General features: G+C 33.8%; 1 protein-coding gene across 1 annotated transcript; it reads left to right on the plus strand.

The window, feature by feature from the left end:
- Positions 1–41817: 41817 nt before the first annotated feature.
- On the plus strand, positions 41818–42396 carry LOC120169658 (dirigent protein 2-like). The gene has a single exon (XM_039177764.1). The coding sequence runs from the start codon at positions 41818–41820 to the stop codon at positions 42394–42396; it is 579 nt and encodes a 192-aa protein (XP_039033695.1).
- Positions 42397–72089: the final 29693 nt, after the last annotated feature.

Consider the following 72089-nt stretch of genomic DNA (forward strand, 5'->3'; position numbering starts at 1 on the left):
TGATTTGTGTTCCACTCCTAAGAGTTAATACATTACAATGCTCTTTTTCATGCCCTTTAGTGACTTCAGTATCACTTGGCAATCGTCCTTGCTGACACTCTTGTAATACCGTAGCAATCTGACCAACTTGACCTTCCAAAGCTCTCAGAGATGAGCTATGGCTTTGAAGTAAGGCACCTTGACTGTGAAGTAAAGCTTCTTGATTCTTAATTGAAGTATAATGGTCTTGCAGCATTGTCTTCATAGTATATATGAATTCTTGAATTGTAGCTTCCAAGGAACTCATGCTTACTGAAGTTGAAGCTCCTTTGTTGGTATTATGTCATGGCATAGCATTTTGGTAACCTTGAGGCTCATTGTGATTCTGCTGCCGAGTAGGTTGACTAGCATTGTGGGCTCCTTGATTTCTCCATTAGAAATTTAGATATTGATGCCATCCAGAATTATAAGTGTTAGAGTAAGGATTGTTGTTGCCTCGATTGAAATTGCATACAAAGTTGATGGACTCATGGTTGGTCAGCCATTCGCTCTCATGATGATTGCCTTGGCATAACAGACATTCCAAGCTAGTTCCTTTCACTTCCTTCACCTCAGTGGAATGTTGTAAATTTTTTAGCATATTGGTGATAGTTGAGAGTTGAGCGGACACCGAATCCTTGATATCTAATTCAAATGCTCCAGGTTCTCTCCTCTCACTCCCAAGTCTTGAGGAAGGAAACTGATAATCATTGTTAGAAATTTTGTCCAAGATAAGAAACGCCTCAGTAGGTGATTTATCCAGCAATGTCCCATTTACCGAGGCATCCAGTAACATCCTCATGGGTGCATTGACTCCATTATAGAACATAACTACTTGAGTCCAATCGTGAAAACCATGATTTGAACACTTTCGAAGCAAACTCTTGTAACGGTCCCAACACTCATACATGGATTCTTCGTCACCCTGGTGAAAAGATGTTATGTCATTCTTTAGTTGTGTATTCATGTTCGGTGGGTTGTACCTCAATAAAAAATTCTTGCAAAGATTAGTCCACGATTCCATCGAACCTGACGGTACACCACTCAACCAAGCCCTTACTCGATCACGCAATGAATACGAAAATAGCTTTAATTTCAAAAAATCCTCATGTACGCCTTCTTGGTGGAAAGAATCACAAACTTCCAGAAAATTGTGAATATGTTGCCTGGCATCTTCATTTGGCATACCCCCAAACTGGCCAATAGAATTCAACATGTTGAACATGACTGGTTTAAGCTCAAAATGTGCAGCTTGAATTTCGGGTGCCACAATCCCAGGATTCATATCATCCAGCATCAGATTTAAGTGATCTCGAATAACACGCGGCCTAGCAAGTTCAGCATTGTCTAATGCCACGGCATTCCGATTATCATCATCTTGACCAATGCCTTGGTTTCCAATCTGATACATATTTCCTCAAGCGCGTTGAGCACGTCTCCTTTGTCTAAAGAGTATTTCAATCTCAGGTTCTATGGGCTCCAAAGGCTCTTCAGAATTTCTTCTAGGCATACATTAAACAAACCTGAAAAATAAAACAAAAATATCATGTAAACTATACACGAATAAAAATGCAAAACAAAATAAAATGCTCTGGCAAAACTAAATAACTTCAGGCTGCCAATCCCCAGTAACGACGCCAAAAACTTGTTGCGTGTTGTGAGTACTATAAAAATATACGCAAATCATGTGCAAGTATACACAATCACTCAAGTAATACAGTGATGAGTGAGTATCGTCTCACAAGGATTAGGTGAAATTACAAAAGTCCAACCAAAGATAATAATTAATCTATTTATGTATAGTTAGTCTTAATATATACAAATGTCACGAAAAATGAATGGTGTATGAAAATGGATGTGGATGAATGGTCTGATGGTGTAGTGAATGGAAATGCAGTGGCAAGAATAGATGTTTAGTGTTGAAAATGGTGTAATGTCGAGGCAATAAGAAATGGTAAAAACAATAAATAAATAACAAATAAAATGATAAGAAGATAATCCTCACGTGACAAGCTTCTGATGGAATGAATGGTAGGGATTGATTTAAGGATGCTAAACTTATTTCTCAGACAGATTTATGCTATCTAATGTTTGTTTACTCGATAGGGTTTTCCTAAAATGTTCCCGCTATCTCTAGTCAAAGGAACCTAACAGAATAGGATGTCAAGGCATCTGCTCTCACTCAACGAAGCTGGCAGCCTACACTATTGATAAAATCACCCTTTTGAGTCATTGAAATCCTCCTAGTCTCTCTCGAGCACTAAGGAATTAGGATATAGTATTCCTACGCCGGTTCAAAGCCCCTTGAAAACACTATAGCCCATTACTTAAGAGGATCTTGTCTTGTGTTTCTCTCGAATACTACAAGTATTTTTAACTTACGTTTCTCTCGAACACCTAACCTTCATCTAAGAAATGGACACTCTCATCCCTCTTACAAGCTTAGACGGTGAAGCATTCATAAGCAAAGCAAGCAAATAACCAAGAATAACAAAAATCTACCATTAAAATAAAATTCAAACAACCATTAAACCAACCACCACCAAATAAGTTAGTTCATTGTGGGGTTCGAAATATCCACAAAATAAATCATGAAAATATTCGTTCCGACAACCCAAGTATAATATAAAAAACAGCAAAAAGAAAGTAAGAAGAATCCTTCGACACGCGCCACCGAAGGTCTCCTCGGCCACCATGAACCACCTTAGCTCACTAGCTCCTCTCGAAGCTTAGCTCACCACTCCTTAAAGCTTTATCAATAGAGTAAAACCCAATGAAGAAGAAGGGAAAAGAAGAATAAAAATCCGATTTTTCTAATCTAAGTGTGTGTCTCTTGCCTCCTATTCCTTATCACCCTTGATGTGTCATATATAATAAAAAATATCTAGGGATAATGATTAGTTTGTTGGGTGCAAAATACCCCTCATACCCCTAGAATCACACCATAAGCGTGAACATTATACTCCATGTAGTAGTGGTCCTCTGGCAGGCGGTTACATCAATCATTTCACGTGCAACGCCAGCTGTCCTCGTACAACTGTATCTTTTTGTCATTTTCTGCGCCGAAAATGCCAAGGCATTTCAATGTTCTTCAGCAACGTGTGATGTCGCGGCATTGCTTCCCAAAGAGTCCTTTTTTCTACTATTCCCTACACACTATAAACAACTACACCTTTCTCTCATACAACACCATTAAGAAATAAAACAGCAATACCACTACAAATACAACTATATGCAACTACATGATCCTAAAATGACTAAAATGAGCTTTTAAACAAACAATAACTTAAGTCAAAAAGGCCTTAAAAGTAGTCTTTTTAGGAAGTTAACATGGTGGTATCTGTACTGGTTGAAGAGGGTATCGATACTGAGTAGGAAGTATCGAAACCAAGGGTATAGTATCGATACCATTTTCAAGATAAATTTCCAGAACGTTAGAATGATATCGGTACCGTAGGGGGTATCAGTACCACAGGAGGGAAGTATCAGTACTGTAGTAGTAGTACCGATACTACTAAACATAAAATAAGGAATTAAGTGTTTATTTCAACTTAAGTTATTATGATTGGAGATAAGTGATTTGATGTACCATATTGATTTTCAATTGTTTTGTGTAGTTGTTGAACATAATCAACTTTCAATCAGCTCGACATTATAAGCTTCAATCCGAAAGTATTAAGGACTTCATTTAGGACTGCAGTGAGGCAAAGGTGAGTGCAACTCATGGTTTTATATTAGATTTGAAGGCGACTTGCAATAAGCCAACCTCAAAGTTTTCGATCGAAAACCTTTTTAAATTCTTTTATGTTATATTTTACAACGTTTTATGCAAGTTATATTATTTAAGCTATGTTTTTGATTTTTATGAATGTATAACTATGAAAATGTGACATGTGGATTGTGAATATGTGAATACAAAGATATTCGATGTGAAAGTGCCTATGTGAATAAGATACACTTTGAATAAGGAATATAAATAATTATGTGGTTAAAAGCCCAAGGTATATGTATGAGGATTAGAGGTATAGTTGGCATGCCAAGAGTTGAGGGTTTTATGTGGTCATTCGGGACAATTATGTGGCACTTTGGTACAAACCTATGTGGCACTTCGTGCAAACCTATGTGGTCATTCTAAACAATTATGTGGCACTTCGGTGCAAATTACGAGCTGAGATAACAGCATTAGTGCACAACCTCAATATACTTAAATACTTAGAGTTCTCAGTAGTATACGTTGGCCATTTGGAAACAAATCTATATAAGATGAATAATACACATAAGTATACCTTCTTGTTATGGAGAATAATTTTGGAATTCTTATGAAATGTTTCGATATAATAAATAAGGATTTCTTCTATAAAGTTAGTACTCTTTAGTTTTTGCCTCACTAAGTTATCGACTTAATGTGTAATTGTTCCACAGTAGGTTCGAAGAAAACGGAAGATTAAAGCTAGGCGAGGATAAGATACTACCTTGAAGATCAAATCAAGACCAATTGAATGTAGGTTTACTGAAATTTTGTAAATTGTTAGCATGTATTATCAGTTTAATTGGAAATGCTCTGATCTATTTTATAAACTCATATATTTTTTATTTATATAAATTATTAAAGCTTTTATTTAAGCATGAATGTGAAATTATTATCTTATTTTATGTTAAGGTTTTCTACCTTTTTATTTTGGTTAAAAATTTAAATTGTCTTCCTTTGATAAATATTTATGGTTTGAAAAATCAATGTGACACCTCGGATTCGTATCCAGGTCGGATATGAGTTAGGGGTGTTACAGGTTTAATATAGTTTCATATATTTTCCCATGTTTCGAATGAAAACAACTTTAGTATGGACATATTCTAATTGTTGGTGAATGATCCAACCTATCCGAGAAGGTTTCATTAAGCGCCAGGCAAATAATTGGTCATAGCTATTACAAATCTGGGAAGGATGGGATGAAAGCAATAAGAAGTTTCAGTTAGCCTATAGGAACATAATTGAGCTGCTAAAAGTTTCAATTGATATCGCAATCATCTGATCCATGGTGGAGTGCTAGAATGTTATTTAACATTTTTTCACTTCTGGCAAAGTAGACATGACTCCAACTATTGAAGAATATACCGCTCTATTGAATATACCCAACCTTGAGAAGTAAAAGGTATAAGTCAAGGCAGTTAGGCCTAAAGGTTTTATGACGAAGTTATGATGTGCATAGGGAAAACCAAGGAGTGGGTAGCTGAGCACACTCAAAGTGAGGGTACTTCTTGGGTGGTTCTGAAAAGTGTAATCCATGAGCAACCACTATTAAAGCAAAAGAGAGATTTGCTTGCTCTAGCAATTTATGGGTTGGTCATTTTTCCCAAAATTCTTGGTCACATTGATATAGCTGTAGTAGATATGTTTGAAGTCTTGGAGAAGAAGGTCAACCTTGGTCCAACTATTCTGGAGATGTTTCAATCATTAAACGAGTACAGACGATCTAGTGGGGGATTATTCTTGGGATATGTGTCATTACTTACAGTCTAGTGATTAAACCACTCTTGGATAGTTAAGAAAGGATTTGCACGAAGCTTCTTGGCATACTACTCTCCTATGAAAGACTTTCTTAAGCATTGTGAATTTCCTGAGCACTATAGGAAGAAAGACTGGATCAAGGCTTTGAGGAGTTTATCTAATGGTTAAGTCGTCTTGAGGGTATATTGGCTACTGAAAGAGGATATAATATATAGATGTGGTGATTATGACTTCGTCATGCCACATAGACTTTGGGGTGCAATTGGGTATGCCCCTCTGATGGTGTTAAGGCAGTTCAGTACTTGACAGTTCATCCCAGCCACTCGTGGTTTAAACACGTTTGAATTTGCTTTCTCTACACCAAATTATCGAGAGCAAATTTCCAAGATATTTGTTGATTGGAAAACTATGCATCGAATGGATTTTTAAGATGATTGAACCTTCATTCACACCAGAGTATAATTCATGGAGAAATATCCGAGTAAATGACAACATCCCAGAACCTAACCAGAAGAGTCATTCAACTATAGCTGAGCGGTTAAGGAAAGTTCCAACCGAAGCGGAGCTGCTTAGGGAAGAGTTGAGTAAAATGAGCAACAAGCGGGGCAATGATCAAAGGAAGATTGATGATGAAATATTCATGATGAAACTCGAGGTGGAAAAGAAAGAGAGAGTTATAAAATAATTAACGAAGCAAAAACAAAAAGTCCAAGAAAGTTTTGAGGTCGTGGATAGGGATTATCGAGAGTTACACAAGAACTTGAAAGCTCGAAACTTGTACTATACAGCTAGGTACTTGAAAATTTAACTGGATAGAGATGAAAGGCATGTCACGAGGAGCGATGAAGACGAAAAGTGAGCTAGCACCCGAATCAAAGAGCTGGCTGTGCAATGTGATGGGGCAAGATATGAGTTGAGTCAAAGGCAAAACACAAGTAGAAGAGCTCGATGAACAAGTTGCTCATTTAGGAGAAGATTTCTGAGAGAAATACAATGATAATGGTTTAAGCCTTCGAGAGGAGAATGAAGCCTTGAGAAATATAGTAGCTGAGCTAGAAGGGGTTGAGTTTATCCATTCGTTAGCTAGAACAATGGCTCAAAATGAGATTAAAGGTTTAAAACTCATGATTACTAAGTTAAAGAGCAATCTTCAAGGATGTAATGAGCGAGTTCACTACCTTGAAGAGAATACGCCTTTGACCGACAAGGAAGCAAGGGACATGCTTCGTCATGTTGGGGAAACAATCTAAGCTCAACAAGAATCAATGGAAAGTGTAATAGCAATACCTCGTCAGGTTGCTCAACAAGTCTATGCTACGGGACAAGAAGCCAAAGCTCTAAGGATTTTTGTGATGCTAGAGTCTGAGGAAGAACAACGCATCATTTAGTTACTTATAGGAATTGAAGAATTAGGAGGCAGGGGTAGATTTTATTTGTAATCTTTGATTCCCAGTTTCCTAATGTACTAATACATTGTGTGTTCTTCAAGAATTGTTTTATGAAATAGTTATTTCGGGATCAATGCCTTTTGCACTCATGCAATTTGCATTACATATGTATTGCGTTTATTTTTCTTTAAAATCACATAAAACATCAATTCATTTAATAAAACACTAAATCGCAGTGACGCTGGCCCCTACCAGTAGCAAAAATACTCCGCACCCGCACGACACTAGGAAAATGACTAAGAAAATTAAGGACAAAATAGCCTATTTTGAGAAGGAGCAAAAAAAGATGCATGACGAAGTGAGAAGCAGATTAGCTAAAATAGAGACCAGTATAACAAGTTCCCAGCTCGATTTACTGTAAAAAAAATGGAGGAAATGTTCATGAAGCATGGTACTGTTAGAAAAAGTCACACTGAGGAGCCTATCCATCCTCTAGGTTTGACTCCAATCCACGTTCCAATGTGCACTCCTATGCATCCAAAACCTCGAGCTCAAACCTTATTTCCTATAGAGAAACAACCTCAGTATCCGACTGGGACCTCATTCCATATTAATTACCCTGTCACGTCTGGGGTGAAGCTGATTGATTTTCAGGCTGATAATGAGGCCTCTGATCTCAATGAAATATCTAAAAGAGAAAAATCCAATGATGAATTCACTCAACAACTGAAGAATCTAGAGGAGAGAATGAAGTCAATATAAATAGTTTAGTCATTCTATGGATTTGATGCTAAAGAGCTTACCTTGGTCCCCGATCTAATTCTTCCACTAAAGTTCAAGGTGCCCGACTTCGAGAAATATGATGGGACCACTTGTCCCTCATCTTACACAACCATGTTCTATCCAAGGATGGCATGTCATGTCGACAATGAGAAGTTGTTAATCTACTACTTCCAGGACAGTTTGTCTATGTCGGCTGCCAAGTTGTATAATAATCTGACAATGTCTCACATTATGTCTTGGAGATATCTTGTAAAATAGATCCTGGAAAAGTATCGTCATGTTACGGACTTGGTTCCTGACAGATGGACTCTCCAGAATATTAGAAGAAACATAACTAGACTTTCCGTCAATATGCACAAAGGTACCAAGACATGGTTGCCCAGGTGCAGCCCCCGCTGCTAGAGAAAAAAATAATTGTCATATTCCTAACACATTAAAAGCCCCATATATTGGGCATTTACTTGGGAACACCGCCAAGAACTTTGCAGATCTTGTCATTTCGAGTGAGTTGATTGAAAAAGCTATTAAAAGTGGTAAAATTGAGGGAGTCGATGGATCCAGCTTGAAAAAGTACGTATATAAGAAGAAAGAGAATGAGGTGAACAATGCGAGCACCTACAGTAAAACTACTCTTGAAAATGTTACAATCACCTAACCGAGAGTAGAAAGAACTGATGCAAATAGGAATGAGAGAAGTGGACCAAGGAGGGAAATTGAGAGGATGTCATTCACTCTTTTTCATGTCTCATACTCCAAGATATATGCATCATTGCTAAAAGCAGCGTAGTCTGACCTTATCATTTGACTCTTCTACAACCTCCTTATCCTTGTTGGTATGATGCTAATGCACGTTGTGATTACCATGTCGGTATTGCAGGACATTCCATAGAGAATTGCTTGGCTTTCAAAAAGGTGGTACAAAATCTCATCAATACTGGGAACTTGGAGTTTGACTCACCTGGACCCGCAACTCATCCATTACCAAACCATGGAGGCGAGGGAGTGAATGATTCATGAGGGAAATGATAAAAAGGTTAAGATGGACATTGTTGAAGTGAAGTCTCCATTCAGTTGGGTTTTTAAACAATTATCTGAAGCTGGCCTCATCAACCTTATTTCAAAAGCAAAGCATAGCAATAATGGAGTCTATTAGGAATACCACCAAGATAATAGCCATGAAATTCATTTTTACCATGAATTTAAAGAATTGGTCCAAACCATGAACCATAATAAAGAAATTGAGTTCTTTGATAAAAATGAAAGAAAGAATAAGGTTGGTGTATGTACGTTTGAGGCCTCCAAACCCGTATATGGAGCAAACAAACTTGTAATCATCATTGTAAGGCAACAAGCAGTGAACCCTGTGGTAGTAACACCGAAGGTTGTGATAACCATTCCCTCACCATTTCCGTTCAAGGATACTCGAAGTGTCCTATGGAAGTATGATGCTAATATATCAATTCCTGAAGGATCAGGGTCAACTAAAAGAATGAAGTTAGAAGAAGAAGAGAACCCAAACAGTGAGTTAGTAAGTGAAGTAGGTCACTTCACGAGAAGTGGAGATGTTACTCTCCTGAAATATCAAAAAAAGAAGATAAGATGAAAAGAAAGGGAAAGGCAACAGTGGTGCCAAAGATATTTAATGATGAACCTCCACCAGTCATTAATGAGCCAGTAACCGATGCTCAAGCACAAGAATTTATGAGGTTCTTGAAGCATAGTGAATATAACGTTGTTGGGCAGTTACATAAGAAACAAACAAAGATTTCAATATTGGATTTATCGGTGAACTCTGAAGTACATCGAAATGCCTTGCTTAAGGTGCTTAATCAGATGTTCTCTGTAAACAAACTTGATAGAATCGTGGGGCACATATTTGCAGATAACTAAATCACTTTCACTGATGACGTGATCCCTGAAGGTGGAATAGGATATGTGAAGGCTTTAAATATCACTACTGACTGCCATAGCCATGTCTTACCAGGGGTCCTGATTGATAATGTATATGCTCTCAATGTGATGCCATTGGCCACACTTCAAAGACTGCCTGTAGATAATTCACACATGAAGGATTATCATAATGTTGTGAGGGCATTCGATGGCACTCAAAAAGATGTACTGGGCAAAATGAAGGTTTCATTATTGATAGGACCAGTAATTTACAACATTGACTTTGTATCGATGAATATTCACCCTACATACAATTGCCTACTGTGGAGACCATGGATCCATTCTGCATGAGATATCTCTTATTCATTATATCAAAAATTGAAGTTTGTTATCGATGGTCAATTGATATGTTTGGGAGCTGAAGAAGAAATCATCACTTTTGTGACAAGTGATGATCCCTACATCTAGACAAATGAAGTTGCTCTTGAGTTTTCTTTTCGAGCCTTGGAGATCATTAAAGTAGCCTTCCTTGTTGAAGGAAACAAAATGCCCATCCCTAGGCTATATGATTCCACAAATATGGTTGTACGACAGACTTTGGGCAGAGGAGCCAAAACTGGGAAAAGGCCTCGACAAACGTTTACATGGAAGTAAATGTTCCATAGCTGTCAAGATAAAGAGATATCATTTTGGGCTTGGATTTAAACCCAACTTCCAGTAAATAATCAAAGAATTGAAAAAGAGAGGTGAAGCTAGAAGAGCAAAAATGAAAGGAAATGATTAATATTAATTAGGATTAAAATTAAAGCCTTCACTTTAGACCTAATTTCAAAATTAGTCTTTAAATTTAAGTGAATTCTTAATTTGGTCCTCGCTTTTTCTCGTGGTTCCACTTTAATTATTCGAATTGCATAATAGATAAAAATTAATTAGGATTAATATTAGAGCCTTCACTTTAGGCCTAATTTCAAATTTAGTCCTTAAATTTAAGTGAATTCTTAATTTGGTCTTCGTTTTTGCTCGAGGTTTCACTTTAATTATTCGACTTGCATAATTGATTAAATTTAATTATGATGAATATTAGAGCCTTCACTTTAGGCCTAATTTCAAACTTAGTCCTTAGATTTATGTAAATTCTTAATTTGGTCCTCGTTTTTGCTCGAAGTTCCACTTTAATTATTTGAATTGCATAATTAATTAGGGTTAATATTAGAGCCTTCACTTTAGTCCTAATTTCAAATATACTCTTTAAATTTAGGTGAATTCTTAATTTGGTCCTCGTTTTTGCTCAAGGTTCCACTTTAATTATTTGAATTACACAGTTGATTAAAATTAATTAGGATTAATATTATAGCCTTAACTTTAGTCCTTAAATTTATGTGAATTCTTGATATGGTCATCGCTTTAGCTCGAGGTTACACTTTAATTATTCAAATTGCATAATTGATTAAAATTAACTAGGATTAATATTAGACCCTTCACTTTAGGCCTAATTTCAAATTTACTCCTTAAATTTAGGTGAATTGTCACACTCTACTTTAGGGGCTAAATGTTTTTAGTTTAAAGTACCAAAATAAAATTGTAAAAAGGAAAATTGTATGACCTAATTATAAGTTTCTAAAATTTTGGGCTAGTTTTAGAAAGTGCTGGAAATTTAGGGACCCAATCCTGAATTTTCCTTTTTTTAATGGTAAGTGAAAATTTATTTTCCCTCCCCGATCAGAATGGATTTCCATCTGCCAAATAACCAATTTCATAATCCCCATCGACCCAAACCGAACAACTCTTCGTTTCACCTCCGGCCAGCCTCCGGTCTGCGGTAATGTGCATCGCCCGGCCTAATCGAAAGTTCAGTCGTCGACGATTGAAATCCCTCTGTTAATTTGACGATATACGCTATTTTTTTCGAGGAAGCGATGAAGAAGCTCGGACGAACCCTAGCCTCGTCATTCAATTTTTCCCAAATTCTGATAGTCCATCTCATCGTTACGCCTCACCGCCGCCATAGCCATGTTCCCTGACCTGTTCGCCGTCAAATTCCATTCGTCGTCGACGTGGGTAAGTTATTATTATTCTTAATTTTTTTGGATGGGTTGGTTGATGTTTTTGGGAATAAAATTGGTGTTTTTGGATGTTTGGAAGCAGCTGGAGAAATCGACAGGCTAGAATGGCCCTTGTCGCTGCCGCACGTGCCCCCATGCGACCCCCGTTATACGTGGGGCTTGTTTTGGGTCCAAGGAAAATTCCATAATCGGGTTGACCCGACCCTCCTACCCGACCACTGAAAAATATGAATTGTTCGTGATTTATGGAATCATGGAATTTACTGGTTTCTGAACTATAGTTTCCTATTTTCACGGGTTATACTCGGACTATTTTATTGTGTTATTATCTGGGTAGACTGGAGTATGGAGGTACAGCTCTGATCAAGCTGGTAGATTCTTACGGACCTAAGGTGATCCTTGGGTAGGCTCTCAGGCCCAAGGCACTCCCTCCGGTTAATAATGAGACAACTTATGGTCTACATGCAGAGATCAGTTATAATGTTTATTTCATTATCATGGTTATGACATATGACTGGATTACGATCCAGATATTATGATTTACGGATAAAACTGATTTCTACTAGATTTTTATATGGATAGGATTATGAAGTATGGAGATACAGCCCTGATCTAGTTGGTAAATCCTTACGGACCTAAGGATAACCATGGGTAGGCCTATAGGCCCCAAGGCACACCCTTAAGTTGGCTCCCTTTTTTGTATGCTTAGGGTAAGCCCTTACGGATGTAGTTCTGGGGAACTGTATAACGGTGATTGGTTGGAGGGATTCTACTATGGTTCTGAAAATATGTTGTAAACAATTACTGTTTAATAAAAAGATTTACATTTTTTCACTGGTTTTGGTTGGAACACACTAGACATCCTATTCGATCTCCTGAAAACTTGATACTATGAATGTTCCCTATGAACTGAGATCTTCATGGCTTCTACTCGATGAAATACTAGTGGAACCCCAATTTATTTTAAAAACCTGTATATATCTGGTTCAATAAGAAAATTTTATTGTTCTACATTTATCTGCATGTCCTGTAGCATCAACTTATAGTATTGTATTACTGAGCTTCCCAAAGCTCACTCTCTGTTACTCACCATTTCAGGTTAAAGAATCATACTAGTGTAACTATCGACTTCAGTAGGGGAGTTCCACCAGCTTTTCTTGCAGAGTACAGTGCATGTGATTAGGGGGCATGTAGGTTGTAATTTGTTTTACATATGAGTCTGAAATTGTTTTATTTCTGAATAGTGATAAAGTTTACTTTTGTATTTATAAATGATTTTTATGATTTTACATGTTTTAATTAAAAAAATTAATTTTTCTGAGATTTTTACGGTGGGTTGCTCTGGTGGCCCTAATGTGACACCCCGGATCGGATCTGGCCACCTACATCGGTCAGAGGGGGTTACATGAATTCTTAATTTGGTCCTCACTTTTGCTCGAGGTTCCAATTTAATTATTCAAATTTATAATTACTTAAAATTAATTAGGATTAATATTAGAGCCTTCACGTTAGGCCTAATTTCAAATTTAGTCCTTAAATTTAGGTGAATTCTTAATTTGGTCCTCGCCTTTGCTTGAGGTTTCCCTTTAATTATTCGAATTGCATAATTGATTAAAATTAATTAGGATTAATATTAGAACCTTCACTTTAGGCCTAATTTAAAATTTAGTCCTTAAATTTAGGTGAATTCTTAATTTGGTCCTTTCTTTTCCTTGAGGTTCCACTTTAATTTATTCGAACTATATAATTGATTAAAATTAATTAGGATTAATATTAGAGCTTTCACTTTAAACTTAATTTCAAATTTAGTCCTTAAATTTAGATGAATTCTTAATTTGGTTCTCGCTTATGCTCGAGGTTCAACTTTAATTATTCGAATTGTATAATTGATTAAAATTAATTAGGATTAATTTTATATCCTTTAATTTAGGCATAATTTCAAATTTAGTCCTTAAATTTAGATGAATCCTTAATTTGGTCATCACTTTTTCTCGAGGTTCCATTTTAATTATTCGACTCGATAATTTATTAAGAAATGACTTGGGTTAATATTAGAGACTTCACTTTAAACCTAATTTCAAATTTAGTCCTTAAATTTAGGTGAATTCTTAATTTGGTCCTCACTTTTGCTCGAGGTTCTATTTTAATTATTTAACTCAATCATTTATTAAAAAATGACTTGGGTTAATAGTAGAGCCTACATTTTTAGGTTTAATCCCTTAGGTTCTTTAAATTTCATAACTTGAGACTTTAAGTTAGAGAAAAGTTGTAATTAATTCATTTAGTATTATTAGGTTCAATAGCTGATTGTTTGGTTGCATTTTGTTTTAATAATAATAATAATAATAATAAGGCAATGTTCATTTATTAGGGGGTTAGTAGTGTATCTCCCGCTTTTTCCCGAGGGTGACCACTATGGATTCTCGAAGTAAATTAATATCCTTTTCAAAACCCCACCTCATGATTTCTAAATTATTAAAGCAATTTTTATTTATTTTGGCTAATAACGAAGCTTCCGCTCTTGCTTGGGAGTTGTCGTTATTAATCTTGGCAAATCGACATCCTTTCAAAATATGCATACATAGTGAATTTTAAATGAAATAAAAATTTCAAACTCAAGATTTCTAATTTAAAAATATAAAGTAATCGACTAGGTACCAAACTTGGGTGTTGTGGGGGTACTAATCCTTCCACATGCGTAACTGACTCCCGAACTTTATTTCTGATTTCGCAGACCAAAACTTGGTATTTTTAGCTAAATAAAATGTTTTATTAAAATTACCTGATTTTAGGTGTTCCAATCTCATCTTAAAAAATGATTGGTGGCGACTCCTATTCTTTTTATAAAACCTTATATTTTTCAAAAATGTGAGATCGGTCTTTCCCTTCGAAAATCGGTTATGACAATGTCAATTTGGTATGATTTGAGTATTAGATTTCAAAAGAATAAAACTATTGATAAAGTGACACAAAAACAACTTGAAAAGGAAAAGGAACATTGGAAAAATGTATTGTTTAGGATAATTTCAATGGTGAAATTTCTTGCAAAATATATCATAGCATTTTGTGGTACTAATGACACATTATATAAAAAAGTAATGAATTTTTTGGGCTTAATTGAAATGTTATGTGAATTTGATCTGATTGTTCAAAATCATGTTCGATGTATTACTAATGATGAAATTCATTTTCATTATCTTGATCCAATAATTCAAAATGAATTAATACCATAAAAAAAATTTATTAAAAACAAATGATTTAATTTTTAATTAAGTGCGTTTTAAAAATATCTCGTCTCGATTAATTTGGTGTTTCCTTTTAAAAATTAGAATAAAACATGGTTCGAGGAGTCGCCACCAATCTTTGATTAGAGTGTGATTGGGCACCCAAAATGTTTTTTCATTTTAATAACATTTAATTAAAAAAATATTAAAACAAAATTTTAAGTTCTATATACCAAAAATTGATTTTAGGAGTTGATTACGAGTGGGGAGGCATTAGCACCCATTACAGCGCCCTAAACTGATACCTTGTCGATTAATTAGTTGTCTTTGCAATGAATCTTACAAGTTCGAGTTCAATTTAATTTAAGATCCCTTCCAATAACATTCTTTGAATTTTAGGATGAAAAATGAAAATATTTAATTATTTCCTATCGAGAAGAAAAGATCTCTCACGCCTTAAAGCAATCGATTCTCACTCCAATCAAAATAAAAAATATTATTATTTCATTCTAAAATCATTATTAATTTAAATTGCATGAATAATGATAAAATAAAACAAATTAAATTACAAATTACAAATCCTTTTAGAAAAAAAGAAGGATATTCGATTATTTAAAGACGTCGAGATCGGACATTTTATAAGTTCTGACGATCTTTTCTCGAATAATTTAAATAGATGAACATTTTTCTTTCATTCCCAAATTTTAAGTGTGGTCAAATTTTAGGGTTTCACTTGACTGGATACACTTTCATTTTAAAATTATCGGAAGTAACTTTCTTATACGTTAAGACAGCCACTTCACGACGACCTTAAAATGAGAGGGTATTAACGTTAGTCCAATTATTTGAATCGAGTCGAGTGATGCTTACAAGGGTATCATACATGTTAATTTTGAAAAGACAAGTAATACCTAAATCTATTTGTACGAACAAACATGCTTATATAAACATAAAAAGAAAATTAAATAACATGTTATTTTATCTATATTAAATAAAATAAAATTTAAAAACATGTATAGACCAAACTTAACAATATTCAATACCATATAAATTTCACAACAAGCCACATGAAATTTGACCTATATAAGGGTAAAAAGAAATCATGTATATATGCACATATAAACTATAATGGTCACGAATGAAAATGTAAAAACATGGCAAGTCAAAATACAATTAACTAAGACTAAACATATTTAGTAAACTATAGACTAAATTAAAAGACATCTAAATTTAAGGACTAAATCTAAAAGATAATGTAATCTAAATTAGGACTAAAATATTTGAAATTTAAATCTAATGATTCAATTTAAAATCAAAGTTCTAGGACCAAATAGAAGAAAATTAAAAATAAACAAAATTAAAAGCAATTAACAAGTATAAAGGGAGTAAATCGAAATAAATTCATTAAATAAAGGAGCAAAATAAAAGAAAACAAAAAGTAAAGTGCAAAAATCAAATGACTAAAATGTAAATGATGAAATTTAAAGAACTGAAATGTAAATAACATAAATTAAATGGCAAAAATGTAAATGACTAAAATTAAAAGAAAAAGAATATAATTAGCGTTTAGGGTTAACCCAAAACATGGACCTAATCAAACCAACCCCTTTTTTTTGCTCCTGACTCCTAAAACTAAACTCCAAAACTAACATGCAACAACTCCTATCCTCCAAAACTTTGACCCCTCAACTTCCTAGCACCAACGGCAACAAAATTGGTGACAAACAAGACTCTTCGACGACGCGAGATAAACATCTCACTCTTCTATCTTTATATTTTATTTGAGACCTCACATTCAAAAGAATCGAAACTGAAAAATGGTTAGAATACCTTTTTTTATTGTTTGTATTATTTTTTGATTTCAGAATGTGTTCCTCTCGAATAGGGAAGAAGGGTTACAAGTTTTCCAAATGGAAAAAGCATCATCCCTTTTTACATATCTTTGTTTTCGACTTTTATAGTCCCGATTTACAAATGGCAAAAATGAAAATATTCATTTTTCATTTTTTTTCTTTCTTTGTTTGTCTTTTTGAATCTTTGTTGCTGATGGAGCTTTCAGGGGTATTAATGGAAGCATGGGAGCACCGACGGTGTGCATGGCTGACGAGGATACTGTTTCCATGGCCGAGCTGCTGGTGGGGACTCGATTTTGTTGATAGCGTGGAGGCTGGACCAACTGAGAAGGCCATTCATGTAGTTGTTGGGTTCTTTGTTGTTGGGCTTCGAAAATGTGGACCTTGTACTGGACCCCAGACGAAAATACGTATCTACAACTGCCCTTGTTTGTCCATTATTTTGTAAGCAAAAATAGGGCAAAGACGAATAGATACAAATTTTGTTAAATTATAATCAGTTTTAAAAAGTAATCTTCTCTATTGCAACTTCATGGTAGGTAGAATGTGATCTGCTCTGCTTTTTTTGGGTTATCAGATCTGAAAGATTTGATTCACTTCGCTGCTCTTCAGGAAGGTTGAATCGAAGTTGATTTGCTTCAATGTTCTTTAAGAAGACCAAATCGGAGAAAATGAGGATCTACTCCCTTACATTTTACGGTATATCATAATCATAAATTTTGATTCAATTTCACTGTACTTTAAGAAACATTAAATCCAACTTGATTTGCTTCGCTGTTTACCAGGAAGACCAAATATGAAAGAATTAAAATTTGCTCCACTACTCTCTTAGGGGAGATCAGACTCGGAAATTTTGATTCAATTCACTGCTCTTTAGGGAAACTTGAATCGAACCTGATGCTTCACTACTCTTCAGGAACACTAAACGTGAAATAAGGAGAATCGGCTACACCACTCTTTAGGAGATATCAGACTCAGAAATTTTGATTCAATTCACTGTTAGCCAGGAAACATTTAATCAAGGTTGATTTGCTTCGCCACCTTTCAGGAAGATCAAATTTGAAAAATGAGGATTTGTTCTGCAACTCTTTAGGAGAGATCAGGTCTTTTAAAGAAATTGGATTCACTCTATCACTTTTTGGGAAGAACTCAATCAAGATCTATTTGTTTCTCTTGTCTTTAAGAAGATCGAATATGAAAATTAAACATTACCACTTATAAGTATACATTAAGGAATTTGAAAACATCGTACCCGAAAGTTTAGAATTTAATATAATCTCTGAAAATAAATTTCTCTTGTGGGAATTCATCTCGTACTCATCAGATATGAAAATTTGTCTTGACTTTAGTGTAATTTGAACCTATTCCTTTTTCAGACTCTAGATCGGTGTTTTGAGGTTTCAACGTTACCAATCTTCATCTTTTTTTTTGAAAGATCTATAAGTACTCAATTGTATTGGTTATCATGCATTTTATGAATGGCATGTTCCTATTTATGCCTAAAATGTGTGCAATGCTACAATTTTTAGTATATTTTTGTTTTCAAAGGAAAACCTTCCCTCGTTGACCGCCTCATGACTCAGTCAAATCTTGAACACGAAAATCACCACCAGTTCACCCCAACTGACAATTTTGATCACATACTCTTTTGGTTGGATATAATCTTTATTTTCTTTCTTCTTGAAATATGACAGTATTCATGACCAGCTGTTTGATCAATGGTATATGTCTTAGATTATCCCCAACTTACTGAAACCATTATTTTAATTTCCTCTAGCCCATCATCCTGCAAGCCTCATGCTAAAACCATTGTCAGCTTCAGAAAACCTACACTTTTCCAAAACCTTTTGTACAATAATACATTATGATCTCATGTTTTTCAAGTTAAACTACATGTTTTTAATTTCAAAGTAGGATGCTTGCAATAGGGTGTTAAAAAGAAAATGAACTCTTTTTATTTATATAAATGTAAAGGGTTTTTGGGTAAATACATGATAAACTTTTAATTGGAAAAAGTAAAAGAAAATGAAGTAGGTGTCCCCAGATATCAATAGTACAGATGCTTTTGAATTGGCATGCCGCAGAGTGACTCAAGTATAGCTTCTGTTAAAGGGATCTCAAGAATTTGTGACAATTCGTAAAGGTGTGAAGTTCCCTCTAGACTACCAAATCTCTATATATTAGGTGCCACAAACCAGTATTGGATCTCATCTTTATTAAATTTCTTTTCTGGTTTTTTTTAATCAAGACTTTTTCAATCTCCAGTCTCGACCCATATCTCCATTTGATGTTACTGCTCAAATCAGAGCTCTTCCAGCTTTAAAATTGATTTAGAATCTTCACCATGCATGAATCATGAATTTAAATTGCACTCAAGCCATCTTTTGTGGGTTCTCAACTTGAGACCTCCTTTGGTTTCGACACCCTTACGGATTTTCATTTTGAACCCCTTTCATTTATTTATTTTTTTTTCTCTTTTTTTCTCTTTTTTTTCTTATTTTCTTTTTTCTTCAGGCAAAGTATTTCTTGACAGCGTCAAAGTTCACAGGGTTAGGTAACTCTGGTCCATCCATCTCGGTGAGGATCAAAGCTCCTCCAGAAAAGGCTTTCTTCGAAATATAAGGTCCTTCCCAATTTGGCATCCACTTTCCTCAGAAATCTTTTTGAATGGGTAGGATCCTTCTAATCACCAGGTTTCTCTTGTGATATTCTCAGGAGTAAACTTTCTTATCATGTGCTCGTATCATGCGCATCTGGGACATTTGATCATGAAAAATAGCTTTTAATCTTTTTTCTTCGATCAAATTTAATCGGCCGTATCTAGCTTGTACCCATTCTGCCTCATCTAGCTTCACCTCTGACAACTTCAATCCGATAGGCTAAAGAAAATATAGTTGCCTCAGTTTACGTCCGTACTGAAGTTCAAAAAGAAAACAGAGCAAATGGTAACTTCTATGCCAGTCTTTATAAGTCTCAGTTATCTTCTCTATAAGCCTCTTTATGTTCTTATTAGCTGCCTCTACTGCCCCATTCATCTTTGGGTGATAAGTAGTGGAATTATGATGCCTTATCTTGAACTACTCACAGACTGATTCCATCATCTTATTGTTTAGGTTTAAGACATTATCGGAGATGATTCTTTCTGGTAAACCATAACGACAAATAATTTCCTTCTTTAAGAACTTACAAACTGTTGACTGAGTGACATTTGTATAAGAAGTCACTTTTACCCATTTAGTGAAGTATTATATTGCTACCAAGATGAAATGATGACCATTTGAAGCCATGGGCAAAATTTGTCCAATAACATCAATACCTCACAGAGAGAATTACCATGGAGTTGTCATCACGTGCAATGGATGATGAGGGGTATGGATCTTGTCTCCATAAATTTGGCACTTGTAACATTTTCTGGCATAATTGATGCAATCGATCCCCATTTTTGACCAATAATACTTAAATATCATTATTTGTCTAGCCATTGCATGTCCATCGGCATGGGTGCCACACACACCCTCATGCACTTCATCGACGATTATTCTAGCTCCCTTGGTATCCACATACCTCAATAGAACCTGATCTAGACTTTTCTTGTACAAGATCTCACCATCAAGCACATATCTTGCAGCTATTCTTTTAATAGTTCTTTTGTCATTCTCGGTTGTCTTCTTAGGATAACTTTAATATCTGATGTATTGCAAGATATCATAATATCGGGATTTTCATCTTCCTCTTTTTCAATGTTAAAGCAATGGACTTAATACTCATTAGCATGCATCTAATTGGGCATCATATTTGAGTGTTCATTAACTTTAAATGTTGCTGCCAAAGTAGCCAAAGCAGCTGCCATCTGATTCTCTTCTCTTGGGAGGTAATTGAATGTTACTTCTTCAAATTCTTCGATAAGTTCCATGACCAATTTACGATATTCCAACAGTTTGAGATATTTTGTTTTTCATTCTCCTCTGAGTTAATAAATTACTAGAGCTGAATCCTAATATACTTTGAGTGTTTTTATTTTGTGCTAAATGGAGCTCTAATACCCAAAGCACATGCTTCGTACTCGGCCATATTATTTGTGCAATCAGAATTTAGTTGACTGATGATGAGACCAAAATTGCCCCCAAGGCATTTGAAGCACAATCAAAATTCAACTAACAATGTTCATTGGTAGATGTAATTGCTTCCTCTACTGAAATAACCATTAGATCTTCATCTGGGAAATCAAAACTCAATGACTAATATTCTTCAGAAGCCCTTCTTGAAATAAAATCTGCTATGGTGCTCACTTTAACTGCTTTCCGGCTTACGTATTAAATGTCAAACTCTGAAAATAGAATCTGCCATCGAGCTAATCTTCTAGATATAGTAGGTAAATCCATTAGATATTTCAAAGGGTAAACTCTGGAGATCAACCAAGTGGTGTGATACATCATATACTACATGAGCCTTCGAGTAGCCCAAACCAAAGCACGACACAAATTTTTAATCGGTTAGTACCTTGCCTTGCAATCAGTAAACTTTTTGCTGAGATAATAAATTACTCTCTCTTTCTTCTCAGTTTGTTCATGTTCCCTAATACATACCCCATTGAGTTCTCAAAGACTGACAAGTAGAGAATTAATGGTTTTCCTGAGATAGGTGTCACTAAGACTAGGGTATTTCACAAATATTGCTTAATTGTTTCAAAAGCTTATTGACAATCATCACTCCATAACCCTTGAGTTATTTTTGTAGAGAATGAGAAAAATGGGGTCACATTTCTTAGTTAATTATGAGATAAACCAAGCAATGTAATTTAATCTCCCCAGGAATCCTCAAAATTCTTTTTTTTTTTTTTGTTTCTTGGGGTGGTAAATTTTGAATAACTTTGATTTTTTTGGATCTATTTCAATCTCTTTTTTGCTCACTATAAAACCCACGAGCTTCCCAGATGTCACCCCTAAGGTACACTTGGATTAAGTTTCAGTTGGCATTTCCTCAATCTCTAGAAAAGTTTCCTCAAATTCTTAGCTTGTTATTCCTCTGTCTTGGCTTTGAAAATCATATCATTGACATAAACTTCTATTTCTTTATGCATCATGTCATGAAACAATGTTACCATGGCACTCTGGTATGTTGCCCTGCATTCTTTAGCCCAAACGGCATCACCTTGTAGCAAAATGTGCCCCACATGGTGACAAACATAGTTTCTTCCATATCTTTAGGATGCATCTTTATTTGATTGTAGCCAGAGAAACCATCCATGAACGAAAAATAGGGAATTTCCAACAGTATTGTCCATAAGCGTGTCTATGTGTGGCAAAAGAAAATTATCCTTCGAACTTGCCCCATTGAGATCTATGTAGTCAATGCACATATGAACCTTCCCATCCTTCTTTGGTACTAAGACAATATTTGCCACCCATTCAGGATACTTGGCCACCTTGAGGAAACCAACATTGAATTGTTTATTCACTTCTTCTTTAATTTGTATCAGCATCTCGGATCTCATTCTTCTAAGTTTTTTTGTACATGTTTACATTCTGGCTTTATTGGTAATTTGTGTACCAAAAATTCTGTGTCCAAACTCTTCATCCCTACATAAGACCAAAAAAAATGCATCTTTGTACTCTCGAAGCAGTTCAATCAAACTCTGTTATCCCTCGGTATATAGGGTGGTGCCAATCTTTACTTCTTTCCTATCTTCATCTGATCATAGATTTAAAGTTTCAGTGGGTTCTTCATGAGGCGGAATCTGCTCATCCTCCATTTCCACCATTTTTAGCAGTTCAGAAGGTAAGTCATATTCCTCATCATTATCACAACCCTCGATTTACCCTTGACATATGGGAACAAAAAATCAATCTCTGGGCCAGTGTCATCAGTATTCATGCTATTGATATTTGACGTCCTTAAAGAATAACGAACGAAAGGATATATATACATATACACATACAGGAGAATTTATCCCATATCAAGATAAATATAAAGAAATAATATATACAAAGATAATTAAGAATTAAGAAGTGCATGGGAGAATGTTTTCCACTTTGCGAATTAATAGAAATGCATCTTTCATTTAAAATAAAATAGATAGATTAAGCCTTTAAATAAGATAACCTATTATCCCGGGTTTAGACAACAAAGAAAGTTTTCATGTTTTACTCTGAAACAGATTTGTAAAATATAGGCAATTCTTCAACAGTCTAATTATCCAGCACGAAGCCTGGCGGTGCAGGGTAAATTCCTACATCCATTCGTCCTCAGCCTCATCAGTCAGTATCACATTAATGCCTAAATCTCCCAAGGCATCCTCGATAATTTGTTTCTTAACCTGTGGGCTTCCTTTAAACATATTACCTCCAGACACAAAGGTATTATGCTTGGAAGTTCCCAGTATTCGGCCACACAATCTTTTTATTAAGGTTGATGTTTTATTAATGAATATGAATAAAGTAAAATTCAAAAAGTAAATGCAATGCAGAAAGTAAAATGCATATGCAAAATGCAAGGTGTTGATACTGGAACGATTCCTTAAAACAATTTTTTATATTAGAAATGAAGTTCAATTACAAGGCTTAAAGATATCACAACTAAATCTGAGCTATATCCCCTAATTGTTGCATGTGTGCCCAAGTAAATCCAAAATCCTCTGAGATTATTCAGTCTTGAGTTCCAATCCTTCGCTTACAGTAGAAGCCTCATGTGCTAAGTCGAGCAAGTACTGAGCCACTCCTTGAACATGTTCCAGGAAGCTAGCAATGAGGTCATCCCTTTGCTTAACTCTCCACTGAGCATATTCCCAACGATAGTGCCACTGCATAGCTAATTCATAAGGGGTTATCAGAAGTTCACTTGCCCTTTTCTGAAAATCTTTTACCTTAGTCTCAAGTTCATTCACACACTACCTTAGGCTTTCAACTTCCCCACGACTCGAGCTACCTTCTCAACTTCGGTATCATCACGATGTTACCTCTAATCTCAAGATCTTTCTTTTTAGTTTCTCATTATTGGTTCGACTCTCTTGCAGTAGTTGCTCTAATGCACTTTTTTCTCTTGAAAGTATATTGGTCTGATTCTACTCTACTTGTACTCTTCCTTGCTTACCCCAGCTTCTCCTTTATCTCACTCAGATAATTTTGACGGACACTAATGTGGGTGTAATCAATCAAATATGACACGTATTCAGGCTGTAAACTATCTCCATTGGTAAGTTGGGATTGCTCGGACCATCTCAGAATATATGCATTATCTTCTACCTCTTTTTGGACACTTCATTCCATATTACTAGCCTTCTATATGGACATCGATCACGGATCAACACCATGGCATGAATAGTGTATTGCAAAAATGAAAATAAAACAAAAAGGAAAAAGAAACTTAGTCAGTAATCGTAAAGAAATCAAACGGGAATAATATAGTTTGTCAATAAAACCTACCCTCATATGTTGGCTACCCAATCATGCTTTAGTAGATCCTACCCAAACATGATTTCTACCCTCATGCTTTGTTTAACATAAAAATCCTAACCTCATGTCATCTAGTTCACATGCTTATTCGAAGAAAATAAACCTAACCACATGATCTTTAGTTATCATACATCTATTCGGAAAGTAAAATTATACTACAAAAATTAAAAGACTCAAAAGAGCTTTCCCTTGTGTACCCTTCTCACAGGATTCATAAGGTTTGGGTTAGGCTCTACCTAGGTTCAGTTTCTAGGTTCACTATATGCTGAGTTCGGCTCTAAAGTAAAATGTTCTCGAATTTTCGTTGTCGGTGCCTCCTTGGGCTGCCATACCCTCAATCCTGGCCGATCACAGGCTTTTGAATCGAGTTCAATTCGAGGGAACACGCCTCCTTATGTCTATACGAAGGTGAAAACTGTCACGATGACCATAAGGTGTGAGCCCCAAGAGCAATCCACTATCCCATATGGAGGTGAAAACCACAGGAGGTAGTAGTTTCTCACTCCTACTTAAATAGGATAGAGTAGGGTTTTAGCTCATGTTATGATAATTCAAGTACACAGTGTGTGAGGAAAAGCAAAAACACACACAATTGCACAACACAGAAACTCATTTCTCAATTCCCTTGGAGACACGTTTAATCTAAAAATATTAGCAAACAAATCAGTCCAACTATTTAGTGGTTAATCAAATTGCAAACAAAAATTTTATTTAAACCAAACAAGGGGTCAAAAACTAAATTAGAACAAACTTTTAATTTTCATTATAAAGACAATTAATTAATTAACTAACGGCCTCACTCTCTTAAAAAATTCCCCGGCAGAGTTGTCAAGCTGTCGAAACGATTTTTCTTAAAAAAATGATTTAATTTTTAATTAATTTTTATTTAAAAGAATCCCATCTCGATTAATTTGGTGTTTTCTTTTAAAAATCAGAATAAAATATGGTTTGAGGAGTCGCCACCAATCTTTGATTATGGTGTGGTTAGGCATCCAAAATGTTTTTTCATTTTAATGACATTTAATTTAAAAATTATTAAAAACAACATTTTAAGGTCTGCATACCAAAAATTGAGTTCGGGAGTCAATTACGCGTTGGGAAGGTTTAGAACCCCCCACAGCATCCTAAATCAGTACCTAGTCGATTAATTAGTTGTCTTTGCAATGAATCTTACAAGTTCGAATTCAATTTAATTTAAAATACCTTCAAACAATATTCTTTGAATTTTAGGGCGAAAAACGAAAATATTTAATTATTTCCTATCGAGAAGAATAGATCCATCATGCCTTAAAGTAATAATTCTCACCCAATAAAAATAAAGAAATATTATTATTTTATTCTAAAATCCATTATTAATTTAAATTGCAAGAATAATGATGAAATAAAACAAATTAAATTAAAAATTATCAATCATTTTAGAAAGAAAAAGAATATTCGATTTTTTAAAGACGTCGAGATCGGAAGTAACTTTCTTATACATTAAGAAAGCCATTCCACGACAACCTTAAAATGAAAGGGTATTACCCTTAGTCCAATTATTTGAATTGAGTCGAGTGATGCTTACAAGGGTATCATACATGCTAAATTTAAAAAGACAAGTAATACCTAAATCTATATGTACGAACAAACATGCTTATATAAACATAAAAAGAGAATTAAAAAATATGTTATTTTATTTATATTAAATTAAATTAAGTTTAAAGGCATGCATAAGCCTAACTTAACAATATTCAATACCATATAAATTTCACAACATGCCACATTAAATTTGACCTAATTTAAGGGTCAAAATAAATCATGTATATATGCACATATAAAATATAATGGTCTCGAATAAAAATGTAAAAACATGGCAAGTCAAAATACAATTAACTAAGACTAAATATATTTAGTAAACTATGGACTAAATTAAAAGAAATATAGATTTAAGGACTAAATCTAAAAGATAAAGTAATCTAAATTAGGACTAAAATATTTGAAATCTAAATCTAAGGATTCAATTTAAAATCAAAGTTCTAGGACCAAATTGAAGAAAATTAAAAATGAACAAAATTAAAAGCAATTAACAAATATAAAGGGAGTAAATCGAAATAAATTAAAAATATAAAGTTGAAATTAAAATTCATTAAATAAAGGAGGAAAATAAAAGAAACATAAAGTAAAGTACAAAAATCAAATGAATGAAATGTAAATGATGAAATTTAAAGGCTGGAATTAGAATAACAGAAATTAAAGGGCAGAAATATAAATAACAAAAATTAAAGAGCAAAAATGTAAATGATAGAAATTAAAAGAAATAGAATATAATTTGAATTATGGGTCAATTTTTAATTATTAATCGGACCATAAATAACGTGAATCATACCCCAGGGCGGGTCATCACGAGGTTGTAGAATGATTCAAACGTAAATATAAAAATTAGCTGTTAGTAGTTAATAAATTAACAAAGTTGGCTGTTAGTGGTTAATAAATTAGCAAAGTTAGCAATTAGTGGTTAATAAATTAGCAAAGTTAGAGTTTAAATTAGAATTTTACCTAGACCACAATAATGTGGATTGCCCAGGGCAGGTCACCACAAAGTTGTATTAAAGTTTATTGTTAATAATTTAAATATAAAGCATTAAAATGTAAAATAAAACAAAGAAATAGGAAAATTATAAATAATTCAGTGACCATAATGCAATAAAAAAAAAGAAACAATGTCAATACTAAAATAAAGTAACAGAAATAAAAGTGACCAAAATAAAATGACACAAAATAACATGTTAAATTCAAATAAAATAAAAAAGATGAACTAGTGACGAAAATGCAAAAATGCGGTAAAACTCTGAGGACTTAAATGTTGATTAACCCCTAAACTATAATATAAAGCCCGTATTTTTTTTGTTTTAATTCATTTTAAAACCCTAATTCCCCAAAAATAAAACACATATATTTCAACTCACCTCTTCTCCCATGCACAGCCGACACCTCACCAAAGCTAGACGACCAACCACCACCATGGTATCGCTCCTCTCACTCCGACCGCCACAGGACTCGACATGGTAAGGCCCTAACCTAACCCAACCCAAGATCCTAACTTTCTTCCTCTACTTCACTCCTCCCTCTCGGCTGAAGCTCCCTAAGCTCAAAACCTTCACAAACCGCTGTAAATCGACTTTAAACCAAGCTCCGATCACCGATCGACCACCACCAACAGTGGCCATAAAACCTAAACCCAATCTAGGATCGAACCAACCTCGCCTTCTTCCCTAGACAAAAAAATCGAAACGTAAAAAAAAGACCCTCTAAAGCCGAGACCAAAGCCTCTCTCTCCGACCAGCACCGTAAATCAGCACTCACATCTTCTTCGACTACCACCAACAGTGGTTGGGTAACCCAAAACTTAGACCTAATTGAACCAAGCCGCCATTTTTTGGTTCCTAACTCCTAAAACTAAACTTCAAAACTAACATGGAACAACTCCTAGCCTCAAAACTTTGACACCTCAACTTCCTATCACCTACGACAACAAAACTAGTGACGAACAAGATTCTCCGATGACACGAGGTAAATACCCCACTCCTCTCTTTGTTTTTTATTTGAGACCTCTCATGCAAAAGAATCAAAACTGAAAAATGGCTAGAATACCTTTTTTTCTAAATGTTTGTCTTGTTTTTTTTATTTCAGAATGGTTTCCTCTCGAATAGGGAAGAAGGTTATAATTTTCCCAAATGGAAAAAGCCTCATCCCCTTTTACATATCTTTGTTTTTAGGTTTTATAGTATCGATTTACAATTGGAAAAAATGAAAATTTTCATTTTTTCTTTCTATGTTTCTCTTTTTGCATCTTTGTTGCTCATGGAGCATTCAGGGGTATTGTTGGAAGCATGGGACCACCGATGGTGTGCGTGGCTAACGAGGATGATGTGTTCATGGTCGAGCTGCTGGTGGGGATCCGATTTTTTTACTAGCGTGGAGGTTGGACCATCTGAGAAGGTCATTCACTTGGTTGTTGGGTTCTTTGATGTTGGGCTTCGTAAAATGTGAACCTTGTACTGGACCCCAGACAAAAATGTGTATCTACAAGTACTTTTTCTTGGTTCTGCAATTAAATCTAAAATCATTAGGAACATAAAACAAGTAAATTATTTTTCAGTCGTACTTGATTGTGCTCCTGATGTGAGCCACCAAGAACAAATGTCTCTTATAATTAGATATGTTAATATTTCTTTGAGTTCAATTATTGTTGAGGAGTCCTTTTTAGGATTTTTAAATATGAACGATACCACGGGTCAATGATTTTTTGATATTTTACAAACTGAATTAAAGGATCTTGGTCTTGACAAAGATGACGTGTGGGGACAAGGGTATGATAATGGGTCAAATATGAAAGGAAAACATCAAGGAGTAAAAAAATTGTTAGATATAAATCCTATAGCTTTTTACACTCCTTGTGGATGTCATAGTCTTAAACAAATAGTTGTGGTAAAGCTAGAGATTTTTTTGGCATCATACAGCTTATTTAAACTATATTTTCTCATTCTAAAAAAAGATGGCAAATTTTAAAGAATAATGTTAAAGGTTTGACACCTAAACCATTGTCATCAACTCGTTGGGAGAGTTGTGTGGAGAGTGTTAAAGCTATAAGAAACCAAATATCGAAAATACACGAAGCTTTACTTCAAGTAGCGGAAAGTAGTGAGAATGATTTTAAAGTATAAAGTGAAGCTAAATCTTTAGCAACAAATGAACTTGGTGATTATGAGTTTTTGGTAGCAATTTTTATTTGGTTTGAAATATTATGTGCAATTAATTTAGTTAGTCAACATTTACAATCAAAGGATATGTTCATTGATGTTGCTATGGAAAAATAAAGGGGTTGATTTTTTTTTAGCAATATAGAGAAATTGATTGTAAATGTTGACTAACTAAATTAATTGCATATAATATTTCAAACCAAATAAAAATTGCTCTATATTGTTGAACAAGCTATTGTTTCTCTTAATAGGAGATTTGAACAACACCAAGAATATGAAAAAAAATATTAGATTTTTATTTGCTTCTCGTAAGTTATAGTCACTAGATGATGTCAGTCTAAAACTTCATTGTGCTTATTTTGAGTCTATTCGTAAGAATAAAAGACAATCTGATATTGATGAAAATGAATTGTATGTGAAATTGAGGTTACTAAGAGAGTTGCCGATCGTCGGTGAGACGGGCTGCTTCCGATTTACTAGAGGCTATGCTCAGGCGAGGACTCACTCAATCACCCATGTCCATGCTATTGTGGAATATAATGTTTTTATATTCCATTATTGATGATTATCAACTTGATTTCTCTGATTTCTTATTGCTTAATAATTTATAATTTCGAAGTTCCGTATATAAATGGGTGAACGATAAAATGTTATGCATAAAAAAATGTTATGCCCTTCAAATAAATGAAATTAACTCAATGATATGAATGGAATTTAGTTTAATTATTAAATTTCTATCTTTTTTTAACAAATTTTGAGTGAAAGCGAGTGTTTTTAAGCGTGAATTATCTCTTATATAAAAATATCAATGACATTTTGATTTTTGTATTTTACCATACCTTTACATAAGCCCTGTTACAACCTTTGAAAAGATCTTTTAACTTTTTGCATCACATTCATATATAGTGATGGAGGTTTGATTCATTTATAAGCTTATGGAAATATCGTGCCATGTATTGATCTTGAGAGTTAAATGCACCTTAAACATTTTGAGAGTATTGAATAAAACCATGTGAGGGTGTTAAGTCTTGCTACACTTGATATTGGTGGTTTAGTGAGTTGTTTTGATTTTGTTAATGTCTATCTTATTCATGCTCGTTCTTTTAATTGTCATTATAGTTTGAATCCTTGATGTATGCTTAACATTATTTATATTTTGAGATATTAAATCAGATACAAAGAAAGTATATGGACGAGTTGATATGTTCAATTGAGTTATGCTTAAGGATAAATGAGCTTGCTCATAATATTACTTAAAATTATTTGTTAAATTATTCTTGTAATAATTTTTTTAACGAGGTTAATTTGCAATATTAAATCATAAAATATTAATATAAAACTTTATAGAATTTGTTATTAGATTTTATCTAAATTTTACATGTATACTTTATTAATTTAATTAACATATTAAATAACATTTAATATAATTTTTCACACATACAATATTTTAAATTATTATTGTTGTATTAATATATAAGTTGATTTGATTATTTTTCATCAAATTTAACAAAGATTTTAAATTAAAAAATTAATCAAAAGCATACAATCGGTGATATTTCAAAATTATAGGTTACTTGTGAAAACTTTGCATCGTTAGTAATTTTATTCATTTTTTATTTCTTGAATCTTCTCTTCAATTCGTTTCTTGTATTTATATCGTTGGAAGGAGATCGTCAGATTAATATTTTTATTGCACTTTGAGTTGTACCGACAGTTCCATCAAAACCTATGTTTTTTTAATTAATCACTGGTATCCAATCTAAACCAACTAATCCAGATTGGGTACGCAAGGGCGACCTTCCTAACCCAGTTTGCTCCATTCGTAAATGCCAGGATTTGAACCCTTAACTTTACTTAAGGGACTTAGTGTCTCATCTTACTAGATCAACTGGTTGTTGGTCGCAAGAATGAAATTTTGACACTAGATTGAGCACCAAATAAGCGAGCTGTGGCACTCCAGGTAGCATGAGTAGTGCTACACCCTGTTAGATGAGGAAGAACATCGGCATTAACCGTAGATAACTGTCAAGAAGCCAATAGTTTGTCTTGTTGATTATACACTAGAAAAGCTGGATTCTCTGAAACAGGGTCTGATTCATCAACAACAAACTAGGTGGGAAAAGAGCTTGATTCAGAAAGAAATTGCGTCAAACCATAGCCACCAATGATTAATGACGCTTGATGCTTCCACAAAATATACATATTCTCTAACAACTTTACAGTATCATTTTTGAGAAATTGTTGAATCGAACAAGAAAGCAAAGCATTAAATACCGAAGTAACAGTAGAAGACACATTACTCGGAACAGAAGAAGTGTGGGGATTCTACTGAGTTTGAGTATCAGTGGGATTGGTCATCCTGCAAATAACAAGACAACCTTAAATCAAAAAGCTTTCCTCTCTGAAATAAACGATCGAACAGTTGGCAGATGCAAACTCCTAATAGTTCACATTAGACAGATTCATGATGAAATTGCAGCAATCGTGAAAAGGAAAAATTTCTTAAAATTCTTAAAATCCCTAAATTTCTTTAAAAACTAATATTTAGATATCTTTAAAAAAAATTAGAATACTTTTTACATTTTTAATGATTTTATTAATTTTATTTTTTAAAATTAAACATCATTACAATTTTGGAAAAATATAAGTTCTTTTTTTTAGAAATTTTAGATTATTTATGTATTGTTTTAGAATTTTTCATTTCCTGAATTTTTTTTAATATTTATGTTTTTAAAGATTTTTTGAAAACTTTTATTACAATTCACAGTTTTAAATTCGGTCACACCATTTTTTATAGCATGAATCCCAATGACCTAGGTGGTAAAGGAATTGTTGTTATTCCTTGAGGTCCGAGTTTGAGTTCCAGTAATATCAGGGGTGTAAGTGTTCAATGACAAATGGTTAAGAGTTATCTTTTAACAAATATTATCTTGTACTTACCCAAGAATAATAAAAAAAGCTAAATACATAAAGAAAATTATACAAGTACCAATCTAGTAATTTAACTATAATACAATGACCAAAGGAGGTATTAACTATATTTTATACTTTGTTGCTAATTTAAACAAAATTTAATAATTTTCTTCTGTAAATACAAATAATAAAAAGAAAAATCATTTAAAAGAAAAAATATATAATAGAAGGAAGATTTCGTGGAGATCTGTCAAACTAGATTTCTTTCCTCGTGTCACATCCCGATTTAGGGGCAAATTTTTTATAATTTTAAGTATCGAATTAAAGTAGTATCAAGGGAGGAATTGAGGACCAAATTAAAAAAATTCAAAGTTATAGTTCAGATTCAAAACTTGTAGGGAATTTAGGGACCTGAACCCGAATTATCCCATTTTTATTGGTAGTGAAAAATAAACTTCCCCATCAGTGAAACACCAAAATCCCTAATTTCATAACCCAAAACCCTAAATTTCCCCTAAATTAAAGCTCCGTTGGCCTCCCCAAAACCTCACCATCCGGTCGCCATTCGGACCATTGCTACCCCTATTCGATTCCCTATCGGCTGGCGACCAAAGCCCAAACTTTATCACTCCATGAAACGCCTCCCTCCGCCGTGAATCGAAGCTCAAATCCCTGTTAAAATTATCCCCCACTGTTCGGTTTTACTCAAATTCCAGCCACCTCGATTTTCAACTTGCCTCATCGCCGCTGCTATTGAGTTCCCCATCGTCGTCCGCTCCTAACCCGACCAATCTCCTCGTCTGAAAATTGCCACGTTGCCTATGTTGGCGTGAGTAAGGGTTTTGAGCTTTTTCTTTTATTTCAGAAGGTTTTTGGTTAATATTTGAGTTGATTTTAGCTTGTTATATTGTGTTGATGTACTAGGAAGAATTGGTCGACCGTTTCGACCCCTGTCGCCATCGTACGCGCCGCAACAAACCAGCAGTGCGCCGTGGGGCTCGTTCCCTGCTCTGACTTCTTTTAGAATCGATCCAGCGAGTCTGGACCAATCTAAACCGGCCCAACCCGACCCGAACCGTTGACCAGTAAGATAATTGACTTTTACCGGTCTGACCGTTGACTTTGACTTTAACCGAAAAAATCAAATTTTTTGAAAAGCCCTATTTTATGTTTTCCGACGTTTTAAGTCCGAATCTGAAGTCCGTTTTGCCAAATTCGCACCTGGTAAGCCGTTTTTCAATGTTTTATCTTCGGATTCAAGTTGGTTTCTCAATTAAGTCCAGTTTATGTCGTAAATTCAATTTCTATGTATTCGAGGAATTATTGAACGTTGAATTCAAGTTCGATGGCGATCGAATGGAGTTTAAATGGTCGATCTATATGGCAAAAAAACCAAGGTAATATATTACTACATGTTTCATGCTTTGTGGAACATGTTGGTATTGATTTTTGCATGGATGAGTATAATTGGTCACATGTATGTAATGATCACTTCCTAAACTCGATCCAAATATTATAAAAAGTCAGTAACTTAATATGACTTATATGGCTCGCTTAAGAAAGTGGAAGATCTATCGGAAATAAATATCAGTTTAATGGTTTAATCAATAAATCTCAGAACTCGTAAATTCTAATTTATCTCATTAAAGGTTAAATGTTGGGAATAATTGGATAAGAAAAGTACCAAAAATAGCACTATGAGATAAAATTACAAAAATACCCTTATGAGGTAAAAATGACCAAAATACCCTCGAAGTGTAAAACGACTGTATTATATGACCAAGTTGAACTAAGTGAAAGTATTGTATGTATTTGAATTGTTGAAACATCTAAATTACTCTGGAAACTCCTAAATGACCTAAGTACTCTCAATGACAAAGAATTAAACAAATGACTTGGATAAGTCTGGAACCTTAATGAGTTTATATGTTGTACATCCATAAGTGTGTTAAACCACGAAATAATCATGTCGACCTGTGGAATACCGTTGCAACACAGTGATGATATAAATACCATTGGGATACTTGTTCGTCTCCCTAAGAACCATTCAGCATCGATCCTGATATTTATCAGTTTAGCTAGTGCATTCAGTGTTAAGAAATGAATAATAGTGAAGTATCACGGTAAGAATGTTTGACAAGTATCGTACTGTTGGGACTTGTAGCTCAATTGGGACTTGAAATCCTAATAATTCAAAATTATTAAATCTTGAAATTTCAAATAACTCTGTACGGATATATCTGTCAAATTACCAGAAAAGGTAAATAGGCTTGGATTGAAAAGAATTACCGAAATATCATCTAGTTGTGGAATATTAAAGAAACTTTGTTATGTAAATGACTGAAATACCCTTGGACCCCAAAAAGATTAAAATACATGGAGCTTCAAGGTGACTGTAGTAATCTCAAGTACGAAAATGATCCAAATACTTTCATGACCTAGATATAAGTGAATGTTATTGCATAAATTCTGTAAACACTGAGAAAACCTGAATATGGTATCGCCAATAAAAGGTTGGGGAGTACGACTCAAGTACGTTGGTCATCCTGGAGATTATTGCAATTCATAATTTGAGCTAATACCATCAGAATAAATAGAGCTCCTCAAGCCCAGTTCAACGATGGTTTTGAAGATGATCAGTTTAAATAGTGATGTCCGTATTAAAGTGGTTGGCAGGTATCACAATGTTGGGTTTTGATCAGTTCTAGTTGATCTGGTATTCAAATAAATTGACATGAATCTTGACTACCATGAATCATCGATTCATCCTTATTAGATTAAGTTGTTAAGAATCCATTAGAAATCGTAATTTCTAAATACCCTTGTTGGCATGAATGATGGAATCACTCTTAGTGAATTTGAATCTTGAAATAATATGATGTAAAGGTTTCTAATCACTATCTTGATGCACCTAAATCATAGCAGGATTCTAAAGTATCAACTTTAAATGTCTTATTAGATCCATTATTAATCGATCCCTTTCAATAGGACTTCGTTCCTGGAATCCGATCAAAGTATATAAGTTTCATGTTTTCCTGATAACTATTAAGTGCTTCTAAAAATACTTGTATCCTCTAGTGTGTTTACCATGTACTACAAGACTATTTTATATGAAATGTGTTTTACCAAAATTTATTGATTTACTGGCTTATGAACCATGGCTACATGGTATGTGTTCTCCGATTATCGTTTTCACCGAAAAATATGAATTGTTCTTGATTTATGGAATCATGGAATTTACTGGTTTATGAACTATGGTTTCCTATTTTCATTGGTTACTACTTGAATTGTTTTATTAGGATATTATCTGGATAGGTTGAAGGTTCAGCTCTGATAAAGCTCGTAAATCCTTACGAACCTAAGGTGATCCTTGGGTAGGCTCTAAGGCCCCGAGAAACTTTCTTGGGTAGGCTCTCAAACCCCAAGGCACTCCGTTGGGTTAATCAGGGGACTAATTATGGTGTACAGGTGGAGAGCAGTTATATGGTTTATTTCATTGACACATTTACGAGATTTTACTAGATCATGATCCAGATAATACAATTTTCTATTAAAATTGATTTCTGCTGGATTTTATATGGGTAGAATTCTAGTGTATGGAGGTTTAACCCTGATCCAACTGGTAAATTCTTACGGCCCTAAGATGACCCTTGAGTAGGCTCTCGGGCCCCAAGGCATTCCCTTAGGGTGGTGGCTCTCTTTGTTGTGTGCTTAGGGTGCAGTTTTGGGGAACTACATAACAGTGTTTGGTTGGAGGGTTCCACTATGGTTTCGAAAATATGTTTTAAACAGTTATTATTTTAAAAAGATTTATATTTCTCACTGGTTTTGGTTGGAACACACTAGACGAACTATTCTGATCTCCTGAACCTGGTTCTTTAAGTGTTTCCACTGAACTGAAATCTTCATGCCTATTACTCGAAGAAATATCAGTGAAACCGTAGCTCATTCTGAAAACATGTATAATTCTGAGTCAAGCATGTTCTGTAGCATCAATTGGCAGTTTTGTATTACTGAGCTTCCCAAAGCTCACTTGTTTACTCACTATTACAGGTTAAAATAATCAAACATGTGCAGCTATCATCATCAGTAAAGGAGTTCCACCGGCGTTGCTTGTGGAGTACGGTGCATATGATTAGGGGCATGTAGGTTGTATTTTATTTTATATACAAGTCTGAAAAATCTATTTTATTTTTTAAATCTGGTAAATTTTTATTTATAAATTGATTTTATTATTTTACATGTTTTAATAAAAGTTTTAATTTTTCTGATATTTTTACAGTGGGTCGCTCCTGTGGCCCTAATGTGACACTCGGATCGGATCGGGCCACCAGCATCGGTCTGAGGGGGTTACATTTAGTGTCAGAGCCTAGGTTGATTCAACTTTTTTAGATAGATCGGCCAGTCGAATGTCAAAAGATGTATGGTCAGTACATATCCCTATACTACAACCGTACTTCTCTAAGACAGAACTCCAAGGTCGAGTCCCTCTCTGTAATGAGTTAACCTAAGTTTTTTATTCGTTAGGGCTTGACCTATGTATAAAAGAATATCAGTGGTGTTTGTCTAATTTCTATAAAGTACCTCACAAGTAATGTGAGAGTTGTTTATTCGAGAAATTCTGATCCGACTCCAGGAATGAAATTGAGAGATGATATCGCTTTATGAACCTAACCTCATAACCAAGGTCAAATTGATTCCACAAGGATAATTCCATCTGATTTTTTTAATGGAATGAGGGAAAGTTTTGACGAGAATGTATATTCAGCTGACTAAGAACTAATAGATGACTTGTACTTCTGTAAAAGCTACTTGATGATATGGAATAACTTATGGAATCTTCATTTATGCATTTCTGTGACTTGAATGAATTTCGAGGATGAAATTCTTTTAAGGAGAGGAGAATTGTCACACCCCGATTAAGGGGTAAAAGTTTTATAATTTTAAGTATTAAATTAAAGTAGTATCAAGGGAGGAATTAAGGGCCAAATTAAAAAAATCAAAGTTGCAGTTCGGTTTTAAAACTTGTGGGAAATTCAGGGACTTGAACCTGAATTATCCCATTTTTATTGGGTAGTTAAAAATAAACTTAACCCCCGATTAATAAAACCCCAAAATCCCTAATTTCATAATCCAAATCCCTAAATTTCCCCTTAAATTAAAGCCTCACCGGCCTCCCCAAAGCCTCACCGTCCTGCAGTCGTTCGGACCATTGCTACCCCCATTCGATTCCCCACCGGTCGGTGACCAAAGCTGGAACTTTATAAACTATGAAATGTCTCCCTCCGCCGTGAATTGAAGCTCAAATTCCTGTCATAATTATCCCCCGTTATTCGGTTTTACGCAAATTCTGGTTAGCTCGGTTGTCAGCTCACCTCACCGCTGCCACCACTAAGTTCCCCATCGTCGTTTGCTCCTAACCCGACCAATCTCCTCGTCCGAAAATTACCTAGTCGTCGACTCCGGCGTGGGTAAGGGTTTCGAGATTTTTCTTTTATTTCATAAGGTTTATGGTTGATGTTTGAGTTGATTTTAGCTTGTTATACTGTATTGATGCTCCAGAAAGAATCGGACGACCGCTCTGACCCCCGTCGCCGTCGCACGCACCGACAATACGAATGGGGCTCACTCCCTCCGCTCTGGTTTCTTTTAGAATCAGACCAGCCAGTCTGGACCAATCTGAATCGGCCCAACCCTACCCACTTGATTCGACTAGAACCGTTGACCGGTCTGACCGTTGACATGTCAGATCGTTGACTTTGACCGGTCTAACCGTTGACTTTGACTTTGACCGAAAAAGTCAATTTTTTTGAAAAGTCATTTTTTATGATTTTTGATGTTTTGAGTCTGAATCCAAAGTCCGTTTTCCAAATTCGCACCCGGTAAGTCATTTTTCAATGTTTTATCTTCAGATTCAAGTTGGTTTCTCAATTAAGTTCAGTTTCTAACGTAAATTCGGTTGCTATGTATTCGAGGAATTATTGGACATTGAATTCAAGTTCAAGGGCGATCAAATGGAGTTTAAATGGTCAATCGATAAGGCACAAAAATCGAGGTAATACATTACTACCTGTTTCATGCTTTGTGTAACATGTTGGTATTGATTTCTTCATGGATGAGTATAATTGGTCACATGTATGTAGTGATCACTTCCTAAACTCGATTCGAATATTATAAAAAGTCGGTAACCAAATATGACGTATATGGCTCGCTTAATAAAGTGAAAGATCTATCGGAAATAAATATCAGTTTAATGGTTTAATCAGTAAATCAATAAATCTCAGAACTTGTAAATTCTAATTAATATCATTAAAGGTTAAATATTGGGAATAATTGGATAAGAAAGTACCAGAAATAGCACTATGAAGTAAAATTACAAAAATACCCTTATGAGGTGAAAATGACAAAAATACCCTTAAAGTGTAAAATAATTTATATTATATGACCAAGTTGAACTAAGTGGAAGTATTGTATGTATTTGAATTGTGGAAACGACTTAATTACTCTGGAAACTCCTAAATGACCTAAGTACTCTCAATGAAATAGAATTAAACAAAAGACTTGTATAAGTCTGAAACCTTGATGAGTTTATATATTGTACATCCATAAGGGTTTTGAACCGCGAAATAATCATGTAAACCTGTGGAATACCATTAAAACACAGTAATGATATAAATATAATTCAGATACATGTTTGTCTCCCTAAGAATAATTCAGTGTCGATCCTGATACTGATCAGTTTAGCTAGTGCATTCAATGTTAAGAAATGAATAATAGTGAAGTATCATTGTACGAATGTTTGACAAGTATCGTAGTATTGGGACTTGTAGCTAAATTCAGACTTGAAATTATGATAATTCAAAATTATTAAATCTTGAAATTTTAAATAACTCTGAACGAATATATCTGTTAAATTGCCAGAAAATGTATATAGGCTTAGATTGAAAAAAAATTACTGAAATATCGTCTAGCTATGGAATATTAAAGAAGTTATGTTATGTAAATGATCGAAACACCCCTGGACCCCAAAAAGATTAAAATACATGAGCTTTAAGGTGACTGTAGTAATCTTAAGTACAAAAATGATCCAAATACTTTCATGACCTAGAAATAAGTGAACGTTATTGGATAAATTCTGGAAACACTGAGAAAAACTGAATACGGTATCGCCTATAAAAGGTTGGGGAGTACGACTCAAGTACGTTGGTCATCCTAGAGACTGTTGTAATTCATAAGTTGAGCTAATACCATCAGAATAAGTAGAGTTCCTCAAGCTCAGTTCAACGATGGTTTTGAAGATGATCATTCAATTAGTGTTGTTCGTATTAAAGTGGTTGACATATATCACAATGTTGGGTTTTTGATCAGTTCTAGTTAACACGGTATCCTAATAAATTGACATGAATCTTGACTACCATGAATCATCGATTCATCCTTATTAGATTAAGTTGTTAAGAATCCATTAGAAATAGTAATGTCTAAAATGCCCTTGTTGGCTTGAATGATGGAATCACTCTCAGTGAATTTGAATCTTGAATTATTCTGATGTAAAGGTTCTTGATCAATATCATGATGCACCTTAATCATAGTGGGATTCTAAAGTATCAACTTTAAATATTTTATTAGATCCATTAGTAATCGATCCCTTTCAATAGGACTCCATTCCTGGAATCCGATCAAAGTATATAAGTTTCATATTTTCCTGATAACTATTAAGTGCTTCTAAAAATACTTGTATCCTCTAGTGTGTTTACCATGTACTACAAGACTGTTTTATATGAAATGTGTTTTACCAAAATTTATTGATTTACTGGCTTATGAACCATGGCTACATGGTATGTGTTCTTCGATTATCGTTTTCACCGAAAAATATGAATTGTTCCTGATTTATAGAATCATGGAATTTACTGGTTTATGAACTATGGTTTCCTATTTTCATTGGTTACTACTTGAATTGTTTTATTAGGATATTATCTGGATAGGTTAAAGGTTCAACTCTGATAAAGCTCGTAAATCCTTAGGAACCTAAGGTGATCCTTGGGTAGGCTCTAAGGCCCCGAGAAACTTTCTTGGGTAGGCTCTCAAGCCCCAAGGCACTCCGTTGGGTTAATCAGGGGACTACTTATGGTGTACAGGTGGAGAGTAGTTATATGGTTTATTTCATTGACACGTTTACGAGATTTTACTATATCATAATCCAAATATTACGGTTTAATGTTAAAACTGATTTCTATTGGATTTTATAGGGTAGAATTCTGGAGTATGGAGGTTCAGCCCTGATCCAGCTGGTAAATCCTTACGGCCCTAAGGTGACCCTTGGGTAGGCTCTCGAGCCCCAAGGTATTCCCTTAGGGTGGCTCCCTTTGTTGTGGCTTAGGGTAAGCCCTTATGGATGTTGTTCTAGGGAACTGCATAAAGATGTTCGGTTGGAGGGTTCCACTATGGTTTTGAAAACATGTTTAAAACAGTTACTATTCTAAAAAGATTTATATCTTTTCAGGGTAGAATTCTGGAGTATGGAGGTTCAGCCCTGATCCAGCTGGTAAATCCTTACGGCCCTAAGGTGACCCTTGGGTAGGCTCTCGAGCCCCAAGGTATTCCCTTAGGGTGGCTCCCTTTGTTGTGTGCTTAGGGTAAGCCCTTATGGATGTTGTTCTAGGGAACTGCATAAAGATGTTCGGTTGGAGGGTTCCACTATGGTTTTGAAAACATGTTTAAAACAGTTACTATTCTAAAAAGATTTATATCTTTTCACTGGTTTTGGTTGGTACAGTTGACAAACTATTCTGATCTCCTGAACCTTATTCCTTGAGTGTTTCCTCTGAACTGAAATCTTCATGCATGTTACTCGAAGAAATATTAGTGGAACCGATGCTCATTCTGAAAACCTGTATAAGTATGAGTCAACAAGGAAATTTTATTACTTTCCATTTATATGCATGTTCTGTAGCATCAATTGGTAGTTTTGTATAACTAAGCTTCCCAAAGCTCACTCTTTTACTCACCATTTTAGGTTAAAAGAATCAAGCCTATGCAGCTATCGTAATCAGTAAAGGAGTTCCACTGGCGTTGCTTGAGGAGTACGGTGCATTTGATTAGGGGCATGTAGATTGTATTTTGTTTTATATAAGAGTCTGAAAATCTGTTTTATTTCTGAATACTGTTAAATTTTTACTTTTGTATTTATAAATTGATTTTATGAGTTTACATGTTTTAATAAAAGTTTTAATTTTTTCGATATTTTTATAGTGTGACGCTCTGGTGGCCCTAATGTGACACCCCAGATCAGATCGGACCACTCGCATCGGTCTGAGGGGTTACACCTCGTGTTTCTTCTTTTTCATTATCGAAAGAGAAATGTAATTATTAAAACAAATTATGCATCAATAATTTTATGGCTTAAATTGAAAATAAGTCCTTAAATTATGTTATTTTGGCTTTAAGTCCCTAAATTATATTTTAGTTAAAATAAATCTTTCAATTACTATATGTAATCATTATTTAAAATTTTCTTTGTCGAAATAAATTCCTTAATTATGCTTATTTTTTGTTCTCTGTCTCCAAACTATTTTTTATCAAAATAAATATCTAATTTTGTGTGACATGTCAATCTCATTGATCGAAAGAAATTTTTTTAACTGAAAAAATGAAAATTCTTAGAATGATTACATATAATAATTTAAAAACTTATTTTAACAACAACAAAAAACAATTTAGGGACTTAAAAAAGGATAAATCGTTTTACTGAGAATGAAGTGATTTTTCCGTTAACGTATAAATTATTTTTTATTATTATTTTTGTTTTATTTGAAACAAACACCTAAAAATACTGAAAATATATTCTATAAACTCATTTACATGAAACAAACACACCCTTCTTTTTACTTTAAAAGCCTAATTATATTGCAAAATAAAAGGTGGCAACTCAAGTCTCTTCCAATTTCAACTCTTGAGCCTGCGAATTCTCCAAACCAACAATGGCAGCCTCAATGCTGAAAACCCAAAGCTTCATCTTCTACCTCATCATCATCACCTTATTCTCAACACTTGTTGTTTCCGATCATCGATCGAACTCCAATGTATTCGGAAAATACACATCTCCATCATCACTAGGGCTCAAACGAGAAAAGTTATCCCACCTTCACTTTTACTTCCATGACATAGTCTCCGGAAAAAACGCGACCGCAGTTCGCGTTGCCGGCACATCCTCTAATAACAGTTCCTTACCGTTGTTCGGCGACATTTATATGATCGATGACCCTTTGACGATCAACCCCGACATCAACTCCAAAACGGTGGGAAAAGCACAGGGAATGTATGCATACTCATCGCAAACCGAAATGAGCTTGTTAATGGTGCTTAACTTTGCTTTCACGGAAGGCAAATACAATGGCAGCACTCTCAGCGTTTTAGCTCGCAACGAGGCTTTTAACACCGTACGAGAGATGCCGATCGTCGGTGGGACCGGCAGCTTCCGATTTGCTCGGGGCTATGCTCAGGCTAGGACTCACTCGATCACCCTTGTCCATGCCATTGTGGAATATAACGTTTTTTTATTCCATTATTGATGATGATCAGTTTATTTCTCTGATTTCTTATTGCTTACATTCATGTATGTACCAACCTTGTAACTCGCTTTCTTATTTATAAAATAATATAATATTAAACATAATTTATATGTAAACGTAAATAAATTCCATTAAGAAAAGAATATTTCCCAGTTAAAAAGAAAGAAAATTCATTAAGAAAAGAATATTTCCCAGTTAAAATCAAAGAAATTTCATTAAGAAGAATAATTCTCAATTTCAAAAAATAATTATTTCTCTCAATTAAAATGGTTCTTAGTGAAATTAGGAATATAGTTTTGGGACTAAAATATTGAAATAAAAATTGGGTTTAAGGGTTAAAAATCATTTGAAATTTTAAACCTTTTTAAATTTGATTAATTTTTTAAATCTAAAATTTAATCGATATAGTTTTTTTTATCGAGAAAGTTGTTGGTGATTGTTAGAGTGTTGATATGATCATTCACGATTCTAACATAGCAATTTACAATATTGATGTGATAGTCCATATATTCTAATGTGGTGATCTATGTGTGAATGATCACTTTATAGAGTAATTTAAATAAATTTTAAGAAAAAATTGAGAGTTTAATTATTTTATATAAAGTTTGAAAAGTTATTTAACCTTCAAGTTAAAAGATTAAAAACTTAAAAAATTCATTTAAACTTTAAAATATTAAAAAAATTATTATTAAAAAAACTAAATAAAATAAAAGACTACAAAATGATATAAGTTGTTCAAAAGCGAAAAGAGAATAAAAACATATTTGACATTTCCCTCTATTAAAATGGATCTCGGTGAAGTTTGGGACTAAATTATTAAAATAAAAATTAGGATAAAGTATTCAAATGATAATTAAACTAAGTTAAAAAAATTCACTAAACTTTCAAAAATTATAAAATAAATATTAAACTTTTCATTTTATTACAAAATGAACATCGCACGATTTCGACAACCTTAATATCTATAATCATATTTAAAACATTTAAGATTTTATAAAAAAGAATTGTTATATTACTATTTTGTTTATATTAATTTGATATTTATTTTTTAAAATCGTAAACTATGAAAAAATTATTTTAATATTATTGTTTTCTTCATTATTTATTTAAATATTTTTTATTTATAATATAACAATTACACAGCTTGGTCAGTGATAGTGTTGGCTTTATCCTATTCCTAATCTCAACCATATTTCCTTAGTAATTAGTTTCAGCCAGATTTTAACTTATGAAAAATTCTAGAGTGTATATCGTATATTGAAACACACCATTAATATAATATATCGATACACATCACTAATTAAAATGAAAGACGGCGCGCAATATAAACGACAACAAAAATAGGTAACTGACGGTCGGTTGTGGGACGACGGTTAGTTGGGCGACGTTTGGAGAAGAGAAAGACCAGTTTTCCTCTTGATATAGCTCTTTGAAGACAGTGTATGTTGAAGAACACAATTTTTTGACTATGAATAGGGTCGTCGGCGATTGATTTTGATAGTTGTTGCTGGGATAAATGTGAAAATTTATATAAATTGAGTGTTCTAATCCTAAGCAAAACAAAATTCTTAAAATAATTATAATTTTTAATAAAAAAATATAATGTAATTATATCCCTATTAAAATTTAAACTAAATGATTAATTGTGGATAGATTATTATATTTTTTTCATATTTATTTAATAAGGACAATTTAATTAATAGTATGCATCGGTGTGTCACATTAGTGATGTGTATCGGTGTGCACATGTTGTCTAAATTCATCCCTTAACTTGTATATTGTTTTTGTTTACAATCTAACAATCGCATGACTTGGCCTTGCGATTAAACGTTAGACATTTACCCATGTCACAATTTTAATCCCTCCTAACCTTAATCATTTTCCTTAATTTTTACCAATAAGATAGTGACACATATTGTCATCTTATTTGAGGATTATGTTTATTAAATTATTTAGAATTAAAATGAGAATCAAATTGATAGAACTTTTAAATATTAAAGGATAAATTTATTGAATTATTCTAAATTATGATTACATTAATATAGTATATAAGTTTTAAGGATTAAAACTATTATTACATTTGTTGTTAAATATTTAACTGCCAGTGACTAAAATAGGAAAAATAATACAACTCTAGTGGACAATTATGGAGAAAAAAACAATTTGATGACCAAAATAAGAGAGAGGTAACATTATGGTGACTAATGGTGTAGTTTACTATATCTTTCTGGGTATGATCAATAATTTATAGGTAGACTTTAAAAAAACATTAAGAATAGAATATATCATTCCAGTTTAGAAAATAAAAGAAAAACATATTTGATATTTCCCTCAATTAAAATGGATCTCGGTGAAGTTAGGACTTAGGAGTATAGTTTGGGCTAAATAATTAAAATAAAAATTAGGATAAAATACTCAAATGATCATTAAATTAAGTTAAAATTATCTTTTTTCCACTAAACTTTGAAAAATTATAAAATAAACATTAAACTTTTCATTGTATTACAAAATGAACACCGCACTATTTCAACAATCTTAATATTTATAATCATATTTATAAAAGTTTTTTATATTACTATTTTTTTATCTTAATTTTTATTTTTTTAAATCATTATAGTACTGATTTAGTTATTGAAGGTAAACTAGGAAAAGTGTTAATATTATTGTTTTCTTTATTATTTATTTAATTTTTTTATTTATAATATAACAATTAGACGGCTTGGTCAGTGATAAAGTGTTTGGCTTTATCCAATTCCTAATTTTGATCCCTTTCAACCTCAACCATATTTCCTTAGTAATTTGTTTCACCCAGATTTTAATATATGGAAAATTCTAGAGCGCATGTCGCATATCAAAACACACCATTAATATGACATACCGATGCACGTCACTAATTAAATTGTTCTTATTAAATATAATGTGAAAATAGGGGAAATGGTTGATGGAGTACGACGCAAACGGTAACAGAAGGTGTAATCGACGGTCAGTTTGTACAGCGACGATGAGTTGGGCAACGTTTGGTGAAGAGAAAAACCAGTTTCCTCTTGATATAGCTCTTCGGCAACAATGTATGTTGAAGAACACAATTTTCTTACGATGAATAGGGTCGTCGACCGCTGGTTTTGATGGTTGCTACTGGGATGAATATGCAAATTTATATAAATTAAGTGTTCTAATCGTAACAAATAAAATCTCTTAAAATAATTATAATTTTTAATAAAATAGAAATAAATTTTAAACTAAATAATAATAAAGGATTAATTGTGAATAGATCATTATATTTTTTTCATATTTATATAATAAGAACAATTTCATTAGATGTATCACATTAGTGATGTATTTTCAATGTACAATGTATGCTCTAGACTTATCCCTTGTAAATTATTTTTGTTTACAACCTAGCAATCACACAACTTGGCCCGGCGGTTCAACATTATACATTTACCCATGTCACAATTTCAATCCCTCCTAATCTTGATCATTTTCCTTAATTTTCCGATGAGATAGTGACACATATTGTCATCTTATATAAGGTTTATGTTTATTAAACTATTTAGAATTAAAATGTGTATCAAATCAATAGAATCTTTAAATATTAAAGGATCAATTTATTGAATTATTCTGAATTAGGACTAAATTAATATAGTGTATAAGTCTTAGGGATTAAAACTATTATTACTTTTGTTGTTAAATATTTAACTCTCAGTTACTAAAATAGGAAAAATAATACAACTCTAGTGAACAATTATGGAGAAAAATAATGTGATGACCAAAATAAGAGAGAGGTAACAATATGGTGACTAATAGTGTAGTTTATTATATCCTTCGGGGTAAAGTACACAAATGATCAATAAATTATGTTAATTTTATCCTTTAATTTGAATTAATCATTTGTCTTATTAAATTTGTCTATTATTGAGGTTTTTTGGTTTATTTGTTTTAACTTTGATTCATTATTATTTAAAATTTATTATTGATACAAATATAAAAAATATATTTTAAAAATATTCAATTAGTTTTTAATTATATATTTTATAAAATTTAATTATTTAGAATATTTAAATTAATCTTAATCAAAATTTAAAAATTTAACTTTTAAAAAGTTAATAAATTACAAATTTAGTGGAATAGAGATAGTAATAATTACACGAATTGACCTAGTGGTAAGTGTAGGCTTTATTTAGGTCCGAGTTTCAATACCATTCAACCTCAATCATATTGTATCAAATTTATGGACCAAATTATAGAATTTATTAGATTTACGGACTAAAACTATTATTACCTTCTCTGTTAAATATTTAACAACCCATGACTAAAATAGGAAAAAAAATTAAAGTTATCAACTAATTATGCGTAAAAATAATATGATGACCAAAATAGGATATAGGTAATATTATAGTAACCAAGGGTGTAGTTTACCCCATCTTAAAAATAAAATTTAGCCATCGTCCATCATCTATTACTAAAGTTTTTATTTTCTACAATCATCTTTCAAAATAGTATTATAATTATCTTATAATTACTAAAATTTCGCTGTCATCCATTATCTTTTAAATTAGTATTTATAACCCACAAACCTTTTTAAAAAAATTAATCCATCATTTTCTGTTAGTCAATTATTAAAATAGGAATAATACAATATCTTAACTTTGTAATTTTTCAACTTAATGTCTAAATTTTTTTGTCTACAATATTCTTGAAATTTAATCCTTAAAATCGGATTAAATTTTTTGATAATTATGTAACACTCTGAAATAATAACATGTCATTACTTAAAATTTTCAAACATAAAATTATATTTGATTACTAATGGTGTTATTAATTATATTTGAATTGATATTGAGGACTATTTTTTTGGTTGCTCTCCCTGTTCTTAAGGCTTTGCCCTAACTAATTGGGACCGAAACAGGTCGTACATCTGGTTTTGGTAGTGAGTCTCCCAACAGCTGCTTTCTTCGTACACAAAAACTCAAAGTCAATACCTACTTAAGTGATATCAAGCTACTTATCACTTAAATCATCTTTGTTAGTATATTGTGGACTATATATGTTGTTATACAAGATGAGAACAAATTCACCGAACATATTATTAAGTCATAAAAATTTGAAGTGACACACATGAAGGAGGGAGGGGGCGGGTGGAGCATTTCCCCCTAAAAATTTAAAATTAATATATATTTTAGATTCTTTTCTATATATTTTTTATTGAAAATATATTTTATCTCATGAAATTTTTTATGTTCATCCAATTTTTAAAATTTTAGAAATTCACCCCTTCTAATGTCAAATTTTGTGTTCATTCTTGATCATATATGTATAACTTTTACATTATAAAGAAAATATACATAAATATAAAAGTAAAATCACCAATAGAAAATATAAAAATGTATTTACGTTCGTAGCACGACTGTTATTAAAAAATATGGAGAGTCAAATCATTTCAATTTCAAGTTTAACAACTAAACTGAAAATTATTACTTCTTAAAGAAGACATTTCAGTGTGGATAAACATGGCCATGAAACAACGTACAAGCTTTCAGTTCTTCCTGCTGCACGGCCAAGAACAATTACAAGAGTAAAGATTTACAAAGGACTGAACACAGAGTCCGGCGGCGTTGCCACCCCATTTCGCAACACATTCGTCCTTGCATGTCTGAGGGTCACAGTTTCCACCGCCGGGGGCAGGAAGAACATCGTGGCAAGTCTCTTGCGCCACCGCTCCGGACACCATCGATGCAACTGCAATAAATTTAGTATCCAAATTATATTAACATTTGAACGATAGAAGATGCATAGGGTGTTAAAACTGAAACAAAATATCAAATACTGGCGTTGTGTTTCAATTCAATAATGAACTTATGTAATACCCGATCTTAATTATTCAATGAATAAATCATATACTGATAATCATATAAAAAATAAAAGAAAATAAACCAACCTAAGAAAGCACAAAAGAGGAGAGTGGCAACATTGTTATAAGAAAATTTAGCCATCTTTCAGATTTCAGAATCAATTGTCTTAGTATTTTGCAGAAGGGATGGATGAGTGTGTTATAAGCTGAGGGTGTTTCAGAAATAGAAGGAAAATTAAGTCTGATGGCATAAAATCTGATTAATTGGATTCTCTCATTACCTAAACTTCAGCCTTGCTTTGTTTATTATTATTTTAGATTATTATTATTATTATTGGTGTTGTTATCATTTTTATTACCTAAATACATGGTTAAAGGAAATAATGTTCATTTTCTTTATTTTAAGTTCCAACAGTTACATCTGTAGGATGTGTGTAATATCAATATTGATGGACATGGGTCGGGTTGGATCGGGTTTTCGGTAAACCCGAATTGACCAAAAAATATACACCCTCCATCAGGCACGAACCCAACTAAACCCGACCCAAAATAATATATTTATTAAAAAATATTTTTTTTTTCAATATTTTTATTAAATAAAAATAGGAATTTAGTTGAAAAAATAATATATGGAGGGGTGTTATTGCAATTATCCCTAAATATAAGGTAAAGCTATATTTTTCAGGTCGATCGGGTCAGATATTTTTCGCCCTAAACCAGATCTTGACCCAACACGAATCTTTTTTTTTTTTTATAAATCTGATTTGATAGTGTCGGAACCCATCTAATTCAGATCCCGTGTCCGTCCCTAATTATCTATGGCTATTTTTTTAAACATATACTATCTTTAAGCATCCTAGACTATTCAAAAAACATTTTTTTTAAATAATATATTTATTTAATTAAATAATACTTTGGTTATTATAACACCTAAAATACAATTCAAACATTTATATTCGATAAATAATAAAATATTACAATTTGAATCGTAATTAAATAATAAAATATTAGCTACTGCAGTAGCTTTACAGCAGATAAAATGGATTTGAATTGATTTGTTGCATGAAATAATTATATTGATTATTATGAAAAGTTAAAAATAATATTATTTTTGAATTATTATGGAAAGTTAGAAATAAATTTGTTTAAATTTAAGGAAAATCTCGTGTTTTTATTATTTTTTTATTTTTTCTTGATTCACTCGCATTGTTTTAATAATTATATTGATTATTATGAAAAGTTAAAATTAATATTATTTTGAATTATTATGGAATGTTAGAAACAAAGTTGTTTGAATTTAAGGAAAATATCGTTTTTGATTTCTTTCTTTTTCTTGACTCACTCACTTTCTTTAGTAATTTTTTTTATTAATTTGGATAATTACAAGGTAATATATGTTTAAAAATAATTCTCAATTATTTGGTTCTTGGTGCTCAAATGTAGGATCTCGAGAAATAAAAAAATATTTATTTAATCATGAATAAATCTAAGCGACTCTTTCTTAAATCTAAGCGATCTTTTCGTAGTTGTTTGCCCCAAATCCAATTGGGGGATCAAATTAATTATAAAAACATGATTTAATTAGTCGATTTATTAGTGAACAAGGAAAAATATTATATAGGCGAGTAAATAGATTGACCTTAAAACAACAACGATTAATTACTATTGCTATAAAACAAGCTCGTATTTTATCTTCGTTGCTATTTCTTAGTAATAAGAAACAACTGTTTGTTACCCCCTTTTTTCTTTGGGTAATCTTTCACATATTGCTTCTAGTCTTTACTCGAACCAAACATCTTTGATAACGAGAAAGTGATTGTCTCCTTCCCACGAACATTCAATAGGTTTCATAGTTCATCTCCTCCATTGGTGATAATTATTTCGAATCACCCCCAACTTGTTGAAATTCTTTAGGTGCTTCAAGATTTTACTCTATGTCGCAACGGTCTTTCGGTTGGGCCCCGAAATTGAGCTTCGACTTGGATTAAATGTGTTGGGAGTCGCCACCGACCATTTTAAAAATGAATTTAGGTGGGTCGGACACCATCTTATCTGATCTGCGTTGTACCCGAAACATGTCAAATTCGGGAGTCAATTACGGTCAAGGAAGGATTAGCACCATTGAATCGTCCTTTCGGTACCAATTAATTTATCGGTTGTCTTTAAATGCAAAAATTAAAATTTAAGTTTAAAAATCCGATTCAAATTACTTACCTTCGATTGATTTAAAAAAATCTCCTAAAAAGTCAAAAATATTGGTAGATTGTAAAATAAAAAAAAATGAAAAAAAGAATATAAAAATATTAATATAATAGTAAGAATAAAATAAATAAAGTAGATAAATAAAGATAATAAGATTGAGTAAAAAAACTAAATAAATAAATAAATAACAAAATAAAATAAAAAAGCAAATGTAAAAGTTTATCACCCAATCATGACCACCACTCAACTGCCAACTTTCTTTTGGCATGTGAAACCATTTTTACCGCAGCCTTTGGAAATTGATTTCCAGAAGGAAATTCCTCACTTTCAATGTATGCTCCACTTTGTCTATTTGATTAGATGAACGATGCATAAACTCTTTGGCCTTATTTTTCATCGGTTTCGATTCAGGCACAAGCTTTGGCTTCCATAGCAGTGATCTCATAAATACAACACCCCAGGGACCAGATATCAGACTTGAAACCATAAGGAATATCATTTCTTGATGTTCTGATCTCCTGCAATGCTCCGTTTGTCGCGCAAATCTGATCTTCTTCAACACATACTTTTTCTTTTCGGATTTATGATGAACGATCATGGCAACACTAAAAGCACCACGACCGATCTGCTCCTTTATCTCGTAACGATCCATCCAAGACTCCATTACTTTTACCTCTTTACTCGAACTTTTTTCCATATCTCAAAAACATTGTTGAATTCTTAGCTTCAATTTCAATACTGGAGATATTGAAGAAGGATAAGGAGGGTTTGGTTTTTATTTTGGCTCATTCGTCCGCCAATGGAGGCGGTCGGAAAGGAGGAACCACCACCAAAATACGGTGGTTTAATGGCGGCTGACAAGGGCTTTTGATGTTTCGACCGTGTAAGGATAAAGTTGAGTTGAAAGAAGAAGCTTTTCTTCAAAAAGAGAAGTGGTTGCTTTTCTTGTATAGCAGTTTGAGATTGAGAACTTTTCATCGTGCAGTAAAAAACCCCATTCCTCCTGCTAAATAACCCCCCTTTTTTTATTTAAGAGTAGGCCTTTTAAAAGTGATGAAAGTGGTGAACATGGGGCCAATAATTATGAGAGGTGGGTGGTGATATGAACGGGGTTGAGATAATGGTAGGTTAGTGAGATAATGGTGAGAAAAAGTCAATGAAATGGGGTTAAAAAACCTACAAAATTATTAAAAATTAATAATAATAATAATAAATAATAAATAATATTTTTTTTAAACCCGGACAAAAATGGGTGTCTACAGTTGCCCCTCTTTGCACATTTTTGTGTTAACAAAAATAGGGAAAATACGAAAAAATACAATAAGTTTTTGTCTGGTATTCTCAAATATGACTAGGCTTCCTGGAATTGGGCCTTTGTCTTCTTCTCGGTTGATGGATTTCGGCTTGAAAATTGTTCCAGAAAGTCGTTCCTCACTGTCATCGAGCTGAATGAAATCGAGCTCGTCAGTTTTTTGGCAAATAGCCCTTCTCGATTTAAGCTATGCTGCAAGTGATGTGCCTTTGAGTTGAGTGTAATCGAACTCAAAGGTCTTTTGGTGGCAGATAGCCCTTCTAGCCTTGAGCTATGTGTAAATGATGTGCCTTGGAGCTGAGCGTAGTCGAACTCAAAGGTTTGGTGTTTCAAGAGAAACATTTTCAAAGGTTTTTTTGTTTCAAGAGAAACTGTCTCAAGAGAGACAAAACTTTGTTTCAAGGGAAACTATCTCAAGAGAGACAAAATTTATTTCAAGAGAAACTGTCTTAAGAGAGACAAAATTGGTTTTCAAAAGAAACTGTCTCAAGGGAGACGAAATTTGTTTAATGTAAAAAATATTCAAAGGTTTTGTTTCAAAGGAATCTGTCTTAAGAGAGACAAAATTTATTTCAAGGGAAACTGTCTCAAGAGAGACAAAATTTGTTTCAAGAGAAACTGTCTCAAGATAGACAAAACTTTGTTTTGAGTAAATTAGTCTCAAGCGAGACGACCCCTTGTTTTGAGAGAAATAATCTCAAAAGCGATCGATAATCTGCTTGTTCCTGAAGATGAATGTTGCTGGTGGGTACAATTCCCTTCGTCGTGAAGTTAAAACCGTGGATGGCCCATTCGTTGTGAAGTTGAGCCTCGACTTGAATATTCTTCGTCGTGAAGTTGAAATCCAAGCTAAAGATGAATGTTAATGTTGAGCACGATTCCCTTCGTCGTGAAGTTGAAACCGTAGATGACCCCTTCATTGTGAAGTTGAGCCTTGAATTGGATATCCTTCGTCGTGAAGTTGAAATCCAATGAAAGTTGTGTTGTTTCGAGTCCAATATCCTCCAACGTGAAGTTGAAATTAGATCTGAAACTGGAAAGTTTATTGACAGACACTCATTCTTTGAGTTGGATATCCTTCGTCGTGAAGTTGAAATCCAAATCTAGAGATGGATGTTGCTTGTGTGCACGATTCCCTTCGTCGTGAAGTTGAAACCGTGGATAGCCCCTCCGTCGTGAAGTCAAGCCTTGAATTGGATATCCTTCGTCGTGAAGTTAAAATCCAACTAATTTATATTGCTCCGAGTCCAATATTCTCCGCTGTGAAGTTGAAATTGGTTCTGGAACTGGGAAATTGTTTGTTGACAGCCCCTTCATCATGAAATTGAGCCTTGACTTGAATATCATTCGTCGTGAAGTTGAAATCCAAGTATGTATTGTTTCAAGTCCAATATCCTTCGTTGTGAAGTTGAAATTGGCTCTGAATGAAACTGAGAAGTTGTTTGTTGACAGTCAGTCGCCCCTTCGTTGTGAAGTTGAGCTTGTGTTGTCTCGAGTCCAATATCCTTCATTGTGAAGTTGAAATTGACTCTGAATGAAACTGAAAAGTTGTTTGTTGACAATCGCCTCTTCTTTGTGAAGTTGATCAACTATCATCAATTTTCTGAATGCGCTTTTGAATCGAGTATCTTTCATCTTGAAGTTGAAATTTGACTCTAAAAGCTGTAAAAAATTATGTGTACTAAAAATGATATAAATGTGATGCTCTTAATTATGTCTAAGATGCATACAACATGAATGAGTTATGTTTATCTCTTGGATTGAAGTCTCATATTTTGTCTGTCAATCTGGTCCTTGGAATCGATCATGTCCCATTTACTTCTCGAGCTTTGGCTTTACAGACCTTTCATATATGAGATTATCCTGTTGAAAATGTTTTTTTTCTTTTTCTTGTTTTAAGAGGGAAAAATTCTATAAAATATTATTCGCAATTGAATCAAATTATAAACGTGAGTTCAAAGAATATCAAAGGAATCAATAGCTCTTTTAATGATTTCAGAGTTATAGTTCTTTGACAAATGTTCCAACGAATGAGTTGGCTTTAGGTTGGCCTCCTTTCTAAGTTTTCGATAACCCTAAATGTCATTTTTTGAAATATCACAACATGCTTTTTTGGTTTGACATTTTAATTGGGTGCGGACAAAATGACGCAACTAGCATGATCAATTACTAGACCTTTTATTTCGGTCCTCTGAAATCTTCCATTTGTTCAAGTTTTGTAAGCTCCTCTAACAAAGGTAGTGCAGAGAAATATCGTCTAAAAATGAAATTCTTGAGTGTTCATGTGAAATTGACTATAACAAGTGTTCCTTAACTCCCTTAGTCCATTTTACTAAAACTTCTTACTTAGATAAATTTGATTTAATTTGCCGTTATTTGGCTAGCTGAATCCATAAAGCTGGGGCATTTAACCAATTGCTTTAGAGGGACAACTTAACATCATAATCAGTTTTATCAAGTTAACTGGAGGGTTCATCTCATCACAAAGTCTTCGGCCAGACAACAACTGTGGAGCAAACATCGAATTGCCAAGTGTTCGAGCAATGTCATGGTTTGAACGTAATCTACTCATAAGGCCAGGGCTTTCAAGATTCCTCTATAACCAATTGCCTTAGTGGAATAGCTCAGTTTTACGGATTTAATTTCTTAAGATTGTCAAGAAGAACCTGTTATAGTCTAGGTGTTGTTGAAAGTCAAAAATTTCATCTTTAGAGTTCAATTTTCAAACAACTGACCTAAACTACTTACTCGACTATTCCAACTGTAAAGATAATGATCATCATTGAACGTCTTAAACAAAAAGTATAGTAATTGTCATATATAAATGATGCCCCATGTTGTCCGTACCTTATGAAAGGAAAAGGTTACATTGGTTAATTGCAAGAGCAGGGTACGGTGTTTGAGTGTATATTCTGGGTAAGGTAAGAAGTCCTTGTTTTAAATCATGTTACTTTGTCAGAGATCTGTAATTTTGAACCATTTACAAAGTTTCTTAATTCAGTTGATATTCAAAGAATTGCAAGTTTGCAAATGTGATTCATTGCTCGTCATCATTAAAGTAATATAAATTTATTCAAATGTTCTTACAAAAACTCGAGAAAAAAATGAAAAAACAAACTCAAACAGAATGCCTTAAATGATGAAATGATATGCCTCACTTGGATTCCCCCGAGTTGTTGAAGTCGATCCAATTCTTGTTATGTATTTTCTGTACGATTCTCTTGAATGTGGAGTAGTTCTTGATAGTGCGCCCTGGGACACCACTAGAATATTCGTAATTAGCGTTCTCATCATACTACTTGGGGTACAGGGGCTTTATGGATTTCTCTGGATATGGTAACACCGCATGTGCGTCAACAACTGTTGGTAAAGCTCCTTATATGCCATAGGATCAAAATGTTCTCTTTTTTATTAGACATGTGAATGTAATAAAAAAGAGAAAAGTAATGCAAAATATGCAGGAATGCATGACGCATACAATGTTCGAGGCATTGATCCAAAAAAATGTGTTTGTTATTAGAAATAATCCTTATTAGGGACAAAAGTGTTTTATCTTTTAAGAGATAAAAATATACTGATAACTTCTGATATGTTGACTAGTCTTCTACCTTCGTCTATCATCAGTTGAATAACTTGTCGAACAGCTCTGGCTTCTCTGGATGAACCGTGCAAATGACGAGTTGTTTGCCCAAAAAAAGAGTCTCACAGGACTGCACCTCTGGCTTTCACTCTCTGCTGAGTCTGTTCCCTAACGACAATACCATTGGAGCCATCTATCGATAGAAACTATCCGAAGCTTGCTTCTTGAATTCGTCAGCAATGACATTCAGCTCAGCTAGGGTTTCGCCATCTTGTGGTCAGTAACCTTTTCCTCGTCTTGCCCCTGCAACCTTTGCCAGTTAGTTCTTCAAAGATAGACTTTCATTGCTTGATGTAGACCTGGTTTATTATGAGTCCTTTATAATGCAGCAAAGTGATATACTCTTCAATTGTGGGCACCACGTCTTCTGGAATGAATGTGACACATAGTCGCCTTGTAGACTGTCCTCTGCATTTTCATCTCTTGTATTACAACCCCTTTGTCCATTAATACAGATTATTCATGTTTAACAAACACGTTTTTGGTGGATCAACACCTCTTTTAAATGATGCAAGTGATGAAAATAAAATGAAAGAGAATAAAAAGAGTTTGTGAGGTAAACCAAAATAAAAAAAATAAAAAATCCTACCCCACATGATATCTACCCCACATGCTTTAATTCCTACCCGAACATGATCTTTATCCCGCATGCTTGAGTTAGTGAGGTAAATCAAAATAATAAAAAATAAAAAATCCTACCCCACATGATATCTAACCCACATGCTTTAATTCCTACCAGAACATGATCTCTATCCCGCATGTTAATTTCAAACAAATCCTAACCACATATTTGCCTAGTTCGCATGCTTTGAACAGAAAATAAAGCAGGAAAAAATAGCCTAGGGTTTGGAATGAGGTCTTGGGGTGGGCTCTAATTCCCTGTACTCTCCAGGTTTAGGTTCTAAAAAAAGGTACTTGAGTTCTCCTTGCTGGTGCCCCCTTGGACTTACCAGACCCTTAGTCCTAAGGCCATTACAAGCTTATATGAACTAAGTTAAACTCGAGAGGATACATTCCCTTATGCCCATACGGAGAATAAATTCACACGAAGACATAAGGTATATGAATCCCGAAGGCTACTTGCTAGGCCCGCACGGTGAATAAATTCACACGAAGGCGTCGTTTTCAACCCTACTTAAATAGGGTTCGAAGCTCAGGTATAGAGCCTTAAATGGAAACTTTGAAAATCTGAAATCATTGAAAAAATGTCAGTACAACTATTTATTTGAAAAATAATCAAAGATAAATAATTGGAATCGAATAAATAAATTAAAATTAAAATTTACTACTTTCTCATAAAAAGACAACCGAAAATTAATTATGGCCTGACTCACTTACCTATCCCCAGCGGAGTCGCCAAGCTGTCATAACGGTCTTTCGGTTGAGCCCCGAAATTGGGCTTCGACTTGGATTAAATGTGTTGGGAGTCGCCACCGACCATTTTAAAAATGAATTTAGGTGGGTCGGACACCATCTTACATTATCTACGTTGTACCAGAAACATGTAGAATTCGGGAGTCGGTCACGGTCAATGAAGGATTAGCACCCTTGAACCGCCCTTTCGGAACCAATTAATTTGTCGGTTGTCTTTAAATGCAAAAATTAAAATTTAAGTTTAAAAATCCGATTCAAAATACTTACCTCTGATTGATTTAAAAAAATCTCCTAAAAAGTCAAAAATATTGGTAGATTGTAAAATAAAAATAAATATGAAAAAAAAGAATATAAAAATATTAATATAATAGTAAGAATAAAATAAATAAAGTATATAAATAAAGATAATAAGATTGAGTAAAATAAATAAATAACAAAATAAATAACAAAATAAAATAAAAAAAAACAAATGTAAAAGTTTATTACCCAATTAAACTGCCAACTTTCTTTTGGCATGTGAAACCATTTTTACCGCAGCCTTTGGAAATTGATTTCCAGAAGGAAATTCCTCACTTTCAATGTATGCTCCACTTTGTCTATGATGAACTTTGTCTATTTGAACGATGCATAAACTCTTCGGCCTTATTTTTCATCGGTTTCCATAGCAGTGATCTCATAAAAACAACACCCCAGGGACCAGATATCAGACTTGAAACCATAAGGAATATCATTTCTTGATGTGCAGATCTCCTGCAACGCTCCATTTGTCGCACCAAGCTGATATTCTTCAACACATACTTTTTCTTTTCGGATTTATGATGAACGATCATGGCAGCACTAAAAGCACCACGACCGATCTGCTCCTTTATCTCGTAACGATCCATCCAAGACTCCATTACTTTTACCTCTTTACTCGATCTTTTTTCCGGATCTCAAAAGCATTGCTGAATTCTTAGCTTCAATTTCAATACTGGAGATATCAAAGAAGGACAAGGAGGGTTTGGTTTTTATTTTGGCTCATTCGTCCGCCAATGGAGGCGGTCGAAAGGGAGGAACCACCACCAAAATACGGTGGTTTAATGGCGGCTGACAAGGGCTTTTGATGTTTCGACCGTGTAAGGATAAAGCTGAGTTGAAAGAAGAAGCTTTTCTTCAAAAAGAGAAGTGGTTGCTTTTCTTGTATAGCAGTTTGAGATTGAGAACTTTTCATCGTGCAGTAAAGAACCCCATTCCTCCTGCTAAAGAACCCCCCCTTTTTTTTATTTAGGAGTAGGCCTTTTAAAAGTGATGAAAGTGGTGAACATGGGGCCAATAATTATGGAGAGGTGGGTGGTGATATGAACGGGGTTGAGATAATGGTGGGGTAGTGAGATAATGGTGAGAAAAAGTCAATGAAATGGGGTTAAAACCTGCAAAATGATTAAAAATTAATAATAATAATAATAATAATAATAAATAATAATAAATAATAAATAATAATATTTTTTTTTAAAAATCTGGACAAAAATGAGTGTCTACACTCTCCTTGAACCATTTATCATGTAAACTTCATATTAAAACCATTGTCAGATTTAGAAAACCTGCCACTTTTCTAAAATTTTTGTACAGTAATATACGTTGATCTTTTGTTTCCAAATAAATTAAACTACTGTATTTAATTTCAATTTAAGATGATTATATAAGAATTCTAATAAAAATGACTTCTTTTTTATTTATGTAAATGTAAAGAGCTTTTGGGTAAATGCATGGAAAACTTTTAACTGGAAGAAATTAAAAAAATGAAGTAGGTGCTCCCAGATATCAAGAATAAGGATGCTTTTGAATTGGCATGTCGCAGAATGACTCAAGTGTAGTTTCTGCTAAAGGGATCTTGAGAATTGTGACAATGCGTAAGGGTGTGAAGTTCCCTCTAGACTACCAAATCTTCAGATATTAGATGCCATAAACCCGTATCGAATCTCTTTTACATTCAATTTTTTTTTTTTTAATCATGACCTTTTCAATCTCTAATCCCAACTCTGATCACCATTTGATGTTGTTGCTCAACCAGAAGCCTTTTCAACTTCGTAATCAATTCAGGACCTCCACCATGCACGAATCCTGAATTTAAATAAAACTCAAGCCACCCTTTGCGGGTTTTCAACTTGAGACCTCATTTGGTTTCAAGATGCCCTTTACGGATTTTTCATCTTGAACCCCCCCTTTTGTTTATTTTTCTCTCTTTTTTCATTTCATCATTTTTTTTCATTTTTCATTTTTTTACTTATTCTTTTATAAGCGCTCTTTTTGGTTTTTCACTTTGGTTCTCTTTTCTTCTTCTTCTTCAGGCAAGATATTTTTATCAACATTAGAGTTTACTAGATTAGGTAACTCTGGTCCATCCATCTCGGTAAGGATCAAAGCTCCTATAGAAAAGGCTTTTTTCACAACATAAGGTTCCTTCCAGTTTGTCATCCATTTTCATCGGAAATCTTTTTGAATGGGCAAGATCCTTCTAAGTACCAAATCTCGCTCATAAAATTCTCGGGGGTGAACTTTCTTATCATGTGCTCGTATCATGCACTTCTGGTACATCTCACCATGAAAAATGGCTTTCAATCTTTTTTCTTCAATCATATTCAATTGGTCATACCTAGCTTACACTGATTCTAACTCATTTAACTTCACTTTCAATAAAACTCAAAGTAAGGGAATTTCTACCTCAATAGGTAACACAACTTCCATCCCATAGGCCAAAGAAAATGGAGTTACCCTAGTTGAAGCCAGTACTGAAGTTCGATAAGGAAACAGAACGAATGTAAACTTCTCATGTGAATCTTTATAAGTCCCGGACATCTTTTCTATAAGTCTCTTGATGTTCTTATTAGCTGCCTCTACTGCCCCCATTCATCTTTGGGCGATAAGTGGTGGAATTATGAGGCTTTATCTTGAACTGTTTACAAACTGATTCCATTATCTTATTGTTTAGGTTTAAGGCATTGTCAGGAGATTATTCTCTCTGGCAAACCATATCGGTAAATGATCTCCTTCTTTAAGAACTTGCAGACCGTCAACTAAGTGACATTTGCATAAGAAGTCGTCTATACCCATTTAGTGAAGTAGTATATTGCCACTAAGATGAAACAATGACCTTTTGAAGCCTTAGGTGTAATTTGTCCAATGACATCTATGCCCCACATAAAAAATGACCACGGAGCTGTCATCACGTGCAATGGGCAAGTAGGGGTATGGAACTTGTCTCCATAAATTTGGCACTTATGACATTTTCTGCATAATTGATGCAATCAGTTTCCATTATTGACTAGTAATACTCAAACCTCATTATTTGTTTATCCATTGCATATACATTGGCATGGATACCACACGTTCCCTCAAGAACTTCCTCGATTATTGTTTTAGCTTCTTTGGAATCCACAGACCTCAATAGAACATGATCTAGACTTTTTTTGTACAATATCTCACCATTAAGCACATACACTGCAACCATCCTTTTAATAGTTCTTTTTTCATTCTTCCTTGCCTGCTCAGGATAAGTTTGGTACCAGATGTATTGCAAGATATCATAATAACAGGGATTTTCATCTTCTCTTTCTTCGATGCTATAACAATGGGCTGGAGACTCATAAGTTTGTATCTCAATGGGCATCATATGTGAATGTTTGTTTACTTTGAATGATACTTCCAAGGTGGCTAAGGCATCTACCATTTGATTCTTTCCTCTGGGGAGGTAATTGAATGTTACTTCCTCAAATTCTTCAATTAATTCTATGACTATTTTTCGATATTCCACCAACTTGGAATCTTTTTTCACATTCACCTCTGAGTTGATAAATCACTAGAGTTGAATCCCTATATACTTTGAGAGTCTTTATTTTATTCTCAATAACATCTCTAAGACCCAAAACACAAGCCTCATACTCGGCCATGTTGTTTTTGCAATCAAAATTCAATCGACTAGTAAAAGGGTAGTGATCATCTTTAGGGGAGACCAAAATTGATCCTATTCTATGCCCCAATGCATTTGATGCACCATCAAAGTTCAACTTCCAATGCACATTTGCAAAAATAATTGTTTCTTGTCCTAAGATAGCCATCAAATATTCATCAGGAAAATCAAAATTCAAAGGTTCATATTCTTCAGAAGCTCTACTTGCTATGAAATCTGCTATAACACTCCCTTTAATTGTTTTCTAATTTACATACTGGATATCAAATTCTGATAGTAGGATTTTCTAATGAGATAATCTTCTAGATAAATTCGGTACACTCGTTAGATATTTTATTGGGTCTAATTTGGAGATCAACCAAGTGGTATGATACAACATATATTACCTAAGTCTACGAGTAGCCCAAACCAATGCACATCACAACTTTTAATTGGTGAATACCTTGCTTCACAATCAATAAACGTTTTGTTGAGGTAGTAGATTACTCTTTCTTTCTTCTTAGTATGGTCATGTTGCCCCAATACACACCCCCAACGAGTTCTTAAAAATTGACAAATATAAGATTAGCTTTCTGCTAGAGATAGGTGGCTTTAAGACTGGGGTATTACACAAGTATTGCTTGACTGCTTCAAAATCTTCTTGATAATCATCACCCCATACTCTTGGATTACTCTTTTGAAGAAGGCAAAAGATAGAATCACACTTCTCAGTCAATTGTGGGATGAACCGAGCAATTTAGTTTAACATTCCCAAAACTCCTCAAACTTCTCTTTGGGTTTGTGGGGGTGCTAAATTTTGAATGGCTTTACCTTATCAGGGTCTATTTCAATCCCTTTATTTACTGACTATGAACCCCAAGAGTTTCTCATATATTACCCCGAAAGTGCACTTATTTGGGTTGAGTTTCAATTAGTATTTCCTCAACCTTTGAAAGAGTTTCTTCAAATTCTCAACATGTTCTTCCTTTGTTTTGGCCTTGACAATCATATCATCGACATAAACCTCTATTTATCTATGCATTATGTCATGAAACAATGTTACCATAGCTCTCTGTTATGTTTCCTTTGTGTTCTTTAGCCCAGAAACCATCACCTTGTAGCAAAATGTGCCCCACATGGTGACAAACTGGTTTTTTTTCCATATCTTCAAGGTGCATTTTTATTTGATTATAACCAAAAAAACCCATCCATATATGAAAATAGGAAATTTCCAACAGTATTGTCTACTAGGGTATCTATGTGTGGAAAAGGAAAATTATCCTTGGGGATTGCTTTATTGAGATCTCTATAGTCAATACACATATGAACCTTATCATCTTTCTTTGGCACAGGGATGATATTTTCCATCCATTCAGGATATCTGGCCACCTTCAAGAATCTTGCATCAAATTGTTTCTTTATTTCTTCCTTTATCTTTAGAAGCATCTCAGGTCTCATTATTCTTAACTTTTGTTGCACTGATCTGCACTCTGGCTTTATTGGCAACTTATGCACTACCACTTTTGTATCCAACTTTATATGACCAAGTAAACACATTTTTTTACTATCGATGCAGTTTAATCAAACTCTGATGTCTCTCGTCAGATAAAGTGGTGCCAATCTTTATTTCTTTTCTCTTTTCATCTGATCCCAAATTCAAAGTTTCAGTGGCCTCCTCATGAGGTAGAATCTGGTTATCCTCCCTTTCCACCATTTTTAGTAATTCATAATGAAAGTCACATTCCTCATCATTATCATAATCCTCAATTTTCCCTTAACATATAGGCAACTCGAAATAAATTTTCTGGTCAGTTTTTTTGTTATTCATGCTATTGATATTTAGGGTCTTGAAAGGATAACGAACGAGAAAATATATATGTATACACATATAGGAGAATATATATTATATTAAGATAAATAGAATGAAATAATATATATATATATATATATATATATATATATATATAATAAAGAATGAAAAGAATGCATGGGAGAATGTTTGCCACTTTGTGAATTAATATAAATGTATATTTTATTGAAAATTAAATAGGGATATGTTAACCCTTTACATAAGATCACTTATTGCATTGGGTTTAGACAAAAGGGAAAGTTTTCGTGTATTACTCTGAAACAATTTTGTAATCCACATGCAATTCTTCAGCAGCCCAATTGTTCAGTACGAACCCTGGTGGAGCATGATAGACTACTACAACTTTTTCTTCTTCAGCTTCATCACTCAATATGACATTAATGCTCAAATCTTCTAGGTTATCTTTAACAATGAGTTTCTTGACTTGTGGACCTCCCTAGAACATATAACCTCTAGACACAAAGGTCTCACATAGTTTTGGGAAAGTCATTGGTTCCCACTTGATGTCCTCTCCAACTAACCTCTCTCTTCTCCTCTCTTGGCTCTTTTGAATTCCTTTTAAATTCTTTCTCAGAGTTGGTTAATATCCCAAGCGAAAGAGATCTCTTTTATTAGTTGGAAATACAGGAGTAATAGATCCCTGCAGATGGCTCCCTAGCTCTCTTCCAGCCTTGGCTCCACTTCCCAAAATCAGCTTGAGTTACATTCAGGTACAGTTGGATAACCTTGGCTTAGATATATTCCTTCCCCTAGCCACGAATTTCACGTTGACAAACTTCAAAAATCTGAAGGAACATTCAACGGCTTCCTCGTCTACTTCAACATAAGGGGCAATAATAGAACTGGAAGCAATAATATATTTCTCAGTATTGATGCATATCAACCTCCCTTAGATCACAAATTTGAGTTTTTGGTGCAATGTAGATGGAATTGCCCCAGCATGATGGATCCAAGACCTTCCCAATAGATAATTGTAGGTAGGAATGATATCCATTACAAAGAACACAACCTCGTAGGCAGACGAGCCAATAGTTAAAGGAATGTGAATTTTCCCCAACACTTTTCTCTTTGTTCCATCGAATGCTCAAACGATGCTTTGACAATTCCTCATGTTTATATTGTCAACATGTAACTTCTTCATAGTCATCAATGGAATTACATTTAGTGCAATGTCATTGTTAAATAGTACTCAAGGTAAAACATGTTCCTTGCATGTGATAGCGATATGTAGAGCTTTGTGGCTGCCAATCATCCCAGATGAGATTTCATCATCAGAAAAGGAAATGAAGTTATTTTCTTGGATATTTACAACCAATATATCCATTTTATCCATAGGTAAGTCTTTCGGAATGAATGTTTGATTCAAAACCTTAAACAACGTATTTCAGTGTGCCTCAGAACTTAGTATGAGAGCAAGGATCGAGATGTGAGCGAGTAGTTTATGTAACTGCTCAACAACGTTATATTTGTTGTATTTCAATAATTTCAGAAATTTTACAGCCTCATTTTCTGACACTAGCTTGTTAATGATTGGTTCGTCCTCTTTTATCAATAAATCAAATTTCTTTCCTTTATCATTGGCGGATCTTTTCTCATGCTCCATGGGTTGATCTCGAGAGTAGTATCTCCCACTCCTACTGAAATATCCTACTTCACCCACTTCCCTTTTCTCATTCTTCACGTTATCCATCTTGCACTCATATTTCTAAGGGACTTGCTTATTATCCTTGTAAGGGAATAAAGATGGCGGTGTGATTATCACCTTCAGAGTTACTTTTTTCGCCACTCGAGCTTTCAGTGTGATGACTAAAGGACAATTGGCATTGTAAACTCCCCTAAAAGAACCCTCGGATGTGCAAATCACTTCTTCTTCTTATTCTACAGCTTCCATGTAAAATTCCATCTCCTTATCATACATCATCCTTTTCATTAGAGCAAGAAATTCAGAACAATCTTATATGTTGTGCCCTCACAATTATGATATTGTATATATTCCCATTCTCAATTTATTTAACTGCTGGACTAGAGACCAATAGGTCTGCCTTGATCATTTGGCCCCACACCCATTTCTTTGGTGATTTTACCTTACTTACATTTGTTATGACATGGGGATCATGTCAAATTGAAGCTTATCTCTCTCTTACCTCGGCTTCCTCGTTCCTTGACTGGAAGAATTTTGTACAGATGATCATGTGACTTGAGGTCGAGACACAATAATGTTATTCGAGTCATATTTTTCTACATTGTTGACCTCATTATCATTTTTTCTCATTAGTGGCTTATTGGTAGACTCACTTCCATTGAGTCTCCCCTATAACACCCCAACTCATATTCGATCCGGATACGAGTCCGAGGTATCACATTGACTTTTCAAATCATATGCTTGTACAAGATAATGAAAATTTCTAACTTTTATTAAATAAAATTGCATCATTTATACAATTCCAACCAAAAGGTTTACAAAGCTGATCAGAGCATATCTTACTCAAATCTTTTATTTACATGCCAACTACATTCCTTATAAAAAATGCATACTATTCAAATACTTTTCTGATCTGATCTTTGGAAATGAGAAGCTAACCTGACTTGTCTATCCATGCTCCTCTTCTTGTTTCACGGAAACTACGTGCAGAACACTCAAACGCTAAGTCGATGACTTAGTGAGGCATATAAAACATATGATGGACCTTTAATTACTTAACAATGCATGAACAATTCACACAATAGTATCATACAAAATCATATAACAATTCATATAATAATTGCATACATACATATATATTATCACTATCATTATTCACATTCACATTCTTATTATTATCAATATTATTTATATTCTTTTCTTTAATCATGTGATCTTATCCTTAACACTTATGCATATCATATCATACATTTCACAAAGCAAAATGCATAACATCACATAAAGTTTATTTATGTTATCTCTTTTATTTGTCAATGGTACACTTGTGAGAACAAAAGATATGTGAGTACATTGAGGTTGTACAAAAATATTGTCACAACATATCGTATAAATTTCCACTGAGTGGAATATAAAATTGTCCCGAAGGACCACATATATGTCCCAAAGGACCACATATATGTACCGAATGACCATATAGAAATGTCCCTAAGAACCATATATATATATTCCAAAGGACCAAATATATGTCTCAAAGGACTGCATATATGTTCCGAATGACCGCATATATGTTCTAAAGGATCACATATATGTCCCGAAGGACCACGTAGAACCCTCGACTCTTGGCATGCCAACTATACCCTTATTTCTCTTATCACGTAACATGGGCTTTTCCATTTATCACAATTCTTATAACTCATATCACATAGGCATATAATCTCATAGCTTAACTCACTTTCTCTTGTTATCACATATTCACATAGTCACCCAAATCATCACATATACATATACTCATAGAGCTAATATCATTTCTCATGAAATCACTTATATCTTATCATATAGCTTATACTTTGTTCACTTATGTTCACATATATCAGGTAGCATATATAGTCACATATCACATGTTCATATTATATAACTTATATCATATTCTTATATAATCACATAGATCATTTATACCAATTCACATGGTTTATCACAATAACATGTATTCACACAGATTATGTAACGTATACAATAACATATAGCATATATATTCATATCAAACACATGCTTATATTCATGAATTCATGCATTCTAATATAGGAAATAGACTTGTCGTAAGTCTTATTTCCATTAAACGTCATATACCAACTAGTATGCACTCACCTTAGCCTCACTAGTCCAAGTCATGCACGTATCTCTTTCTTGCTCGATCTTATCTCATTGACTTATCAGATAGTCACTTCCAATATCTACACAATTATACGACTTATGTGAATATCAGAGTTCGAATCACTTATAACCAATTAATATAACGTAGGCTGAAAGAACCACTTAATTTAGCATTTCAAACTTAACAGTATCGGTACTCTTACTATAGTACCGATACTACCCTCTTATGGTATCGATACCCCCTTAGGTACCGATACCATTTTGACATTCTACTTTTATAACTCGATAATGGTATCGATACTAGACACTTGGTATCGATATCGCTTTAACCAGTACCAATACCACTCTTTAGGTATCGATACTTCTTAAAGATTTAATCGGATTATATCTTATGGTATCGATACTGTTCCTTCAGTATCAATACCCCAAGCTCAAATTCTACTCATTTGGCTTTGAAGTATCGGTACAGTACTGATACCCCATGCCCAGAACTTATTTATTTTTACCCAAAAATTTTACCAAACTCACTTAAATCTTCTACTATAACCTCCTTTTAACCCTTTAGGATTAACTACACTTATTCAAATCAACTTAGATCACTTCATTTCATCCTAATATCCAATATCCCATATACACACTTGAATTCAATAATCATAACAATTTATCAACATATTCCAAATTCATTTCAAACACTTTGAATTTCTTATTTCAACTCATGACAAGTCAAATTCAACTTCAAAATCCATTTACTCTTTCCTCTTCAAGAATTCACTCAAAAACTCATTTTACTTAATCTTTCATAACTAGTCCATATTTTAGTTTTACACCACTCTAAACTTTCCTTAAGCTTTCTTAACACTCCTAGAACCAAAACCAACTTTAAAATGAAAGAAATAATCAATAGAAATCATACTCACCTTTAAGTTGGAGCTCTCAACAACGAGGAAGAAGAAAGCTGAAGAAGGCTCTGGATAATCCTTTCTCTCATTTTCCACGTGTTTTATATCACTTAAAGAGGGGAGATAAAAATCTTTCCTTTGAAAAGACCATAATACCCTTCTAATATTCCAACTTTGATATCAAGTCCTAAACAAAATTTTCAAAATAGATCCTTGAACTTTTCAAGTTATTCTAATTAAACCATTAAATTTTGAATTCTTATAATTTGGTCACTGGTTCTATTTTGGGGATGTTATACTCTCACTCTTGATTGCTATTTTGATAATCTCTCTTGCTTTAACCAACTCAACAAAACTCTTGGATGAATTCCCTATGAGGAGGCCAATAAAAAGAACTCTTAAAGTGTTCAAAAAGAGCATGTTTGTTTCATCTTCCTCAAGTGGAGGATGAACTTGTACAGCCACATCCCTCCATCTCTGAGCGTACTGCCTGAAGCTCTCATTTTCTTTCTTCTCCATTCTTTACAACATGATTTGATTAGGCCAGATATCTTTTACATGCATTTATTGCTCTAGGAATGCCTTGGCCAAGTCTTTCCATGATCGAATGTGAGTTCTACTTAATTGATTATACCAGCGAGTGACTGGTCCTACTAGACTTTTATTGAAACAATGGATCAATAGTTGATCATCCCCTATGTAGAGTAGATGGACATTTTGTGCCATCAAACTTTTTAAAATCAAGGATCTTGAATTTAGGAGGAAAAATTAGATCATGAACTAAGCTCAGTTCCTTAGCATCAATTCCATATACATCACTATCTTCTTTCATAGCTCTGACTTGTTCTTCTAACTGCCTCTATTTCTCTTCTATTTGTTTATTCAGCTCATTCCTAGCTTCTTCATCAAAATCTGGAACACCTTCAAATTGGTGTGTGTTTGCGGAAGTTCTAGGTAAGTTGGTATGCATTTTCCCTGGCTGAGTAGTTGTTCCTTGTTGTGTTCTAACATAAGGTGGTGTAAAGCCTGGGGGATACAGAGGTTCTTCGATGGTAGCATCGATAGTTTGAACTTTTCCATGATCTATACGTAGTGAAAAGCCAGGTGGGTATAAAGGTTTTTCAGTAGTAGGACCTACACCTACAGTCCCTTCATGATTTGTATTCCTTCCTCCTATAATATTTGCGAGTTTCTTCATCATATCATTTTTGTATTTTTAAGATTTGCTCAAGCATCTCTTCTTGAGACCTTTTCATTTCTTCTCATATTTCTAGCTGAGTTTTCTCAATTTGGGTATTTTGTCGTCTATTAATTTTTGTCTAGTGTCGTATAGATGTTTTGAGGTTTCCAGTGTTCTGTTATACACCCCTTTTATAAATTAATTTCGATGATTTATTAACAAGTGTGCAAAATAAAATGCAGTGTAGAAATGAAAATACGGATGCAAAATGCAAGGTGTTGATTCTGAGACGATTCCTTAGAACAACTTTTTATTTATTAAAAATGAAGTTCAACTACAACGTTTTTTAGGCATATCACAAATAAAACTGAACTAGCTCTTCTAATTGTTGGATATTCCCCAGCAATTCCAGGATCCTCATGCTTCTTCAGTTTCAAGTTCCAGTCCTTAACTAATAATAGCAGTTTCTTTTGCAAGGTTGTTTAAGTACTAAGCCATTACTTGGGCCTACTCCAAATATATAACAATGATATCATCCCTCTGATTAATTCTCCATTAGGCTTGTTGCCAACAGAAGCGCCATTGTAAAGCTCCTTCATAAGGGACGATTGGGAGTTCAATTTCCCTTCTTTGAAAATCTTGGACCATACCCTCAAGTTCATTTACACGCCTTCTCAAGCTCTCCATCTGTCTATGACTCTAAGTGCCTTCTCAACTTCGGTATCGTCATAGTGATGTCTCTAACCCTAAAATTTTACCTTTAAGTTTCTCATTTCAGGCTCAACTCTCTTGAAGTTGTTCTTCTAATGCATTCTTTTCTTTTGAAAGCATTTTCTCCTAATGTGTACTTTGTTTGAGGTCCTCATTGCTCTCCTCAACCTTTCTCTTTAAACTTGCTACTTCTTGTGATTTACTTAAACTAACGGGAATCTGAGCCTTTACAATCCGTTGGTATGCTAATTGTAGATCTTCAAAATCCAATCGGAGCTGTCTTTCCACTCTTTTAATTTGGTCAACTCGACCTTTATGGATATTAATTTTGACCTTTTGTCGTTACACTTCATCTTCCATCTTTTATATTATTTCCCTCCATTAATTTTTCTCATACTGAAAATCACACTTAGATAGTTCTAATTCCGAATGGACTACTTTGAAGTGTTCTTATATTGACTGAACATTCTTTGGATTTGGTCTTTGAATAATATCATTAACTCAATTACTCCTCAACTCTTCATACTCTTGAGAGAGATTCATGTTAGCAGAGAATGGGCTTACACAACGAGTATATTTCCAGTCATCGAATGTTGACCAAAATTTATCCTTGAAGTGCTCATCTTTGAAAAAGAATTCACATCTTGTCAATCCATAAATTTCTAGGATAAATTGTCTTGATCAAAATTCACTCGATACCATCAAAGCATCATATCCACTTTCACTCCAAATACCCTAGTGAAATTTTCCACATCTATATAACGCATCTGAAGAAAGATTCCATGAGGCGTGCCAAGCTATGTCATTGTCTCAAATTTCTTTAAAGATCGTTATCCATCCAATTTTAGAGATACCTTCGGGCCGTTATCTTTTCAGGAAGTCCTTCAAAGGTGAGAACCCCTCACAAAATACTCGTCTAGGTGCCCTCTTGGTGTTTTTGAAGTGACTCAGAATCTATACAAAGAGAAGTGGGGCGTATCCAATGAAATGTCCTTCTCATTCTCATCTACATGCACTTAAAGATCGAAAAGTTTTAGCTAAAATGGTTAGAACAGGGTTAATATTCTTCTCTAGCTTTTCAAACATATCCACCACTGCTACATCGATGTGGCCCAAAGATTTAGGGAAAATGACTAGACTATAGATAGTGAGGGCTAATAGATCCATTTGTTTTCTTCTCTCTCTGTGAGTTTGGATTTCTCTTTGAATACAATTTCACGCAATGCATTCACTATCTCCCTTTTTCTTCAAATACCCAACAACAAATTGCTCAGTCATACCAGTCAACATGATCAACTTCCTTTTGAATGGGAGAGTGTTGAACTGTTTGGTATACACTTTGTCAGTTTGGTATTTATGACAACAAATCAAAGAATTATATTCTTCAATTTTTGGTGTCATGTCTAACTGGCCGAAAGTGAACCAAATGTAAGCAGGGTTCCAAAAATGTGTCAATGCTCGAAGAAGATTTCTATTGGCCTTGACATCAAGCAGATAATATATGTCACCATACAATTGGTGGAACAACTACTTCTCATCAATATTCCACTGATTCCATATCTCCTTCAATTCATTTAGATCATTCTGCCTAAGGTTGATATGTGCAAATGCAGATAACTCTGACATATAAATGAGCGACACAATATCCCCCATCTTAAGTTGAGCTTGTTCCGACCATCTAAGAACATTTATATTATTTTCCACCCTGACCTGGACCTTTCGCTCCATATTACAAGCCTTCTATATGGCAATCGGTCACAAATCAACACCATGAGATTGATTACACAGTGCAAAGAAGAAAACAAAAAAGGAAGAGGTAATTAGATTAACATTTATAAAGTAATCAAGAACAATAAATAAAACCTACTCTTGATGTTTTCTACCCAAACATGATAAAAATATATCTTACACATAGATGATTTCTACCCCTATGCTTTGTTCAAAAATTAAACCCTAACCTCATACTTTCTAGTTCACATGTTTATTCGAAAAGTAAATCCTAATTGCATGCTTTTTAGTTCTCATGCATTTATTCAAAAATTAAAATTACTATGTGAAAATTAAAAGGCACGAAAAATATATTAAAAGAGCAAAAGTTTTTCCTAATTTACTCTCCTCACCGGATCTATAAGGTAGGGTTCGACTCTACCCAGGTTTGAGTCCTAGGCTCATTTTATGTTGGGTTTGGGCTCTAGAGTAGAAGATACTCTAATTGTCCTTGCTAGTGTCCCCTTGGACGACTAAACCCTCAATCATAACCCATTACAGGTTAATTTGGGTCGAGTTCAATTCAATGGGACGCACTTCTGTATGTCTATATGGAGGTGAAAACCAATAACGGATACATAAGGCGTGGGCCTCAGAAGTGATCTACTATCCTACACGGAGGTGAAAAACCATCACAAGAGAATAGCTTCTCGCTTCCACTTAATTGGAACAGAGCAAGGTCAAGTCGATGTAATGATAATGCAAATGCAATGTGAGGAAAAGCAAATAAAATCACAACCAATTACCATAAAGTCAAATTCACTAAACCACTAAAATATTTATTTTAATTCGAAAAAGAAAGTATATAGATCAGTACAACTATTTACATATAAGATAAACCATAAATGCAAACAATTTATTTTAATATGGTAAGGGATCAAAAATTAAATTAGATTGAATACGTAAAATTCATTGCAAAGACAACAACTAATCGACTAATGGCATGACTCTCTAAATATCTCATGCGGAGTCGTCAAGCTATCGAAACGTTCCCCTCAATCAGAAATTTTAAGGTCGTCTCGACTAAATTGGGGTTTTCCATTTTCTAAAGAATCGCAGCTCGAGGGTCACAACCAATATTTGATTAGAGTGTGATTAGACACCCAAAATGATTTTGTAATTTTAATAAAATTTAATTTTAAAATAGTCATCAAAACAACGTTTTTAGG

This window comes from Hibiscus syriacus, unplaced genomic scaffold (assembly GCF_006381635.1).
Source record: "Hibiscus syriacus cultivar Baekdansim isolate YM2019G1 unplaced genomic scaffold, ASM638163v2 tig00111769_pilon, whole genome shotgun sequence".
Taxonomy (NCBI): domain Eukaryota; kingdom Viridiplantae; phylum Streptophyta; class Magnoliopsida; order Malvales; family Malvaceae; genus Hibiscus; species Hibiscus syriacus.

Coding starts and splice junctions, on each gene's coding strand:
- LOC120169658 (XM_039177764.1), top strand. CDS start 41,818: ATGCTGAAAACCCAAAGCTTCATCTTCTACCTCATCATCATCACCTTA.